The 72,089-nt window shown below is 31.3% G+C and overlaps 2 protein-coding genes across 7 annotated transcripts; one reads left to right on the top strand and one right to left on the bottom strand.

Moving 5' to 3' along the window:
* Nucleotides 1–4,037: 4,037 nt before the first annotated feature.
* Nucleotides 4,038–9,960, bottom strand: LOC127709937 (40S ribosomal protein S15Aa). Its single transcript, XM_052215643.1, has 5 exons — nt 9,919–9,960; nt 8,514–8,652; nt 7,575–7,654; nt 5,501–5,586; nt 4,038–4,156 (listed from the first exon to the last, which is right to left on the bottom strand). Exons 2-5 carry the CDS (start codon nt 8,644–8,646, stop codon nt 4,063–4,065), a joined length of 393 nt encoding a protein of 130 aa, XP_052071603.1. The 5' UTR covers nt 8,647–8,652; nt 9,919–9,960; the 3' UTR covers nt 4,038–4,062.
* Nucleotides 9,961–10,047: 87 nt separating this feature from the next.
* On the top strand, nt 10,048–56,944 carry LOC127709902 (uncharacterized). Of its 6 annotated transcripts, XM_052215588.1 has the most exons (29): nt 10,048–10,182; nt 13,650–13,769; nt 15,047–15,337; nt 16,958–16,984; nt 18,835–19,023; nt 19,862–20,140; nt 20,886–21,141; nt 27,817–27,852; nt 28,524–28,691; nt 29,340–29,410; nt 30,267–30,408; nt 31,753–31,790; nt 32,322–32,495; nt 33,130–33,362; nt 38,403–38,452; nt 39,279–39,320; nt 41,466–41,533; nt 42,277–42,336; nt 43,309–43,426; nt 45,132–45,193; nt 45,311–45,370; nt 45,868–46,053; nt 46,897–47,026; nt 49,396–49,478; nt 50,777–50,850; nt 52,098–52,149; nt 52,552–52,638; nt 53,870–53,961; nt 55,772–56,944. In XM_052215588.1, exons 2-29 carry the CDS (start codon nt 13,668–13,670, stop codon nt 55,908–55,910), a joined length of 3,309 nt encoding a protein of 1,102 aa, XP_052071548.1. In that variant the 5' UTR covers nt 10,048–10,182; nt 13,650–13,667; the 3' UTR covers nt 55,911–56,944. The 6 variants fall into 6 exon arrangements, with proteins under 6 accessions (XP_052071548.1, XP_052071549.1, XP_052071547.1 ...); XM_052215589.1 differs by lacking the exons at nt 27,817–27,852; nt 45,311–45,370 and adding an exon at nt 24,490–24,522 and having other exon boundaries at nt 45,132–45,253; XM_052215587.1 differs by lacking the exon at nt 45,311–45,370 and having other exon boundaries at nt 45,132–45,253.
* The last annotated feature ends 15,145 nt before the right edge of the window (nt 56,945–72,089 follow it).

The raw sequence follows: 72,089 nt of genomic DNA on the forward strand, positions 1-72,089 counted from the left end.
TTTTGTTATTAATGCTATTTTCATTTGTCTATTATAATATCTGTCATGTTATATACTGTACAATGTCTCATGTTTGTTGCTTATACTATCATAACTGTTATTGCGAACCCAATGAAAGTTTTCCACAGTGCCATCTCTATCTTGACCAGGTATTTAACTTTTGTAAGTTCACCTGTCCTGTTGAATAAATACAATAGCTATTGTTCTCCATGAGATTTTTCACTGGGACCTTTAAATTTCTTCTAAGAGAAATCTATCACTCATTGATTAATTTACCTGAGTAAAAAAAAAATCTTGTAAATAGAGGAAAATAGATATAGGAAGATGGGGTATGAGTGCCAATGAGACAACTCTCCATTCAAGTTTTATACTCAAAACTGCATGTGATGTTATATTTATTCAATATTGATAATATATTTTCAATTGGTTGAATGTAAACAGTGATGCAAAGTTGAAAATTAATAAAATATAAAAAAGAAGATGTGGTATGATTGCCAATGAGACAACTCTCCACAAGAGACCAAATGACACAGAAATTAACAACTATAGGTCACCATACGGCCTTCAACAATGAGCAAAGCCCATACCGCACAGTCAGCTATAAAAGGCCCCGAAATGACAATGTAAAACAATTCAAACGAGAAAACTAACGGCCTAATTTATGTACAAAAAATGAACGAAAAACAAATATGTAACACATAAACAAACGACAACCACTGAATTACAGGCTCCTGACTTTGGACAGGCACATACAGAATGTGGCAGGGTTAAACATGTTAGCGTTGATTTATGTTATATTAATAATATATTAATAATATATTTTCATTCAGTTTAGTATAAACATTGATTCAATTATAAAAAGTTGATTTCTGACAAAACTTTTAACATTGTTCCTTTTAAAAAAAAATTGTTTGACATGAATAAAAACTTGAAAATTATGATATTCAAATTAAGATCTTCTTAAATGTATTCTATAACTAGACAAAATAAAATGCTCCGCAGGGCGCAGCTTGATTGCTTTTTGTTAAAATCAAACTAAGTTTAATTTTGGACCCTTTGGACCTTAATGTAGACCAATTTGAAAACGGAACCAAAAATTAAGAATCTAAATACACGGTTAGATTCGGCATATCAAAGAACCCCAATAATTCAATTTTTAATGAAATCAAACAAAGTTTAATTTTGGACCCTTTGGACCTCAATGTGGACCAATTTAAAAATGGGGCCCAAAATCCAAAAACTTAATACACGGTATGATTCAGCATATTAAAAAACCCCAAGAATTCAAGAATAAAACCCCATTGAAATTGGTCAAGAAATAAGCAATTTATACAAAGTATCTTCTTTTGCACAATACTGTGCAATTAAATATTTCTTGCTATTGCGCAATACTGTACAATTGACAATTTCTTGCTATTGCGCAATATTGTGCTATTGGATATTTCTTGCTATTGCGCAATACTGTGCAATTGAAGATTTCTTGCTATTGCGCAATACTGTGCAATTGAAAATTTCTTGCTATTGCACAATACTTATCATACAATAATTTACACATCCTGTTTGGTGTGTATCTCCTACCATATCATTATTATTTGCTTTTAAACATAAATCAGAAATAACCAACTTAAAATGGAAAATTTTAAAAGAAAAAAAAAAGGAAAAAAAGAAAAAAAAAAGGAAATGGTATGGTACCTTGCAGTACAATTTCAGAGAGATCCATACACTTGAACACAAGTTATTGTCTGGAAACTAGAAAAATGTGTTTTTTGGCCCCAAATTCCTAAACGTTTAGGGCAATTACCCCCAAACTCAAACCCAGCTTTCCCATTGTGATATGGAACCTTGTAGTACAATTTCAGAAAGATCCATACACTTACACACAAATTATTATCCTGAAACTAGAAAAATGCTTGTTTTTTGCCCCTTTTTGGCCCCTAATTCCTAAAATATTGAGGCAATTACCCCCATCATCAATCCCAGCCTTCCCTTTATGGTATGGTACCTTGCAGTACAATTTCAGAGAGATCCATACACTTGAACACAAGTTATTGTCTGGAAACTAGAAAAATGCTTGTTTTTGGCCCCCAATTCCTAAACTTTTCGGCAATTACCCCCAAACTCAATTCCAGCTTTCCCTTTGTGATATGGAACCTTGTAGTACAATTTCAGAAAGATCCATACACTTACAAGTTATTGTCATGAAACTAGAAAAATGCTTGTTTTTTGCCCCTTTATTCCTAACATTTTGAGGCAATTACCCCCAAAATCAATCCCAGCATTCCTTTTGTGATATGGAACCTTGTGGTTAATGTCAGAGAGATCCATACACTAACACACAAGTTATGTCTGGAAGTTACAAAAATGCTTATTTTTGGCCCCTTATTCCTTTACTGTTGGTACCATAACCCCCAAATCAATCCCAACCTTCCTTTTGTGGTAATGAACCTTGTGGTAAAATTTCATAGAGATCCATTCACTTAAACTAAAGTTAGAGTGCGAAAACCAATGCGTCTTCGGACGACGCCAACGTCATACCAATATACGACCACAAAAATTTTTTTGCGGTTGTATAAAAAAATCAAATTTCAATAGGAACATTGATAAAACTTTTGTTTGAAATCAACTTTTTATGATTGAATCAATGTTTATATTAAACTGAATGAAAATATATTATTAATATTGAATAAATACATCATCACACACAGTTAATGAGTATAAAAAAAGTATTTTTGTCTATATATGAATTTTTTTTTACTCAGGTAAATTAATCAATGAGTGATAGATTTCTCTAAGAAGAAATTTAAAGGTCCCAGTGAATAAACTACACAGAGAAAAATAGCTATTGTATTCATTCAATAGGACAGGTGAACTTACAAAAGTTTAAATACCTGGTCTAGAGATGGCACTGAGGAAAACTTTCATTGGGTTCGCAATAATTGTAAATGCCCCCTGTGGGACCCTGATTAGAATAATAAAATATTTGATTTGATTTGATTTGGTAATTGGTTTTAACTCCCAATGCTTAGTATCTTGTCAATATTAATATGTACATGTAGTTTGGCACTGGAAAATGTTATGTTTTTTTTCAGACTGTTTATGATGTCTTTACAGTAAATCTGTATACGTTATGGGTTTGTTCATTTTAGAAGGCTTTAAGGTGACCTATAATTGCGTAATACACATCATTTGGATTCTGTTGAATACATGCAGTTGTATATTTGCAATTTTAACACATGCTCCTTATTTCATATTACAAGTCCACAAGATTCCATTTGTTCCTGGAAAACTATATTTTCTTGTTCTTCTGACCTTGAGAAATATCAGTATTTTGAAACCTTCTATAGTGATAATTTTACATCAATTTTCATACCATCACAAATAGTTTAAGAGGAGTTATTGCAATCAATTATTTCCTTCTTTGGGCATCCCAACCTAAACTTTAACATACATTATTTTTACATCTCAAAAATACTTTTTTGTATTTTCTTTTATTTTCTAATATTTTTCCACCTTATATGTTTTATATACTTATTAAAGAACCTTTGTGAGCACGCTCACATACCCAACATTGTCAGTGGGCAAACACAATCTCACCCAATTCCTAAGCTCAAAGACTCAAAACTCCTACAAAAGTCAACTGATTAAATTGCTAGTGGATATGCACATCTACATATTATGTCTTTATTATCTACAAAGTTTCATGAAATTCTGTTGTGTGGTTTCAGAGGAGTTGCAATGACAAGAACAGAACTGACAGACGGGTCAAAAAACATTAAACCCTGAGGAACTTTGTTCCGTGGGGTATTATAAGGTCATCATTCCAAAAGAATGAAGGACCAGCAAAAGTATGCTTTCTGTCAGTCCTGTTAATGACAGTAAAATTAAGGTGGTTAAACTCTTGAGTATCCATATTCTTTGTGCTGACCATATTTCTTGGATATGAAACAACCCTTTTCTCATCATTTCTTTACTAATCTTAGGCATCCTCGGGTATCTTTTTCCTTGTTCAATTCTGGACATTTAACAAGACACTTAACTAGTTTACTTTATTTTTTATTGTCTTTAGAAAAAGAAGCCAAGGATCTTTCCTCCTAAATGTTTTCTTCTGGCCTCTTCATGGTCCATGATGCCTCCTGAGGTTGTTAGTACCAAAAATCTACAAGACAAATCATCAGAATTAAACCGTAAGAGAAGAAATTTACATAATATCGGGCAAATATAAAGTAATTATGTTTAATAGATTCCAAGAAGAATGTGTGACAAAAATATATGTTGGAAGGATGAACGAAAAAGGTGATTGCAACATTTAAATTATATAGTGTGGGTATATAGAGTGAAAATCATTATTTGAACTGGGTGTTTACTTTCAAAAATCATTTCATTCAATAAGTATTTCACGACATAAGATGGAAGTATAAAATTGAGTTAGCAAATAAAAAAACCCCACCACATTACATGTATTAAGATACCAATAAGTCAATCAAAAACCTTAGGGTTGAAAAAAGGACAACACCATGGCTAATAGACAAAAAATTTCACAAAATACAGAAAAACTTTCTAATAACACAAGCAAAAAGTACTGACAGTGCTGACAAAATACATTATATTCAGTAATAGTAGTCCAATTTCACCACTTTTCCTTGTCTATCAAATCATTTATTAAATCATAGCTTAGACATGCTAGTCTTAAAAATATTAAAATGTTTCATATCAAAACCTGGAAAAACTATTGACTATGATAGGGGAGATAACTCATTTATCCAAAATACTGTTTGTATTAATTTTATCATTTATATCTAAGAATTTCCGATAACGCTATCACTGACAAATATCAAAGGAAATAATGATTATTTAATATGCAAAAATTTGCATGTTTAAACTAATTTTCTTAAATGTGGGAATCAATGTCCAACAGACCATCAATTTGACCCATACTATATTTAACCAATCTATGTATTGAATATTCTATACCAATCATTAACTTTGTAATAAAGACAAAAACTAAATATTATGAATGTCTTTTAAAAATCTTTTAAAAAATGAGTGATTTCCCTTTGTACAGAAATGGATTAATTCATCAAAAATTAAATTCTTGGGAAAGGGCTATAATTGAAACACGAGAAAAGCTAAAATCTTGAAAATTGAACTTGACCTTCATTTAGTCACAGGAAACAATATATCTAAATTTGAAAAAAATTCTTCAAAGCGTTTTCATGTAAATGAATGGACACTGTTTGGCAGCCACCCGCCTGCGGTACATCCTTAAATCAATAACGTGATTTTTACTTTGAAAATCGGGTAAATGAACTTTATTTTGGTTGCTGAACAATAAGAAGTGTTGAAAATAAACATGTCAAGAGGTCAATCAGATGTTCGAGATGTAATTTATTCTTTATTTCCTGACAAATTCAGCAGGGTCGGGAGGTAGAAAACAAGCATTTTTTTTTACCTAAGTTACAGTAAAAATTTATACATACTATTTTTTCTTTCAATCACTTACCCAAACTGTCTTGAAGGTAACAGATTTGTGGTCCACTTCTCCATGTCTCTCATGGCAATGTCAAACCTTGGACTGATTACACCACACTAAAAAAAAGAACCCAAAATAAATACAACACAACTGTGTTTCAACCTTGAACTTTCATATCATCCTAACCTTATTCACAAGACACAACTAGCCCTCTGTTATTTTTAAGTTTTCTAAAATTGTAAACTATCAGTCTGTGCCAAAAACTTTTTGATAACTAAACCATTGGGCTAATGACCATGTAATGTCTACTGGACCAAACCAATTTTCAGAAGACTCATATTCTTTAATGATTTTCAGGGACAGATTTCCTAGTCCATAAAATTCAGCCTTGGCTTTTAGACTGATATCTAAGACCATAATTATCATGATTAAATCAAAAAATTGCAACAATATCAATTCAAAGGAAGGTTTAAAAATTCACAAAATGCCCTTGTCTGCTGAATTATGAAGGTATTCATACTTTTTTTTTAAAAGTATGATAACCCAAAAAAAAAGACAAACAAAATGGAAAAGTGAAATCCTCATTTATAGCACAGGGATTTGTTTCTGTAAAAAATATACCTATATACCTTAATTTAACACAAGGTACCCATCTTAACACAACCTTGGTCATGAATTAGCTGATCTATATACCATGTATTGGAAAATAAATTGTTAGAGACCAGAGTGTCATTATACTTCACAAATAACAAGTAAATAACAAAGAGATCTCTGTTTTCATGTTCCATTCAATGCGACCATATAAGTACGAAACTCCTTATACGGCTATTAGTGAATGGGTCTTATACAAAGATAGAATTCATATCTTATAATTTTATAAAACTAAAAATATCTGGAATACTGGTGGATTTCAGAATGAAATTAGAACAGAAATGGGCAACACTATTATACCTCTCTATTTCAAGGTCAGTATAAACTGGAATTTAGCCTTATCCAATTAACAAGATTAACAAGAAGATGAATGATTGTAAAGCTGACAAAAAGATATAGAGTGAAGGACTACTAGAATACACTATACCCCATGATATACAGATTACTTAGAACTATGTACAAGCGACATTACCATGAGACATAAATTCCATGTATCTTATAAGTATGAAGCAACCCAACTATTTTACATGTTTATCCTTTCCTCTGCAATTGTCAGTAGTGCCTGGATACTTGGCATATTAAGAGTGAAAAGTATACTAGGTATTATTTGTAAATGAATACACAATTAATCGTTTGTGTCTGTGTGGATTAAAAGGACCTACTAACTTAGACAAATAGTTTAGTTATCTAGTCACAACAGGCAGTTACTGATCCAATGTTTTTTAAATCCTAGATCATTTTTCTCATATTTTTTTTAGAACTTGAAGCTTTTTGATTGTTCATGTAGGCCTTTTCAATGCTTTACCTGGGTTGGTCCCCTGTGTTCATTTCAACATTGAAGCCACGATTGTTTGTATACATTGAGTGGTATCTATAGATTGTGTTTATCACTAGCATATATATATGGTGGAGCCTTGTTCCAGATGATAATTAGGTATGTCGTATTGACAACTGGTTTCCTTTGATTAGAGGTAACACAAACAGTTAATAATTTTTAAGAGATACCAGTAAAAGGATGAATACAAGGTCGGTGTCAATTTTGCAACTTTTTCTCGTAGATTTAAAAAAAAAAAAAAAAAAAAAAAACAGATACGATTTTGAAAATGCTCTCAGATATTCACTAGACCAATCGGGCAATCACTGGTGCTTCCGCACCAGTCGTATGAGATTTATACTAGACAAGGGCTTCGAGTTACAACTTAATGACGCAGTCGGACTGTAATTCTATTAAATCATGTAACATAATTATATTTGATTAGTGGTTGATTCAGTTTCTGCAGCAAATACAGCATTCATAATTTGGACTACCTATGTAAAAAGCTAATATATGTGAACATATATGCACATGCACATTCAAACTCTTTTCTTTAACACAGACAGAGGCATACTAGTACAGCTAAAAATTTGAAACATGTTGATGGAAAATTAATTAGAAATTTAAATTTTGACATACTTTATTTAATCTTCCTGTTAAATTGACAACAATTTTGCCATTTCTGTGGTCATCGACAATCTCAAACTCTCCAATGTAACCTGAAAAAATATACAACTTTTTTTAAGGCCAGGCCTTTGTATTTTGTTGGTTTACAGATTTAACAAAAGTAATGACACAATTTCATGTACAATTTTTTACTTAAACTGAAGTTCATCTCAAAAGTCTATAAATTGGGCTAATTAAATTGTCCTCTTGAACAAAATATACATTCAACACACTTAATCTGATTTACCAACTTGCATAAAAACATTCCTTTCTTTTAGAAGTTTTTTGTTTCAAACAATATATCCAAGATAAATAGTTAATCGGAACTGAAATGAAGGCCATACAAGTTGGAGGTTTTGTGTGCTGTAAGACCCTTTCCAACAGACCCCTTTCATTCAACAGTGCCTCTACCAAGTCAGGATAGTGACAATCAACCAATTGTTCTGATGAGAATCATTTGAAGAAACCCCATCCCCCTAAAAAGTAGCCAGTAGAAATAGACATGGTTCTTAACTATACCTTAAAGTTTAGTACATTTTGTTCTCTTACCTGGATACTTTAATTTATAAGTTTACTGTTTATTTGCTCCATATTTATTTTGTTAAATTATTTACATTAAGCTTGCATTGAGAGAAAGTATAGGAAGACATGTTCTATAAGTAAAAAGAAGTGTGTTTTTTAAGGTTTAATGCAGAAAAGTCAGCTGTGCTTTGTATAGGTCTTTTAGTCTGTAAGAAGACCAGAAGTCATATTGCCATTTTGAAAGCTGTGATTGTATATAAAGCTGCTTGTTGAGTTTTATTGGAATATCTCCACAAGGAAGTTTGTATTCAATATATAAATTGACTTTTATTATGAAATGTTTACATACAGATATTTTTAGTTCAGACTGAAACAATATTTCATATTTACCATGCTTCATCATTACTGTTAAAAATTTTATGATGACTTTTGATGAAGGTCTGATCAACACCTGCCTCTTTCCTCTTCTCTCAGCGGCTGCAATAGACCTCAGGGCGTCTGCCAATACGTTCATACGCACCATCTTGAGCTGAAAGTAATAATGCAATTAAGTAAGTATATAAACTTGTAAAGCATTTTCACTTGTACTTTGCTATTCATCTCAGTCCCATGTTGGATCATTTTATTGCAATATCATGATAATGCCACTGTCACATTAACTTTATTAAGACACAGTTGATCAAGTTCATCATTGTTCATATGGTCAGTTTGAATGAATTTCAGAAATAGCAAAATCATGAAAGTGGATATCTTATTAAAAACTCATAGGCAAAATTTCACAGGGTTTCGTTTTAGCACTTCTGAAACCGAAGGTAGTTAGTGCAAATATGACAGAATTTTGCAATTTATGATGTTGATAACTTTTTAACTAAATTTTTGTCAATCCTATTGTGCTATACACCTTATCGCTATCTCGCTTGAACTTTTGACATCATACAACAATCACTTTTCCATGCTTGTTTAGTTTATTTTCCATTGTGGCGTCAGATATTTTCTATTATGACGTCAAAATTTAACGGGAACTTTTGTGATGTCCAGTAATGGCGGACAAATAAGGTGTATTCAACAGAAGTATTTTACTCAAACCCATAAATGAAACAAATGGCTATTCCTCTACTTCTCTGGCATTGGATTGAGGGCATAGGCAAAACACGTTTTGGGGTTATCTTCATCCAAGCAAAGAACCGAATGTATGCATGAATTTCAATGGTCCTGCGAAAACTTTGTGCAGAGTTGGGCGACACTTAATACTAGAGGGTTAGTCAAAAGGCATGAAACTTTTATTTTGCAAGACTGCTCGACATACTTGGGCTCACAATGTTGGGAATCTGAGTTATGAATAGCTGCTGCAAATCAACAATTGCAACCCATCTTAACTATTTTGAAGCTGTCGGTTTATTCAAACACTAATGAAATACTTGACAGGAAAGTTTGAATCGGTGACAATTAAGATTGGAGATTAGTCAGTAACGTTTAATGCATACTTAAACAGTATTGTCATTTTACATTAAATATTTAACAGTGTGTCCACTCTATATCCTTACTGAAATTTAAAGTTATTTAAACATAATTAAATGATGTGATCGCAACAGATCTCAGTACGTTGATTCATGATGGACATGTCAAAGAACCAGATTGATTTTCCGATAATATGCTGTAAATTAAAGAAAAATTATCATTTACTTTTAAAGGTATTGGTTAAATTTATCATTTAAAGGCCTTTTATTCATTCAAATATTGTTCATTAGTTAGGATGATTGCAGATAATTTCAAACACAAATAATTTGGCATGTACCGTTGAAATTAGCGGAAGTAAAGGACGAAAACAGTGAAAGGAATTGTGGGTAAAACAGGTGCTCGTCTTAGTATAGAAAACGTTTTTCATTACATTGATTTTATTTTATCTATAAAACGTTTTGCTGACCTATTTCGTCGACAAGGCAATGTAAACAACATGGCCTCCAAGATTTGCTTCTGCTTCTGCCAGATAATTTGCTCTCTGCTTTCTCGTTATCCGACGTCTGATGGTAGTAGAATGAATCACATGTTTATCGCATAGGTATACCCTCGACTAACATTTCAGTGTAATATTTATGTAAGGTTTACTTAACTGCCAGAAAAGTGTGAAAAAATGAAAGATTTTAATAGTGACAGTAGTGTAAAGTAAACTATAATACAGAAATTATAAAATATTTCCAATATCCTTGACACTATCGATATAGCTTGCATGATATGATAAGATACGAAAGTTTTATTTTGATTTGGTTCACATATCACAGTACATATATAAGCTCTTGAGAATTTTTGACCGATTAAGGTTCATCATAACAAACGTACAAAAATGGCTTTATTTACATCTCAAAAACTACTCTGAGAACAGACTAACCATGTACAGTTGGAAAAGTTTTAAGGCCTGGCATCCACTAGATATATAAAAGTTAAATGCATTTTGTGTTTCAGAAAGATAAAAAAACTTTTTTGGATTTTGATGGGCATTTTTTTTTGTTCCTGCAGAAGGTGTCAAAATAAACTAAGTTGGGATACAACTTTGAGATGCTCCCTCTCAGGTAACAACTTATTGTATTGTCTTGATTGGCATGGACAATAGACAGAAAATAGATATCTACACAACTGTAGGTGAGTTAAAGGGTGTAATTGAGTGGACAGTATCAAATGAAATTCAGGTGTTTGTTTATTTTTACACCTTCTGCAGGAACGAAAAAAAAATGCCAATCAAAATCCAAAAAAGATTTTATCTTTCTGAAACACAAATTGCATTTAACTTTTATATATCTAGTGGATGCCAGGCCTTAAAACTTTACAGACTGGACAGGTTAGTCTGTACTCAGAGTAGTTTTTGAGATGTAAATACAGTCATTTTTGTCTATTTGTTATGATGAACCTTAAATAGATAACATATACATGACATTAAAACAGAAAGGAATCAGGACAACTCAGATCAAAGACAACTTTGATCACTTTAAAAGACAACTCAGTCTATTTTGAAAGACAACTCATTACAACTTAAAAGACAAGTTCTAATGAGTGGTCTTAAGTTGTCTTACAGGTGGTCCAAGTTGTCTTAAAAGTGGTCCAAGTTGTCTTGGTCTGAGTTGTCATGTATTCAACAGAGAGCATGCAGATAACTTATATCATGTATATTACAGTACATAGATACAGCATATTGAAATAAATGCAAAGCAATACTAAACTACACATCTAAACATGCCAAAACTGAAGCATAACTAAAATTAAAGCAAAACTAATTTAAAGCATTTAAAATTAAAGCAAACACCTGCACTGATGCATGATGTAAAATGATCCTTCTGGTCGATAGGCTTATTTACACTTTTGATATTTAGCTAAATTTTGTCTCCAAATGACTCTAGATCTGTCTCTGAATAACCTTTTAAGGTCAAGCAACAGTCACTTTTTAATTATGACATCAATTTTTTTAAATTGTGATACAATATTTTGCAGGAACTTGTTTGGTATTGAGTAATGGTAGACAAATTTGCAAGTGTAAATAAGTCTATTATTTTGATAATTTTTTCCAAATGGGTATATTTATTTCCTTCCACTTATAATATTAAGACATATAAATGTAAACTAATTATCTGTTCCTTGTTTTAAAAAAATGTAAATCAAGCACCGAACTGGGAAAATCATAGGAAAGGGCTATTATTGTTATAAATAAGTATGAGAATGAGAATTCTTGTGTCCAAATTTTCACAGCAGAGCACACTTGTGACAAAATTACTTTTTGTTAAATAATATATTCCTTTTCAAAATAGACCTATAGTTTTTAACTTCTACTTCATTTTGTCTCTGGTGGAGAGTTGTCTCATTGGCAATCATACCACATCTTATTTTTATATCATTAATGTTGAAGGCCATACTGTCAGTGACCTATAGTTGCCAAGATCTACGTCACTTGGTCTTTGATGGATAGTTTTCTCATTGGCAATCATACCACTTCTCCATATTTTATATTCTGTCAAAACACTTAATGCATATAATTATGTTACATGTACATGCATAAACATTATTAAATAATGTGTCTGAAATTACCCGGACCTGGTGGCCAAACAGGTTTTGTGGCTTGAATGCATCAATAGCCCTTGCACTAGTTTTATAGACTATATATTTTTATATTCACTTCAGTATTTCATGTTTTCCTTGATCATTAATCATTGTAAGTTAAATTACAATGTTTTCTTAAGAATCAGTTTTACTATGGCCTTGTTTAACATTACTTCTCAGTTTTTGACAAAACTCCATAAAGATCCAACTAATTTTAAATTAATTGATTATAAACCTAAGGTTACTTGGATGATGTTTCTTGCTTTGTATACACTGTAATTCAAACTTGTATACTGAAATTTCTGTAATTTCAAGTAATCTGATATGATCATAATTGGGAATAAATAAAATTTAAAAAGTACTTTATCTTTCCCAACATATTATTAAAGAGGAAAGATCAGATTTGCTATACTTAGAAAATACTTTGTGCATATAAATTAGAATCTTTTTAAGCTTTGTTTCACATTTGTAATTTTTTTTATACCTGAATTAATGATTTATTTTTAAGATTGTTAATTTTCTTACCAACAGCAGTATATTATATTCCTGTAAAATGTTCAATATCAGCACCAGACTGAGATTATGTGATAGATGACAAGTGTTCTCTCAGCCTGGTGGTGAAAATGACTGTTATATGAAGCAGAAATTCTTAAAGATATCTTGAGCATTGAAAAGCACATATATATATATTTCTCTACAAATTTTACTTTGAAAAAGGGTAAATAAATCTTGTTTGCAAAAATTGCAAGGGACTTAAAAACCACTGAGTGTAGTTACCAGTTCCAATTACTGTTTAACTATTCTGATTTTAAAGGAAAGGGTTGGATGAGCCTGCTTTGGCTTAATTTTTAATAAATCTTTGTGTTTGAAATTGAAAACAAACAACATGACATATTGTTTAGAATTCATGATGTTATGGAAAAAAAACTTCTACACATTTTCATAAAAATACATACTAGGTTTTAATTCATATGGTTTAAATTTTGGGACCTGGATATACATGTATACAACACACACAAAAACTAGATGAGTAATTAACTGTAGTTTTATATGCATTTTTATATAGAAACATAATAAAATGTTTATATGAACAATTACCACCTCTCTTTAAAATATTTACACAAACTTTGTGCATGCACTCTTTATTTTTTCACTCTCATATATGTTTTCAGTTTTTAAAGAAAAATTAAATTTTGAAAAAAAGAGTTATGCCATTTTTCATCCTTTAAATTGCAGTGAAAATTTACATCAGATGTAGAATGCAAATATTCTTGCTTTTTTTCCCTGCTGTTATTAAGGAATTAACAAGTATTTTATGAATAAAAGATTGTAAATTGAAACAGTTCAGATTATTGATATATATTTTACTTTGTGGTTCACTTTTGATAAATCAGATAAACCTTAATTTACATGCTATACAAATGTATATTCTATTTCTTTAAGGATATAATTCCTGCCAAGATGTCTATGTACAGTACCAGACCAACCACAATAAGAAGTGGCATTACTTTGAAGCCAAAATATAATGTCCAACACTGTTCAGATAAACACACAGAAGAACAGGTATATTTTATTTAAACCAGTTTTAATTTTATTTAAAAACAAATCAAGTTAAATGAGTGTAAAGTATAGTTAGAGCAACTGCATATTAGCCCAAAACTCAAATAAATGAAATTTTTTTGCAGTGTGATCTCAGAACTTTATTGACACTCTAGGCAGTTTACACTGTACCAAGAGGCACACAAATGATACAAATAATATTTTACAATGGTGAACAAGATAGAAAAAAATATACATACATAGTTCATTATACCTTATTCTCTGTAGTCTGTACACAAGTATACACATAAATAACACGTGAAATCTCTGATAGAAATACAATCTAATTAGAACTCACAAAGTTTAGGTAATTTGAGTATTTGAACATAAAACTAAAAATAGTTCTTTATGATATATAGATATAAGAAGATGTGGTATGAGTGCCATTGAAACAACTATCCATCCAAGTCAAAATTTATAAAAGTAAACCATTATAGGTCAAAGTACGGTCTTCAACACAGAGCCTTGGCTCACACAAAACAGCAAGCTATAAAGGGCCCCAAAAATATATACATTTTGTATTAGTCAGGATTTAATTATTTTCTCTCTCTCTTTCTCTCTCTCTCTTTGTTCATATTTGAAGGGAAGGAGAAACATTTAAACAATTTTTATCTCTGTGTTTCTGATATCATTGAAGTGGATTTTCACGGTCATTTCTGATTTAGCATGTATCATCTTCAATTATTACAAAGCTCAAAAAAACCAATGTTCCTTGTAAAAAAAATTGACATAATAGCTGTTGTTTGAAAAGAACATGTGTTATTCAAAACAAAAATTTTTGTACAATGTATGCGGCACTGTGCACCTCATATTTCCAGTCATCCTTTATTTTGACCAAAAAGTTTTTAAAGCATCAATTTGCAATGTACATGATGTAGTGTATAGTCTACATGAATTTGTCAATAAGTCTTTATTAAACATATGAAAGGCTTAACTTTTTTACTTTATTTTCTAGTAACAATCTGTTCCCTGGCCAATAGATTAGAGAATAAAATCTTTTGGGTGATTCCATATCTGTATCTTGTTCTATTGTTGAATGCATTTTATGGTTATTTGAAAAAAAATCCTATTTTTCTTATATTTTATACTAATTTATGAATATTGTTTTGTTTATGATTAGATTATATAATCATTTCAATATACACAGATAAAATTATAATTTGAGACTTTTTTATGCACATTTTATTCATTAAAGCATAATTATAATATATATATATATATAACTGTTTCTTCTGTTATAGAAAGATATAGTGAGAAATGCTCAGGCAGAACTACATACGATTATTACAGCATTGGAAGTAGTGAAGTCAGATCAAGAGGTTGACCGACTTAGAGAGGACTGCGTGAAAATCAAAGAAAAAGTAGATAAAGCTTTGTTGACCTTGAAAATCTTGTATAAGATAAATGCTGAGTTACAGTATGCCAGAGCAGATGTCAGGAATGGAGAAGGGGAGCTAATCACTATTGCTCGTAAACGTGTAAAATGGTTAGAGGATCGTATGGCCACGCTATGTGGTAAAAATAAGCGTCAGGTATGAACTTCTATTTATAGAAATTTATTTTATGATCAAAAATGATGTGTGAAGTGGGAATATTCATGTTAGCTTTCAAGAGTAAAGATTAATTTGTTTCACATGTATTACAAAAATTTAATCGAATGAAATAATTGTAAATAATTTACAAAAGTAAAAAGAAATCACCATACAAGTTAATGGTATATACCTTATACTATGATATTTTAATTACCGGTACTTCACAGCAACATATGCTCAATTAGAAGCATGCATTTATATGTAGAAACCAAATTTTGGATGCTATAGCATAAGATAACATCAGGTCATTGCTTCAGAATTGGCATGATTTATAACTGATAAATTAGAAATGATTAAGAAACTAAGGTTCTAACTGCCTCAAGTCCAATAAGATGGATTTGTCTATTCTTTTTGATCAAACAGCTGCTCTGTCTATGAAGAAACAACATCAAAAATGTGGTGTTCACTGAATAACCCGTGTAGCAGGTTATAAAAGTGTACACAACAGCTTTGAGGTTATTTCGAATAGAAGGAAAAAATATTACAGTCATTATGCCCTGCTGTAGTTTTACTCTTGTCCGTCAGTACATAGAGACGTACGGACGTCCCAAAATTGGTTTCCTTTCTCTAACTTGAGTTTGCCTCAACCAAATGTTACGAAACTTATACACAATGCTTATTATCACAAAATACAGATCAAGTTTGAATTTTTGTAGCGTCACTCTAACCGTTAGAGTAATGCCCCTTTATCAATGGAAAAATTACAAAATTTTTAGTTTCCGTTCTCTAACTTAAGTTTGCCTCAACCAAATGTTATGAAACTTAAACACAATGCTTATTACCACAAAACAGATTAAGTTTGAATTTTGGTGGGGTCACTATAACCACTCTAGAGTTATTCCTCTTTATAAATGGAAAAATTGCAAAATGTTTAGTTTCCGTTCTCTAACTTAAGTTTGCCTCAACCAAATATTATGAAACTTATACACAATGCTTATTACCACAAAATAAAGATCAAGTTTGAATTTTGGTGGGGTCACTTTAACCATTCTCGAGTTATGCCCCTTTATAAATGGAAAAAAATGCAAAATTTTTAGTTTCCATTCTCTTACTTAAGTTGCCTCAACCAAATGTTATTAAACTTATACACAATGCTTTTTACCACAAAACACAGATCAAGTTGAATTTTGGTGGCGTCACTTTAATCATTATCGAGTTATGCCCCTTTATAAATTGAAAAAATTGCAAAATATTTAGTTTCCATTCTGTAACTTAAGTTTGCCCCAACCAAACATTATGAAACCTTTCCACAATACTTATTACCACAAAACTCAGATCAAGTACAAATTTGGGTAGCGTCACTTTTATTGTTCTTGAGTTATGTCCCTTTATAATGTTGTATGCAAGCGGGGGCATCATCTGTGTCCATGGGGACACATTCTCCATTTATTCCTTATAATTTATTTCTAAATTCAATTTTTTCATGAGTAAACCATGCAAAAATGTTGATGATGTCACTGTCACATGACAAAATTATGTCTATGAGCTGATAGACAAAAAACTTTTAGCCAATCAGAAGATTTGTTAAATCCAAAATTAAATTATCTGTTTATATCATAGGCTTTCAAAGTTTTGGATGTGACTATTGTGAGTATTCCTGAGGAAAAAAAATCAAAAGTGTTTTGGACACATCAAAGTTATAAAATGTTCACATTGTGATAGTGCTTCTTGTAGCATTTGCATAGGGAAGGGTATTTTTTTCTCAGAATGCACTCTTAGTGTGATTGGCTTCACTTTAGGGCACCCTTTGGGTAGACAAGGACTACACGTTTAAGGCACCTTTTACATAGATATAAAGGCACTGTTATGGATAGGAATTTTCAGAATATGCCATTGTTTCCTGTTTACAGTTAAGAAATAAAGATATGCATATTAGGTAACTAATTTCATTCCTTTTTGTCTTGCCGGCGACAAAAGTCACGGGAAGCGAGACATAGGGATTACTTTTCCAGCGACAGCGGTTGCATCAACAATTGTTAAGTTTTCTGCTTAGTTAGTTTGAAAGGAATACTTGTGATAGATCATTGATATTTAATACAAAGTTGCATTACTATCAGCACATACATTGTATCAGTTTGACGACTATTTCTAGGCCCTGCCCCCTAGGTCATGGTCCAGCAACTTTGAATTAACTAGCAACTTTCAATGTTAAGTTTTCTGCTTAAGTTAGTTTGATAGGAACTATTTGTGATAGATCATTGATATTTTATATAAAGTTGCATTACTATCGGTACATATCGTTTTGACGACTATTTTGAGGACCTGCCCCCTAAGTCATGGTCCAGTGACTTTGAATTAATAAGCAATTTTCAATGTTAAGTTTTCTGCTTAAGTTAGTTTGATAGGATCTACTTGTGATAAATCAAGGATATTTTATATGAAGTCGCATTTCTGTCAGTACATATCAGTTTGATGACTATTTTAAGGCCACAGCCCCTAGGACATGGTCCAGTGACTTTGAATTAATAAGCAATTTTCAATGTTAAGTTTTCTGCTTGAGTTAGTTTGATAGGATCTACTTGTGATAGATCAATGATATTTTGTATGAAGTCGCATTACTATCAGTACATATCTGTTTGATGACTATTTTGAGGCCCTGCCCCCCTAGGTCATGGTCCAGTGACTTTGTATTAATTAGCAATTTTCAATGTTAAGTTTTCTGCTTAAGTCAGTTTGATAAGAACTACTTGTGGCAGATCAATAATATTTTGTATAAAGTTGCATTACTATCAGTACATCTCAGCTTGTTGACCATTTCTAGGCCCTTCCCACAAGATCATGGTTCAGCGACTTTGAATTAATAAGCAATGTTGCTGTCCATCAGATTGTCTTTTTCTGAATTTTATGTGGACAGTCGAGACATATCTCTGTGTCAACAGTTTATTGTAATAAAATTATCAATTCTAGATTCAGCTAATAGAATCTTGATAGTGCAACTGCCTCCTTTAAATCTATACCTCTAGTTATATACTTTTATACCGGAGCCCTCATTGTCTAAGGATGTGTTGTGAATGTGTCAAGACTTGCATGACCAAGAGTATGCATTGTTTTTTAGCTGCACAAAAGAATAAGTGCCAAATATTTTTCGAATCTGACATGTTCATTTCCTTGGCTCAAACTGTACAACACTGTTTAGGCTATTCATCTTTTTTTTTTCAACTTAATTCTGTTGTTTTTTTGGGTTTTTTTTTGACTGATGGGGTGTTGATTTTTGGTACTAAAAATCTTATCAATTAGCCTGTAATTGACTTATTATCTTTCAGGAATAGGTCATGCATTGTAGATGTAATTAAAACTATATAAGCTATTCTCTTAACATTAATTTTTCAAAGTGAAAAGACTTGTCTTTTGAATTGGAGATAAAAGTCAGTTTAAACATTTGTATTTTATATAAAAAACTAAGGTTATTTTAACATTTATATTGTTTAATTTAATAGGGTCAAACTGGACTAAGACAATCTCATAAAACATACACAACAGCTGTAACGTTTCGATCAGACAGTGAGGACTTTAGTGAACAGAGACTCCCTCCCATTAGCCAGAGACCAGGTTATTCTGATGATGAAGGACCTAGTTCACTGTATACACCATCTATCAGTGGATCAGAAGATTTACAGGAACTACAGGTACAGTACATGCACATGTGTACACCCGTGTAGCCCAGGGGGGGGGTTCAGACCAACCCTTTCTTAAAATAATACTATTACCCGTAAAACTTTTTAAAGTTAAGATTCAGATTTAAATTTGTCTATTAAAGTCAGAGCCACATGGCCCCAACCACCTCACTCAAATTAAAGATATCGCAGCTAGTAGGCCTGATGTGTTCAGGCACATCTATTTTAGTAAAGCTGAATTCACTGCATGAACATTATTATCACTGTTAAATTTGCTGACCAAATGTATTTAGGGAAGGAACTTAAAAAAGGAATTAACCCATGGGAGCTATTTATAATCTTTGGTTTGTGTTTATATTGAGAGAGATGTTTTGGTACAACTGATCGCAGCAGCAATTTATAAAGTGCCTTTCCACAGTAATTTACATGTGCTAACATTCCCTTGTTGATGAATTAGAATACCAAAAAGAAGTCCATATATGTATACATGTGCACACTTCATCACATATATACTAAGATGCTGAATCAGCAATTGTTTAGACCAGTTTCATGTATATTTTTTATATCTGTTTTAGACTTCTTACTTCTTACTTACACTAGATTCAAACTGTAATGAATTAACTCAAATTTATGCACGCAGCACATGCATCTTCATTTTTATAAGCTTGATTGCCAACAGTTTGCAAGTCAAATTTATGTTGACAAATGACTGGGATCAATTAACTTATTTTGTCCAAGTCATGTAGAAAACAAAAGTCACAAAGACTTAAAAAAATTAGGAAAGTAAAACAAGTTGGTCACGGAATAACTTTTTATATGATAATTAGATAACTTACAAATTTTTACTCAGAGAGGGCAGAGAGGGATGATGGACACACCTATGTCAGAGGCCTCATCAGAAGTACCTACTACTACAGCTTACAAACAAGTGGAGGAAGAATCAGATGAATCTGATATAGAATCCAGTACAAAGAAAGGATCCAGTACTAGTTCTTCTGAGAGAAAAGATACCAGTTCAGGACAGTCTGAAGCTGGGGACCAGTTAGGTGAACTGCCTTCTGTATTCCAGAAGAAAGAATTTATACAGACAAGTTCTCCCCAACCAATTGTTATAACAGCTACAGTTCAGGTAGACCATTAACTCAAATGCAATGTTAACTTATTTTTGTACATATAGATTTGTTATTGGTAAACATGCAGTACAGTCCATAGAAATTATGAGGGCATATTCACAGATTCAGAATCTTAAAAATTCTATTTGATTTATTTTCAATATTACACTTCAAAACTATTATTTATAGTAACACATTCAACAAACTATACTCAATAAATGGTGAATTATTAGTTAAATTTTTGTGTTCAGTTTGAAGACTCATGTTGCAGAATTGCCATATTCCTTAAATGTTTAAAAAACAAACTACCTTGGTTATCTCAGAGAAGCTTGCTCACATCAAGTTAGGGAGTTCATTTGATGAACACAGCAATTAACAAGATTGGGTAGGTTTGATAGAAATCTCATAAAACATAAAATGTTATCGTCCTGAATGTGCATGTATAAGAATCGGCCTTAGGAAACTACCTACCCATTTTATTTCAAAATTTCTGATACTACCTAAATACTGTTTTTTGCTTGCAAGAGTCACATTTTTTTTCATTCTGCTTGTCTGTCCTCATATTTTGTTTCTTTGCATTCTAGATACGCAGGAACATTTTTTTAAAGCAACCACCAGTTAATAAGTAGTCATATCTTTTTCTATGAGGGAAAATTATGTCATAGACCACAAATGATACTATGAAAATAGAAAGTACACAAAGCTTGTAATACTTTGATTATTTTGTGCAGAACTTATTTTTATATGCTACTTTTAATATAGGAAGAAGATGAGGATGAAGAAGAGGATGAAGATGAGGAGGAAGAAAAAGAGGATGATGATAAAGCTCAAGGTCAAGAGGAAGTACAACCTGATAAGGTCAAAGGTCAGGAACAAGAAGCAGTTGGTGAACAAGAGGAGACACAAGAGAAAAGTGGTGCTGAAAAGCAAGAAAAAACTTTCCTTACAGAAGTTTCTGCTGTCACAAACAAAAGTCGTGTAACCATAGTAACACCCACAAGAGAAGACACACGACAAGGTACTGAATTATTTGTTTAATATATTAGTCTTTCCACTTTTCTAGATTTCTAAAATCGCGAGAGATTAAAAGATCCATTTTTCCCTAGTTGTCAAGAATAAATGATAAATTTTTGGATAATAAAAAGTTTGCTTAAATTCAATAATAATAAAGTCCAAAAATTAAATATTTGAATTTGGGTGAAAAGATTATGAATTAAAAATCGGCTTCATTTCTTTCAGGACAGAAAACAGATAATAGAAATTGGCTCCATCAGCTGTATTCATAGTAGATCTTTATTCTATTTTAGGCAAAAAATGGAGTTTTTCTAATTTATAATTACATCCTAAAAATTTGTAATTTTTTTTTTCTTTAAAGAATTCTTTTTTATTTGAATTGTAGTTAGTTGTTCTTAAGCTTTTTCTCAGATAAAAGATATATTTTGTTTTATCTTTCTTCCTGTAAATCAACTACATTGTATAACAATTAGAAAAAGGCCAACCAGAATTTTCTGTGTCCTTAAAATTAAAACTATGGTTATTCAATGCCTGAATATGTAACAGACAAAAAAAGATGATACTATTTTTAAGGTTCAAACAAGGATGACTATACTGTATGGGTTTTGCTCATTGTTAAAAAACACTGTTTGGTGACCTATTATTGTTTACATCTACTTCAATTGAACTCTAGTAGATAGTTATCTCAATCATATCACATCTCCTTTTTTCAATTAATTATATCAGTTGGAAAGCAAGTCCTTGGAAACGTCCGTTGTCGTCAAGCTCTATCAGCAACAATAGCAAGGGAATTAATTAGGTGGTATTACAGTCGTCGGTGACGTCAAAAAGTCCGCGAAATAAATCGGCTAAAAAATCGACGTTTAAACTATTTTTTCAACTTGTCATGCTTTTATTATAATTGATTTTTAAAGTTTGTAGATGTTGTGAACAATATAGTTTCAATACGACATTGAAACATTGTCGAAAATAACTTTTATTTGCTATTAGTTCATCCTGTCCGTTCTAAAAATTATCAGCCATCTTTTTTGTTCTCCAAAAACATCGAATTTATATAACTTGACGTTTGCGTATCCAAATACGGAATAGAACGTTAAAAATCTTAAATGAAACCGGGTAACTTATTTCAAATTTCTACACAATTATGAAGCCATCATTTTTTACTCTAATACAACAATTTTAGTGACCACCAGTCATGTCAATTTGTAGCTGGTTTTGGCTGATTTTCTAGTTCAAAACAGTGAATGTGCAGCTTCTTTTCATTGTAACTGTTTCCAAGGTACTCTAAAATTCTGATTTTATTAGAGATATGAATGAAATTGTAATTAAGAATTGTTGTTTTTCACAATTCCATACGATACCTCCATTTCAAAGTGACAAAAACCCTTCTTGATCCCCTACACAAATTGACGGTGACATTGTTTTCTTTTTTCAACATACGTCATATAACGTTAACAAATATGTGTCAGGGTCATGTGCATAGTGAAAATTTACACATTGGAAAAGTGAAACAAAGATCATCTTTATTGTGTTTGAAACTGTACGTCTAAGAAAATTTCTTTGATACTGGAAACAAATCTGACAAATCAATGAATGGACAAAAACACAAAATATAGCAAGAGAAAATGCCTTGCAAAATTTCTGGAGGAAAAAAACATATGTAAAAGTAAATGAAGGTCATTTAATTATACTTATAAGTTAAAACCTTGCTTATTTGATTATCTCTGACTTTATTAAATAAGCTACAGTAATAAGTGCAAAAACTAGCATATCAAGTCAAACAAGAAATTTAATTCATAGAGATGTTTTCTTACAAAATTGAATTTATTCAAATGGCAAATTCTTATCTTTCACAATCATTAAGTAAAAGGCACAAGATTTGTTTTACCAATTATCATTTGTGATATAAATTTCCAATTATTAATTAGATAAAAAATATCCAATACTTTGTTTTAAAATAGGTATACCAGCTGATACAGCAACCTAAAGAGTAGAAGCCCCATTTTTTCTTTCAAAAAGTTTACTTTCTTAATCTATAAAATACCCTCAGAAATTTGGCAAGAGCTACTAGCTGTGCTTGCTAAGCTAATAATTGAATTTTACAATAATAATGATTTTAAAATTCAAAATTATGTCACTTTTTCACTGACTTTCTTTCAAAATTTTTGGTAAACAGATCCTTTTTCTGTAGGATATTTTCTAGGCAGTACTGTACTGTTAAACTAAGAAACATAGGATTGACCTGAAAGGTTTTTATTACTTAGAAGAAACTATTGTGACTCATGGTCCCACTTTTTAGAATATAACATTTTTAATGATCAGTATTATTTATTATTTTTATTTCAGAAAGATTAATTAATTAATATAAAGTATGTTTTATTGCATTAAACATAATTAGAAGTATTTAAAAAAAATTCTACTAGGAGTGATCCCATATCCCATTATAAAAATTACAAAGTAAATTTCATCAGCCAGAGCTAATTTATATCAAGTCAGCTAGGTTTCTGGGTGACATTTCTAAATTTTTTACCTTTTTTTTGTCTTCTAATTTTTTCCAATAATCCTTCTCTGAAAAGTAGGGGAAGTATCTCTTCTTAATATTATGATAACATACTTGTAAATGGAATTTCATTTATTTTCTTCTTGATTTTTGTAAAGTAAACTCCTTTTTATTTTTTTTTTGCTGGGTTTTTATTTTTGACTGGTGATATCAAGGGGAGATAACCACTTGCACAAATCGGCAAAAAAACCACCGTTTCATGTTGAAAATAACTTGACGTTTGCGTATCCAAAACTCTATTGCCTAGGTATTCATATCGAGTGTTTGTCTTAATGAGATGCTTTATCAAATTTAAATTCAGCCCATCATTTTTAGTTTCTTCGAAAATATTTAGATTTTTCGATCAAGAGACTTGACAATTTTCACGCAAATTTCAAGTTTGAAGGTAAAATTAAGAAAGAAGGACTTTCAGTTGACCGTAAGTTTTGACGAGTGAAAACTATGTATATTCAAGATTATTAGATCAAAAAGTTTTTATCATGACAGTGGCATTTTATTGAGTAAAAATGAGATTTGTCTCAGTCGTTGTTTTACAGAATTTTCACGGTCACGTGACTCTATTGTTGCTGATAGACTTGGGGTCAAACCGTGACCTGCTTTCCAACTGATATGGTTAATTTTAAACAACTTGCCAGAAAAATGAGTGTCTATGGTATTAAGTTGATATATGTTTGTTAATTTTAATATTTGGAAAATTTCTGTTAAACATGTTAAAAGGAAGGTATTAATAATCCAATTTCATAATATATGTATAGAGCTTCTATAATTTTACTGTTTTTTGACATTTGGCAGTTAAGATTTATAAACAGAAAAAGTTCAAACCAGGTAAAGTGTGGGATGAGAGCTTACATGTATACATTGTATTAATAGAATTTGCTGTTTTTATGTTGGATCATGGGAAATTCTTATTGTTTGGTGTTTAGGAAAACAATTTTTAATTAAATTCAATATATGTAATTTAATAGAAAAACAAAGGATATGGGGTATCCATCCATGACACAAAATCAGTACATACACTGCAAAAAACACACAAAAGCAAAAGTAAATCGTTTTTATTGCTGTTCTTCATCTCAAAGTCACAGTGATTTGTTTTTGAAACTACATCTGAAAGAGATGTATTTAATATCAATTGTCAAAATGGCAATGAAATTATGTAAAGTATGAGAGTTATAATGTAAATGTCAAATTCAAAAATTGTTTGTCCATAAAAATAGTCAACATACCAAACCAAATCAACTCACCAAAACCAAGATGGCTGCCCACCAAAATGGCGCATTCCACCTGTTTCTGACTGACTGCAGAAAATAATTAAACCCTCACCAAAATGCCTCCAGGCACCGAGTCGACCGTGCGAGGGCTGAACAGCCAGTCAAGGTCATTAAACACATCCAGTAGTAGTTTGTGCATAACTATTAAGGATACTTATCTAATTATTTCATTGAATTTGGTTACAGAAATAAGTTGCTTATTAAGATAATTACATTTTATTTTAGAAATTTGATAACAATTCAAGGAGTTTACATAGTTATTAGGAGTATGGATTTTTGAGAAAAAATGAAAAATAATTTATCTTGTAAGATGCAGTGGTACTTATAGATATGATGATTTATTTAAGAATTGAATATTTGTTGAATAGAGTTATTGGCCTGTAAAAGCATTGACTGATGCAAAAAACAAGTTAATTGGTTAATGCTTAAAACCAAACAAAAATTACCAAAAATATGTCTTTATTTTTGGCACACATTTAAAATATGTGTGCCAAACTCACATACTCAACTTTTGATACCATTACACAGTTGTTATAAAGAAGCATGGATTTTTACATATAGTAAACAAATTTTGATTAAATGTAGTCCTGGAAAATATTGATATGTTCAATAATTTTATTGGGTCATACAAACTTCAATTTCTAAAACTATCAACCAATCATAATGCCACAATCATTTAAAATTTATATTTATAATGTTATAGTAACCACTCAATGATAAATATTCAAACATTGTCATCTTTTTAAATGTACCACATCACACAAAAAGTGTTCTTATTATTTGACAGCATGTGTTGTCACTTTTTCAATGCAAACAAATAGTAAAATATCTGAAAACAAAAGATATATAGAATTCTAAATACAGGGATTTCTGTCACCAAAGAACAAACCACATACAATTTAAGACTAAATAAACAAGGATTGGGAACAGTATATATATACAGCTAGCAAAGAAAATAATTGACAACTTCATTACTTTTTGTTTGTCAAATGTCCTTTGAGATGTTAACACTCACCTCAGCTTAATAAACACAATTTATTTTTGAAAATAAAAGCTTCAGGATTCACACAGCCCTGCTGAACATTTATTTATTTATTTGCAAGCTTTGTGACCTTAACATTATGTTTAAAAATTATCTGATCAATTGAGTGTGCTATAATTACTAACTATATTGGGAAAGAATGCTGGTGAATGGGGAAAAAAATACAAGATTTTGCTTATTTTGATTAATGGCCTTTTGGCGAAGCATTTAATGATACCATTGAAAATTTATAGTTCTTCTATGCTGTACTTACCAATAAAAAGGTTTTCTGAGTGCTGTTAGAATACCCATTGTGGAAGACAAAGCCGGCAATACTGTGGATTCATTATTATTCGTGTGAAACCAATTTTTCTGGAGTTTGTATGCAGGTGAATCACAAAGGAGTAGGTTCAATAAGGTCCTAAATTGGCCCCTATTTCTGGCTTAAATTTGAAATTAGGATTTATTGTCCAATACCAAAATGAATCATAGCTAATACAATGACAATATCAAAAATATAATTTTTTTTTTAAATTTACATACTTGCGCTCTGTTCATGACGTCACAAATAGCACTCATTTTGATTTTCTACGAAAATTCAATGAAAATGGTTAAATTTCCATTGATTTCTTGGATAGGAAACATAGAGCGCAGGTGTCAACAAAAAAGATATTTTAGCATAATCTTTGTTTTGGCATTTTACATATCTGACATAAATATTTAGTTTGTCGATGCCTGCGCTCTATGTTTCCTAGGCATTAATTTGGTTGAAATCAGTACGATTTTGTCAAATTTTGCAAAAATCTCTGTTTTTGACCTATTTGGGATGTAAAAATCAACGCTTCAGAATAGAACTTTGACAAAAATACTTCTATTTAACTTCCTCACATGTCTTTTCATCAACTTAACACATTTTTATCCTGAAACATTGAACTTAATAATCGGGGCCAAATATGGCCCTTACCAAACCTACTCCTTTATATGTTCAAAGAAATACAAATTTCCTTCAGGAATTAAATAGGCAACTTTTCCTTTATCCTGGAGGGGCCTAGGTGGCAGAGTGGTCTAAGTAGTCTTCCTACTTTATCACTAGCCTTTTAACACTGAGGTGGTGACACCGAATCCCACACATGGGTGCTCTTGACTCCAGTCTCAATTGACTAGGATTGTCAGTTTGCCTACTGAAGGTTGGTGGTTCTCTCCAGGCACTGAGACTTCCTCCACCAATAAAAACTGACCGCCATGAAAAAGCACAATAGTGTTGAAAGTGGTGTTAAACAACAATCAATCAATCAATCAATCAATCTTTATCCATAAAAATTTGTTTCTGCCAAAATAAGTGAATCCACAGTAGATGTAATTTTCTATGTGAAAATGTAATGATTAAGGATTATAAATTATTTCTGTCCAGATGTTACTTAAGGAACCAAAGTACTGTATTTGAAAAGTTGCAACCATCAATTTTGAGATTTGACAGTTGCAAATGACACTTTTAATATTGACACAGAAGGAAGTCAGTAAAATAGATATTGGCTACAATTAAATCCAATTGATGGTGTCAACTCTTCAAATATAACACTATTATTTCTATTCTAATGCAATACTTTTAAAATGTTCAGAATTTGAAATTTTAAATATCTTGGAACTGTTAACTACAAATGCTCAACTTTGTTTCCGATGTCTTTGACAACCAACCTTGGAAATGACAGCAGACATCATTCAAACAAAACAAAGAAATATTACGTCATATTGCATTAGAATAGTAACAAAAGTTTATAATCAAGTTACTATTTTAATAATATTTAAATGTTACCAAATATATTGTTACAGAATTTCCAAATAGTTTAAATCAGAGGTCCAATAATGGTAAGAAATGCATGTCAGCTGCATGACCGAAGTGAGAATTAATTGAATCTGAATGGGTTTACCTTAACACATAATTTATCAATTGAAAATATTGATAAAATACTTTCTGCAATTAGTAGCATGACTTTACTTTAGTCAACATGTGTTTTTAAACTGTCTTTAATTGTGCCTTAAGTATGTAGATTAACCCAAATATACATTGTGGTAATAAGTTACATGTATAAGTATAAGTTTAACTTTGAGGAAATAGTGACAGTATATATGTGAGTATGTAATATTCATATATGATACAGAGTTAAAAATATGTCTGAAATAATACTTAAGGGTGTAGTGACCATTAACAGTACAATTCTTGGGTTCTTTAATATGACGAATCTTAACTATGTATTCAGATTTTGGATTTTGGGCCCTCTTTTTAAATTGGTCCACATTAAGATCCAAAGGGTCCAAAATTAAACTTTGTTTGATTTTATAAAAAAATGAATGATTAGGGTTCTTTGAAATGCCAAATTTAACCATGCATTTAGATTATAATTGTCCCCAACTGATGTGATGCTATTTTACCTTGAATTTACATATTTTACATCAAATTTAATCAATAAATTCTATGTATGGAATTTAACATTAAATTCAATCAATGATTAAATTTAACCTAGTTATATATTTTTCAGCATTTTTAAGAGATGTTGAAGAAGAAAACCGAGATGTTGTATTGGAGTACTGGCAATCAGAACATCACAGATTTGAGTACGGTGAACATTATGATGTTATGTTACAGTTAGATCCTCTGTCGTATCATCAGATGCCTCTAGCTGTACCTGGTAGTTTCCTACAAAAATGTAAGTCTTCTTAACGTCAGTAGTCTTGATTATCTAGTTTCAAATTTAAGGGAAGCTTGGACCATATTTAGTGTAACACTCTTTCTCTAATTCTTATCTGATTTATCCTTTTTCGTGACCTGTTATGACGTCAAATTTTCTTGCATTCCTCTGATTTCCTTATGTAACATCAAAGGCGCCATGCCTGATGACATCACATATAAAGAACACATCTTTTTGCAGATCATTTGAAAAGAAGTATTAAGATTGTCTGTATATCATCTAAAAATCATTAGAGAAACACTCTCGATAGTTAAATTTAAAATATTTAAAATGCTCGACAATCCTCGTGTTTTGTATTTGAAAATTTAACTGTCTCGAGTGGATAAATAACGTATCACACTTGGAGCAGTGGTAGAAACTATATTAAGGGAATTAGTCATTTATTTTAAAGAAACCAGCTTTAGATTTATATACTTTGTAATTTCCAGTTCAAAATTATGGGATTTGAAAATGAATGATTCAAAGTACACTAGTGTTTTTAATATTTATAAATTGATTGGTATAGTATCTTTCAAAATGCCAAGTGGCATGTTTCCTTGTTTGTTCTTTCTTTCATACAGATTGAATTATTTGTATCATTCAATTTGTCTGTATTCTGTTTTTTAGATGAGAAAGAATTTGAAGGTCTTCCATGGAGAAAGTTGGAAAAACATGAAATCGATGTTTCAACTGTTTACGTAAGTGGGCATTAAATTTTTTGAATGATTATAAAAAATCATTATTGGGAAAAATTAATTTGTTCCTCAGTAGACTATTGATTAGCAATTAAAGATAAGAGATAATTAACTTTGATTAGTTGTAATCAATTTTCTAGCAATTAATTTTCAAGTTCCTTGAAATATCACCATGAAACTCCAATGCAGGAACAATATAGATAGGAATTAATCACTTTAAAGTAAAAAGAAGTATCATTGTTTTGTATTGAAAGCTGATTCATAGGGAAAGTGCTGAAAAATAAATCAGATCTGATGTAAAGTACATTCTGTAATTATTTGTAACATTGGAAAATCGACTGTAGCTCCAGAGAGTTTTACAGTACATGCAATTATATTGTTAGGAGAGGGACAAATCAGTTAGCAGCGACCTTTCTAAAGAATTAAGATTTATCAAAAGTGAATTTTATTGGTGTTAGTGTAGAAAAACTTAATTCAAGGTGCACTTTGGTTTAAGTACTAAGATTTTCTTTTTCTACCAATTCACTAAAGGAATTGGGATCAGTTTTTAAATTTTACAGTTCATTTTATCAGGATTGCTGTTTTACCATAAATGTGTAAAGTTTTAACAGTTACCTGCAATATCTTAAAAAAAAGCTTTTTGGATTTGTGTGGAAATTCTACAAGGGAATTTGAACTGTTGAACATGTACCTTGAAATTTCTTTTTCGGCATCATGAACATATTGAACTTTAAAGTCTGTATTAGCTGGGAAGCTTTATCACTTAATAAGTCACTTTGAAGGAATATCTTTAAAAGAGGAAACATTTATTTATAACTGTACAATGATTTTATTGATATGATTAATATTTATTGTACAGAAAGGAGATTTAGATAAGTTGGCTAAGAGAGTATACAGAATGTATGACAAAGTGTACCAGGCTACAATGTTATCTGTCAAACCAACTAAGGTAGAACATGAGAGGACCAGATCACAGTCACTCATCTTTCAAAGCAGAGAAAGTAAGTGCAAGCTTAATATCAAAGAAAAAAAAAGATTTATTTTGTGGACTGGCTATTTTACTATTGACTTATGAAAAAAAGGAATTGTGTGTTATATGTTAATGAGCCAGCAATCCAACAACTTAATTAAACAAAACATGTACAGTTATCTAGAGATCCACAAGTCTGTTTACCTTGATTTAGGCCCTTTGCATCATTCTTAATTCTGATCAAATAAACTGATAATTCAGGAATTTTTGCAATATATACATTTGACAATTCATTTTCAGAAATAGTTTTACAAACTGAAACTTCAATAAAAAACTACAAACCTTTCTGCTGGAATATTGTTCAAAAAGAGTCATCGTGACTTCATTGACTTTCTTTGAAATATATCTTTAATATTTATCCTCAAACCCTGTATGGTAATGTTTGTTTCAATCGTTTTTGTCGAGCCTGCTACTTTTGTTGCAAAAGCGAGATATAGCGATCCTACATTCCATCGTCGTTGTTGGTGGCGGCGTCCACAAATATTCACTCTGTGGTTAAAGTTTTTGAAATTTTAATAACTTTCTTAAACTATGCTGGATTTCTACCAAACTTGGACAGAAGCTAGTTTATGATCATAAGATAGTATCCAGAATAAAGGTTTGTAAAAAAAAAATCCTGTTTATCCGTATTTTTCTTATAAATGGACTTAGTTTTTCTGCCAGTTAACATTACATTCACTCTGTGGTTAAAGTTTTTGAAATTTTAAAAACTTTTTTAAACTATCCTGGATTTCTACCAAACTTGGACAGAGGCTTCTTTAAGATCATAAGATAGTATCCAGAAGTAAATTTTGCAAACAAAAAAAATCCTGTTTATCCATATTTTACTTATAAATGGACTTAGTTTTTCTGCCAGTTAACATTACATTCACTCTGTGGTTAATGTTTTAAAAATTTTAATAACTTTTTTAAACTATCCTGGATTTGTACCAAACTTGGACAGAAGCTTCTTTATGATCAAAAGCTAGTATCTAGAAGGAAATTTTGTAAAAATTTATTTTCTGTTTTTCTGTATATCACTTAAAAATGGACTTAGTTTTTCTTCCAATTAACAGTCTGCAGTTAAAGTTTTTAAAACATTTATAAGATTCATAAACTATCCTGGATTTGTACCAAACTTGGACAGAAGCTTCTTACAATCAAAAGATAGTATCTAGAGGAAAATTTTTAATAATTTTTTTCCCCATTTTTGTTGAGCCTGCGACTAACAGCAAAAGTAGGCGAGACACTGGGTTCCGTGGAACTCTTACAAATTTTTTTATGAATGATTTAAAAGTTATGAATTATAAGGGATCTTTATTTTTTTGCTTTTCAGTGATGAGCAAAGAGAGTACAATGGTGGGTTCAACAAGGGTAAGTCGTTTTGTATTTTAAATGTATAAGAGGAACAAAAAGTGATTGATGCACACACAAACTTACTTATAGTAAACAGAAATATCTGTATACTGCTGTGTGCTTGATTTTGACAAGTGATAGAAGGCCCGAATCAATGAACTAGAGAGTCAATTACTCCTTTAATAAGAGAAGGATTGAAGCAACTTAAGAGTTACTATTTACATTAGGATATCTCGCATATATATTTTTCAAACACTTAATATTCCATTTTCAATACTTGGATTACATGTTTGCACATTTTAAATGTCTTATTTGTATCTCAAAGCATGTTGTTGACTTCTACACTGTGAACTAGCACATTAAAATTTTGACTTATGGTTTCAGTCTAGAACTAAGCAAGGCATATGTTGTTATCATACTGAATATGCATGTAACAGTCGTATTAAACTTTCATAAAATAATAGGAATGAAAAAGAGATCACTGGTAAATGTGAATACGGCAGTCACCTAACCATACATACTAAGTAACCATAATTTTCTTTATTTTAGATGCAGACAGCTGCCACCAGTTGTTTACCAAGTGAGATAGCCAGAATGATGTCCGTTCAACCAGCCATACCAATTAAAATGCCAAAGAGATTATTGAATAACAGAAAATCACCTCCAATAGTGTACTATCCTAAACCTATACCTCCCCCAGATGTTTTACCATTGACTAGAACTGTAAGTATTAGTTCATGTAAGGGATGTTCCATAAAAACATACATCATTCCCAGGAGAGGCATTTTAAAAATAGAGTAACCACACATACAACTACTGTAAATTCAGAAATTATTGCGTGCATTTATTACTACGATTTTAAATTATAATGGACAAAAAATGCGAGATTAATTATTGCGATTTCAAGAAAATCTTTATACAGATATTATATCAGATATCAGAATGCGAGTTCTTATTATTGCGATACTCAACCAGTCGCATTATTCTCAGTAATAAAAATCTCGCAATAATTTTTGAATTTACAGTCATTTTAGAGACCTGCATACATTCTAAATTTTAACCCCATGATAATCCACACCCACCCATAGTGGCAAATTGATTTTACAGATGATGACTTTTGGCTTTAAACATATAAGTATTTTTGAAATGTTTGCATGCATATGTAAACCAGAAAGAATTGTAATATTCTAAAGATTTATTAATTCAACAAATAGTTGACAACCCAGAACTTTTTTGTGGACTTGGTTACTTTTGACAGACTGTTACTAAATGTACCTAAAACTTATATTGAAAGAATTTATTTATTTAGAATTGAAGACTACAAATATCTGACTTTTGAAAATATTTACTTCCTTAGACAAGAGGAAAGGAGTACCCTAGATTGGTAGAGTCCTTCACAGATCCTGATCCTGTTAAGCGCAAACCTGCTATTCGTGTCTGTGATCAGGGTAAACTTGCACAGGAAACCAGATTAACACTGTATAAAGAGAAAGTGAAAGGCAGAAGGAAGGGACCCAGTACAACAGAGAAGAAATTCAGACTTATGTTACAACAGGAACAGAGTGTTGTCAGCACACCGAAATCTGACAGGTATTGTGTGAATCAACTTCTCTTTACAATGACTTATTTTGGGGATCAGTTTGAAAATTTTAATGTATACGCACATATTGAAATTCAAATTCACAAAGATTTTGCTTAATATTTTATTTGTTCTCAAGAATTTTGGAAAGCTATATTTATCAAGAGTATGATATGAATTTGATTTATAGTACTCTTACATTTGACTTGTCGTACTTATGCCATATATCCATCAGTGAATGGAGTACCTGGGTGAGGTATGAGTAAATATAAAGGTTTGGTACCATTAAAACGTTTAAACCTGCTGCAATTGTTTGCACCTGTCCTAAGTCAGGAATCTGATGTTCAGTAATTGTCGTTTGTTGATGTGGTTCGTAAGTGTTTCTCGTTTCTTGTTTTTTATATAGATTAGACCGTTGGTTTTCCCGTTTGAATGGTTTTACACTAGTAATTTTTGGGGCCCTTTATAGCTTGCTGTTCGGTGTGAGCCAAGGCTCCGTGTTGAAGACCATACTTTGACCTATAATGGTTTACTTTTATAAATTGTGACTTAGATGGAGAATTGTCTCATTGGCACTCATACCACATCTTCTTATATCTAATTGTTGAAGATTATTGCTTAAAGTTATGATAATCTATAGAAATATATTGTTGTATAAGAATCCAAAAAATAAGCTATAGAAAGTGATGAAGCAGACAACAAATCAAAAAACTTTACATCATGTTTTAAAGAATTACATTAGGAAATTTATGATTACTAATAGCTAAAAGTAAATCAAAATATACTGGTACATGTACTACTAAATTTTGTGCCACAAGGTTAACAAAGTATGACTACTGCTTCAATATGGTACTACTGAAATATCAAACTTAAGTCATAAATAATTAGTTGATATCAGGTTTCTCAATTAGGATTGTTGTGTTAAACTCCAGAGACTCATCATTTTAGGTTATGGCATTTCCAAAGTTCTAAAGAATAACAATATCACTGCTTTATATTACTTTTTTTCTTCAATTCATAACACAATGGAAAAAGCACTTAACATGAAATGACAATAACAGAATCTAGATGCATCCTTGAACAAACTAGTTCAGAAAATGTTTAGTCCAGCCTCTTTTCTTTAACACAAGACTCACAGAAGACTTTTCTGAGAACCCTTTCTTTAAACTGTACATTAGTTTTTATACGACCGCAAAAAAATTTTGTGGTCGTATATTGGTATGATGTTGGCGTCGTCGTCGTCGTCCGAAAACACATTGGTTTTCACACTCTAACTTTAGTTTAAGTGAAGGGATCTTTTTGAAATTTGACCATAAGGTTAAATACCACAAAAGGAAGGTTGGGATTGATTTTGGGGGTTATGGTACCAACAGTTAAGGAATAAGGGGCCAAAAATAAGCATTTTCTAGTTTCCAGACAATAACTGTGGAACGGTGTATGGATCTCTCTGAAATTATACTACAAGTTTCCATACCACAAAGGGATGGTTAGGATTTGCTTTGGGGGGTTATGGCTCAAACCGTTTAGGAATTAGGGTCAAAAAAGGGGGAAAAACAAGCTTGTCCTGGTTAATGGACAAATACTTTAGTACAAAACATAATTTAAAGCAGTGTAAGGGAGATAAATCAAATACATCATTGAAATTATCTGCCTCACACTGCTTTTAAATTATGTATAAAGTAATGGTTAATGAACAATAAAGATAATTTAAAACAGTGTAAGGGAGGTAATCCAAATACAACGTTTTGGTTACTTCCCTTACACTGCTTTTAAATTTTGTTTAAAGAAATGCATATTTATAAAGGAAGACCAGTAAAAATATCTGCAAATGTTGCATCTTTTTTTTTTACAAAAAAATCCATATGAAAGATTTGACACTATATTTTTTATTCTATTATAAAATAGATTAAGTTAGCACTATTGTAAATTTTAATGGGTAATTATGGGGGAAAAAGGGGGTGGGGGGGATAAAAAGAAATTGTGGGGGGTCAATTTTTTCTCATTTCAGATTTCAGAAATTAAAAAGAATTATTCTTCAAATATTATTTTTTTTTCAAATTTCAAATATTGAAAAATTTCAAGAAGTAATCTTTAATTGCACATTATGGCACATTAGAATTGTAAAATCTTTGATCACATTTATTTATTTGTTATGCCGAATCTAACAGTGTATTTAGATTTTTAATTTTGGGTCCAGTTTTCAAATTGGTCTACATTAAGGTCCAAAGGGTCCAAAATTAAACTTTGTTTGATTTTAGCAAAAATTGAATATATGAGGTTCTTTGATATGCTGAATCTAAACATGTATTTAGATTTTTGATTTTTGGCCCAGTTTTCAAGTTGGTCCAAATTGGGGTCCAAAATTAAACTTTGTTTGATTTCAACAAAAATTGAATATATGGGGTTCTTTGATATGCTGAATCTAACCATGTATTTAGATTTTTTATTTGTGGACCCCGTTATCAAATTGGTTCATATTGAGGTCATAAGGGTCCAAAATTAAACTTTGTTTGATTTCATCAAAAATTGAATTATTGGGGTTCTTTGATATTCCAAATCTAACCTTGTATTTAGATTTTTAATTTTGGGTCCTGTTTTTTAAATTGGTCTACATTAAGGTCCAAAGGGTCCAAAATTAAACTTAGTTTGATTTTAACAAAAATTGAATTCTTGGGGTTCTTTGATATGCTGAATCTAAACATGTGTTTAGACTTTTGATTATGGGCCCAGTTTTCAAGTTGGTCCAAGATAGGGTCCAGTATTTAAACTTTGTTTGATTTCAACAAAAATTGAATATATGGGGTACTTTGATATGCTGAATCTAAACATGTATTTAGATTTTTGATTATGGGCCCAGTTTTCAAGTTGGTCCAATTTGGGGTCCAAAATTAAACTTTGTTTGATTTCAACAAAAATTGAATACCGGTATATGAGGTTCTTTGATATGCTGAATCTAACCATGTATTTAGATTTTTTATTTGTAGGCCCCGCTATCAAATTGGTTCAAATTGAGGTCAAAAGGGTCCAAAATTAAACTTTGTTTGATTTCATCAAAAATTGAATTATTGGGGTTCTTTGATATGCCACATCTAACCGTGTTTTTAGATTTTTAATTTGGGTCCCGTTTTTTAAATTGGTCTTCATTGAGGTCCAAAGGGTCCAAAATTAAACTTAGTTTGATTTTAACAAAAATTGAATTCTTAGGGTTCTTTGATATGCTGAATCTAAACATGTGTTTAGATTTTTGATTATGGGCCCAGTTTTCAAGTTGGTCCAAGTTGGGGTCCAAAATTAAACTTTTTTTGATTTCAACAAAAATTGAATATATGGGGTTCTTTGATATGCTGAATCTAACCATGAATTTAGATTTTTTATTTGTGGGCCCCGCTATCAAATTGGTTCATATTGAGGTCAAAAGGGTCCAAAATTAAACTTTGTTTGATTTCATCAAAAAATGAATTATTGGGGTTCTTTGATATTCCAAATCTAACCGTGTATTTAGATTTTTAATTTTAAGTCCCGTTTTTTAAATTGGTCTACATTAAGGTCCAAAGGGTCCAAAATTAAACTTAGTTTGATTTTAGCAAAAATTGAATTCTTGGGGTTCTTTGATATACTGAATCTAAACATGTGTTTAGATTTTTGATTATGGGCCCAGTTTTCAAGTTTGTCCAAGTTGGGGTCCAAAATTAAACTTTGTTTGATTTTAACAAAAATTGAATATATGGGGTACTTTGATATGCTGAATCTAAACATGTATTTAGATTTTTGATTATGGGCCCAGTTTTCAAGTTGGTCCAATTTGGGGTCCAAAATTAAACTTTGTTTGATTTCAACAAAAATTGAATACCGGTATATGAGGTTCTTTGATATGCTGAATCTAACCATGTATTTAGATTTTTTATTTGTAGGCCCCGCTATCAAATTGGTTCAAATTGAGGTCAAAAGGGTCCAAAATTAAACTTTGTTTGATTTCATCAAAAATTGAATTATTGGGGTTCTTTGATATGCCACATCTAACCGTGTTTTTAGATTTTTAATTTGGGTCCCGTTTTTTAAATTGGTCTTCATTGAGGTCCAAAGGGTCCAAAATTAAACTTAGTTTGATTTTAACAAAAATTGAATTCTTAGGGTTCTTTGATATGCTGAATCTAAACATGTGTTTAGATTTTTGATTATGGGCCCAGTTTTCAAGTTGGTCCAAGTTGGGGTCCAAAATTAAACTTTTTTTGATTTCAACAAAAATTGAATATATGGGGTTCTTTGATATGCTGAATCTAACCATGAATTTAGATTTTTTATTTGTGGGCCCCGCTATCAAATTGGTTCATATTGAGGTCAAAAGGGTCCAAAATTAAACTTTGTTTGATTTCATCAAAAAATGAATTATTGGGGTTCTTTGATATTCCAAATCTAACCGTGTATTTAGATTTTTAATTTTAAGTCCCGTTTTTTAAATTGGTCTACATTAAGGTCCAAAGGGTCCAAAATTAAACTTAGTTTGATTTTAGCAAAAATTGAATTCTTGGGGTTCTTTGATATACTGAATCTAAACATGTGTTTAGATTTTTGATTATGGGCCCAGTTTTCAAGTTTGTCCAAGTTGGGGTCCAAAATTAAACTTTGTTTGATTTTAACAAAAATTGAATTTATGGGGTTCTTTGATATGCTGAATCTAACCATGTATTTTGATTTTGGACATTGGACCATAATAGGTAAATTAAAAAAATTCAAGTTCTTAGACCACATTCTTTCTGTGTCAGAAACCTATGCTGTGTCAAATATTTAATAACAATCCAAATTCAGAGCTGTATCAAGCTTGAATGTTGTGTCCATACTTGCCCCAACTGTTCAGGGTTCGACCTCTGCGGTCGTATCAAGCTGCGCCCCAGCGAAGCATTTTATTATTCATGAAATTTAAACATCACAGTGAGCTGTATACCAGTAAATTATTATTTTTTTATACCCCTGCTCCAATTGAAAGGGAGTATACTGTTTTATCCTGTCTGCCCTCCTGTTCAATAGCTTTCAGTTTTGCTTGTTCTTTCCAGAGCCAGATCCAGACCATTAGTGGTGAGAATGGATACCAAGATGTCTCAAGGTTGGTAAGAACTGTTGGAAGGGGAGATAACTGATTATAACAATTAATAAACAAAAAATTTTCCACATATTAAAAAAATGAAATGAAACAAACATAAGAACTGTAGATAACAAACAGTTGACAATGAAAGATAAATATTCCATAATCTTTGGATAACTTACTTTCCCTATGTATGAGTTGTCTTCCTTGGAAGTACAGTTATTATGGGAAATAATGTTGAAAAATAGATTTTATTTTTGAATTTGTAAGGGTTTTAAACATTTTTGAGAATAGAAATTTGAAGAAAATTATACACTTTATAATAAGATATAATGTGTTGAATAAGTTATAGTTGTGAAATAAAGAAAAAGTAGTAAGAGTGATGGAGGAAAGATAAGATTCAATGTTTCCATGAAGTTAGTATAAGCATTAGCATCTATTTTTCCCTTTTTTGGTACTTATATGAAGCAAACCTTTTAATGATAATGATTCAACAAGAGAAATTTTTATGAACATTGATAACATCGATGTTAATCAAAACAATAAATGTAACTATATCTTTCGTAGCTTTGATGTTAAAAATTGTAATTTCAGTTTGTAAACCTATTGTTTTAAAAAGAAAATTGAATTATTCACAATTTGAAATTAAACCTGTTTCCATCATTTTATTTTGGAAAATAAAAAAAAACTTAAGAAAATGTTTACTAAATCTAATCCTAAGTGTGATTATTCCATAAAATGATAATAATTAAAATATGATAATTGTAAGGTCTTAGAAATAAAAAGAGTACCGGTAAGAAAATTAAAAAAGAAGGATTTTGTGTACAAAATGCTGAATTCTTTTTAGAGGAAGAAAACAACGAGATTGTTGATGACATTAGCAGTGAAGGTAAACTAGGCTGGTGATAGTTGTTTTGTTTTAGATCTATATGTATATAGTGTTTTAATATAGTTTTGATTCTTTTTGGCTGGGTTTTTGTATTACGTACATGTGCTTTTCACAATTCAATGTAGATTTTTTTAATTGTAGAATATTCAATTTATTAATATGAATTTTCATTTGCAGATTTATTAAAGTAGATTGCTAACTTAAAAGTAGAACTTGAATAACATATTTTAGTACTTTTTCAGTTCTTCTTTCATTTTTGCTAAGATATGTGCTTTACCTGAAAGTATCACGCATTCAGGTGTTCAGAGCTTGCTGTACAGTGTGAACCCTAATTATTGTCGAATTCTATTTTGGTGGGAGCTATTATGTGCTGTTGGGTTGATGTCTTAACTGATTTTGACACTATACCCATTTGTATTTGTATATGGTTGTTTTCTTATTTTTGCTTGCTTCAATAACTTAATAACAACAACAAAACTCAGCTTGCATATATAAGATATTTATGATTAACTTATTTGTTGATCAGTCTTTTGTTTTCTATGTTGTGTTTTGAAATCTGCTGTTTTCTTTTGGTCACTTTTTGTTTTTTTGCCATGGCGTTGCCAGTTTGTCATTGATTAATGAGTTTAAATATCCCTTTCCTATCATCTGCCTCTCTTTTACATGTTCCATATTTTTTTAAGATTTTCACTTTTATCGTAAAAGTGTTAAGGTAGATGGGGTGTCTAAATTATAATCCATAGAATTTTTTAATAATTTGCCAAAATGTAGTTTATATCATGCTTTTTAAAAAATAATAATAAAAAGAACGGGTCACGGGGCTTATTTTCACGCTACAGGTTGTGCAAAATTGACAGATTTTGTATAGATTATGCATGGAAAACCCAATTTTCTGCCATAAAACGAAAACTACACCATAGAATTTTGAGATAAAATATGAGAAGATAGCTCTTCTAGTATGCTTTCAGATAAGAAAAAGAAAAAATGGGGTCACGGGACCCGTTTTCTTGCTACATAATAAAATAGGTAAATTCCTAACACATTCTATTGTAAAAGTAACTTTATCTGAATTATCTGCCCTTACATTTGAGTTGCCTCCCCTTATGTGGCAAAGTTAGAAAAAATAAAATCAAACAAAAGTATTCTTTTTTTTATAAAATACAACCATAAATACGATAAAATAGGTCATTTTCTATATTAAAATGAAAATTCTTACACATGAATTACTTACTACTCTCAAAATTTGCACCTTCTATTAAAGATCTAGACCGATTGTTTTCTGGTATTTCAAAATCCAAGATGGAGGAAGACACCCTATCTACCTTAAGTAGTGATAAATGTGTGTTATTTTGATTTTTTAAAATTTTGTCATAGCTTTAACCATTCATATTGGATTTTAAGTGATTGGTTAGCATAAATCTTTCTAAAATTTGCTATGAAATTGCATGTTATGCACTCACTACATACTTATAAAAATAAGGAGATGAGGTATGATTGCCAAAGAGACAACTATCCACCAAATTTATTTTATTGAGAGATAAAGTAATAAAAGTATGATACATGTAAATGTTTTTCTCAAAAATTAAAGAGAATTACATTAACAACCTCGTTTAATATCCAAGATCATCACCATGTCAATATTTCCTCTTAAAACATAGACAAATTAGAGGCAGTCCTATCCTTAGTTATTCTTAGAACAATCATAGAATAACTTTCAATAAATAGCCACTAGATAAGTGAAGTGAAACCAGGGGTGGATCCAGGGTCAGAGGAAAGGGATTCCCTCTTCTCTGAAATCACCACTGGAAACAGTCTTTTGCAAATTTATGGTGATCTTTTTTTTTGGCTACAATTTTCCCATGATGCTTTTAAATTGCTGGTATTATTTATGCCTGCTAGTGATTCATGAAGTTAACTTGATTAGCATAATTAAAATGCGTTTTTTTTATTTTTTAATATAAAATATTTAAATCTGTACACATTGCAGGTGAAGAAACAGAAGCAGATCATGAACTTAAAATCTTGTAGAAATATCTTTCTGCTAAAATGATTTTTAAAACTTTGTAAACAAGGAAAATGTTGGTTTTTTTTTTATTTTGTTGTAATCTGAATTTTTTTTTTTTTAACTTTTACTTTTATTTACAGCAAGCAGCTGGAATAAACTGAAGCCTAAAAGCCAGGAGTATGCTGGTTTGAAGTGGGAAAGAGTAAAGGTAAAAATATTAATAATGAATAAGTCAACTGAACCAACACCTTCTGGGTTCTCGGTCATAAAACTTTACTCAGTACTCGGAGTACAAAATTTGTGCTCAAAACACCAAATCCAGGATTTTGATTGGTTGATTTCTGAGTCTGAGTACGAAAATGGTGCTTGAAAGTTTTATGACTGCATGGCCAGGTTGTACAAGTGGGTAGAATTATCAGGATGGAAACAGAAAAAAATACAAACTACAAAAAGAGAACAACATCCTGGTTACAGCAAGGAAATTATTTTATTGTGGTCAGAATGTTTCACTACTTAAGATGGTGTCTTCAAAAGATAGGAAACAAACACTGAAGTACACTTGAGTGTGGTTCATGTTGGGTTACAGAAATGTTAACAGGATTTTTTTTAAATTTAATAAAAATATTAAAAGTTGAAAACTGCATTCATGTTACACTGTTAATTTTTTTATTTTTCATTGAAAAGCTACTGTTTTTTTTTTTAATCTGAATTTATTAGGAATTATTCAACAATTGTAATTACATTATATTAAAATAAGTATTCTGTATTTGAGAAAAAAAAACTTGGTCATTTCACTATGTCTTTACCTGCGTTCCACAGTCCACTCAAGCTTTGGTGTTAACTCCTAATTAAAAAAACAAAAACTTCTGGGTGAAAATGAAGTGATCACATGCTAGAGAACTGGTTAACATAAATATGATTTTGGTTATAATTCTGTAATTGTTTTTTCAGACTATCGTTCACAATAATCTGACATCTAAAAGAACAGATGAAAGAGTTGATGCTACAAAGGTAAGGATCTTATAGCAGTAGGTATAGATCCCATCACTAGAATAGTTAGGCTTTGCCATATCTATATAAAAATAAGATGATGTGGTATGATTGCAAATGAGACAACTATCCATAAAAGTCCAAATTTTATGCATGTAAGCAACTAAAGGTCACCATATGGCCTTCAGAAATGAAGGAAACCCATACCTTATACTTAGCTATGATAGGCCCAGACATGACAAAATGTGAAACTGGCTTTTTTGTGATGACATTTACCACCTTGTTTCCGTTTACTGTCAAAACTAATGAAGAATATTCTTGTACTTTACTTAGAGAATAACAATTTCAGAAGAAGGAATATAAAATTACCAAAAAGTTTTTTTTTTGATTGCCTTTAAGTGAGGGGTGTAAAGGGGGGTTATCTGCACGGAAGAACGCGAAATAAAATTGCCATTTCACGATGAACGAACAATTAAAACTTTCTTGCACGTTGATCTTTTTACCAATTTCACGAAACAAGATGAATAACGAACCTTTTTCACGGCTGCACGTGAAATAAAAATGGCAAAACACGTTGCATGAAAATAATCCTTTACCACCCTCTTAAGTGATAATGGAATTGTTTAGACTTTCATTCAAAATTTATGCATCTGAAGTGGTTTTCTGGATTTACCTTCATCATGAACACTTGAAGCAAAATATTTGAAAGCCAAGGATGTATAAGTGCTGAATCACATGAAGAGCTATATGACCAAAAGAGACCTAAAATAATAGTCAAATCCATCTATTAAGGTCAAATTTGTCAAAGTCGCAAAAATTAATAGCTTTCTAAAATTATTTGCTTTATGGTATTTGCAGTTTGAGCTTAGCACCCATCATTCAATCAATATTACATTGATTTGTCTTGTTTAAATTTGCAGCATCTAGGTTTACTGAGGTGTGGAGATGCTACTGTGTTAGTATTACGTTGAATTGTTTTGTTAATATTTGCAGCATCTAGGTTTACTGAGATGTGGAGATGCTACTGTGATATATGCTTTGAAAGAAAGAATGAAGTTAGACGAAGAACAGAGGGTTAGATATGAAGCTGCTAAATCTCTTATACTTGTGGGTAGGTGCTAAATCTCTTTCTCTTATACTTGTGGGTAGGTGCTTAATCTCTTTCTCTTATACTTGTGGGTAGGTGCTAAATCTCTGTTACTTGTGGGTAGGTGCAGTGCTAAATCTCTGATACTTGTGGGGAGGTGCTAAATCTCTGATACTTGTGGGGAGGTGCTAAATCTCTGATACTTGTGGGGAGGTGCTAAATCTCTGATACGTGTGGGTAGGTGCTTAATCTCATATACGTGTGGGTAGGTGCTAAATCTTCGATACGTGTGGGGAGGTGCTAAATCTCTGATACGTGTGGGGAGGTGCTAAATCTCCGATACGGGTGGGGAGGTGCTAAATCTCTGATACTGGTGGGGAGGTGCTAAATCTCCGATACTGGTGGGGAGGTGCTAAATCTCTGATACTTGTGGGTAGGTGCCAAATCTCTGATACTGGTGGGTAGGTGCTAAATCTCTTATACTGGTGGGTAGGTTTATCAGGACTGGGTTTTCAGCAACTGCTACATGTTAGAAGATTCAAATTGATTGGATTTTTTTCTCATTCCTTAACAATCATACTTTTCCAGATATTGTAAACCAACTAATTTTTGCATGCAATTAGTTTTTGTGACTTTTGTGAGTAGAAAAATAATGCAAATATTGCTTACATCCACTTCATTTGAACTTGGGTGGATAGTTGTCTAGCTAGCAATCATATCACATCTCCTTATTTTTATATGTAACAATTTGACCTTTCCTTATATAAATACATCATTACAATTAGAAAATCGCAGCAAAGTCGCTTAGAAAGAGCTAAAAGTGAAATAAAGTATATGTGAAAATAAGTTGGTTTAAGTAAATTGAACTGTAAAGAAGTCTTGCTTTTAACATCAGTGGTTTTTCCTAAACTCAAATTACATCAACAGTATGTATACACACAAGGTGATTCAATGAAAAATCACTCTTGCCGTTGTAGAGTGATTTGACTATGAAACAGAGTGATTGAAGATGACGAGACTTAGAATTATAACCCTGTCATACAGTACATTTGGAATATAGGGATTTCCAGGAAAGTTAATACACCACAAATGGATTAAAGGAGATATTAGGTATTTTACAATGAGGCAGCAAACAGACAACAACAAAAAAAGGAGAAGACATCTATCATTCAATATACAATTTACAACAGGAGACAAATGTTGATACCATATCACAACCACGTATACTTACAATGAAAATAGCTTTGTCAAATTGCCCCCATTGTGTGATCGTTGATCAACTGGGTCATGACCAGGTCAAATAACATATACAAAACAATGTCAAATTGGTCCATGAATGTAATTTTTCCGGGAAATAAATTCTGTAGTAATCTGTCTTAGACATAGAATGTAAATCTAAAAATTGATTATTATTTACTGAACAATCTCCCTGTTTGTTCAGCAAAACTAACCTTACAGGGGTACCCTGTCAAATGCTGTAGACATGGTATTTTTTATAACAGCATATAGTGCAATAAACTTGATTTTAGCAACAACAACAAAAAATAAACACATCTCAAGCACTAAATTGCCTTGAAACATCAGTCTAAAACAAGATGTGACTAAATATTCGAAAATAACTATGTATGATCTGCCAGCAACACACATTTTTTTATAAGACAAAATACTAACATATGTATTCAAGGACAACCGCTCACAAGTTTCTGACTTCATATTTTTTACTCTTCAGGCTGGTGGGAAGAGGAAGTTATACAAGTTATACTGAAATACCTGGTGATAGGTAACACAGAGGTCAGACTAGACTTAATCAGTACCATGATTGATGGTAAAAATGTCCAATATGTCAATAAGGTAAATATAGATAGGTTAGAGGTCATGGGTCATAGAACATAACCAGATAACACAGAGGTCAGACTAGACTTAATCAGTACCATGATTGATGGTAAAAATGTCCAGTATGTTAATAAGGTAAATATGGGTAGGTTAGAGGTCATGGGTCAAAGAACTTTACCAGAGGTCAGACTTGACTTAATCCGACCATAATTGATGGTAAAAATGTTCAGTATGTTAATAAAGTAAGTATAGAAAGGTAAGAGGTCATGTGTTAAAGAACATAACACAAAAATAAGGTTATAAAGCAAATATGTAAGGCTAAATCTAAAATTATAAATAATGATTTCTGACAGACTATAGTCTTGTGAATATTTGAAGGGTGTTATTATATAGATATATAAATTATGTGTTTTTACTTGGATTTCAAGAATTCAAAAATATAGCCTTTATATACTTACTTCTTTCTTCATGTTGTTTTATTTTAAACAAATGTGATTATGTTTCATTATTAGATAACTTTGTCTTTTTGCTGTTGCCATATTCTACTGAATATCTTTTAAATTAATATAGTTGATATTTTCATATTGTTAATTAGAGAGCATACTTTTTACATAAATTAAATTTCATTGTAGTCAATCAATACATTCCCAGAGCTTGTGAAAGTTCTAAGTCATTTCTGCTGTAATCCAGACCCAGATGATCAGATTTCATTTGAAGCTTCTGTTTTATTGGGAAGACTCTGCGTGTCAGATGAAAATGCCAGATTTAAACTGAAACAGTCATTAGAGTTCAGCAATGATACACATGTCAAAGCAAAGGTTTGTTTTCATGTTATAAGATAGTTTTAGTTAAGGCAATAAAGAAATATAAACACAGTATACCTTTGATAAATGTATCAGCAATTTTGCATATGCCATAAAAATAAATTGGCCAAGTGTTGTTTTGAAAAAATCAAGATTACCTCTCCACAGTGCAGGGCAACATGTTATCTTTCCCTGTAGGGCAGTTTTCCTTGCTGATTATATCATAAAAAGTAAAATCATTTTGCACTATAGCAGAATAGACAGATATTCCTGAATGTTTTGTTTGGGCATCTGGTTCAGCAACATATAATTTTCAAAGATTGTTCCAAAAACTACCAGATAGTTGAAAAATTTAGTAACTTTTACAAAAATTGTGAAAAAGGACCTTTTCCATGACATCACAACTACATTTATAAGATGTCAAAGATCGTTAATTACCTGTTTTCCATGACATCACAACTACATTTATAAGATGTCAAAGATCGTTAATTACCTGTTTTCCATGACATCACAACTACATTTATAAGATGTCAAAGATCGTTAACTACCTGTTTTCCATGACATCACAACTACATTTATAAGATGTCAAAGATCGTTAACTACCTGTTTTCCATGACATCACAACTACATTTATAAGATGTCAAAGATCGTTAACTACCTGTTTTCCATGACATCACAACTACATTTATAAGATGTCATAGATTGTTAACTACCTGTTTTCCATGACATCACAACTACATTGATAAGATGTCAATGATCGGTGGAAAATTTGGCCGAAAAAAGGCCTTATTGCACCCTGTTCTTTAGTAAAATTCAACTGAGAGAGTCTTTATCATCTTGAATTATCTTTATTTTCAGTCATTGGAGATTTTAGTGAAGCAGTTGAATGTGACGGACAATGATATAGTTCAGAGTACCCTAAAGATGTTGAGTACATCTTCTGTGTGGAAACATCGCTGTCTGGCAGCAGATCTTCTTATAACATTAGGTATATTTATACAGTAGATTCTTATTTATTCATTATTAACTGAAATCAATGATTTATTCAAGATTTATTTATAATTGGGGTATGTAAGCAAGGGTCCGGAAACGGTCATATATGCCAGACATGACCGATTTGGAAACTGAAAAGACCGAAATGATTTATTGGGATTTAGGTCTTTTTTTTTTTTTTACAGAAATAATTTCGGTCATTTCATTGAGATCAGGGTTTTATCGGTCGCCATTTTGAACTTATTTTTGTTTTCAGGTCATCAAGAAAAATAGATTTGTTTGAGACAAAATAAAAATTTTATTGATTTGTGTTAGTGATTTAATAATATTTATCATTAGTCTTGTTTATTCTATAATGTAAGTGAAAACAATGTACAGGACTCTGTCGAGTCACAGCGTGGGGTAAGTCTGGGTTCAAGTCACTAGGTTTGTTTACATAGTAAGGATAGTAATCAATGTCCAGGAAGTTTGAATTCGGCTTGGGTGTCGTTATTGTCTTGATTAAAGCCATAAAGGCCATGTACACAAATCTCACCTGTAAACACCTTTAAGCAATAAAAACAATATGGCGATTTGCTGTGCATCAAATTTAACGTTTTAACCATTCTGACCTAGATTTTCCCAAACAGATATTATTTTATTCATTAAAGAAGACAAATAACACTGTTGACTCGAGAATCTGTCTATTTTTGTCCAAATAAAACATATAATCCATTTATAATCGATCAGCTTATGGTTAACGTTTGTTAAATATAGATTTATGTTTACTGAGTTTGCGCATGGAAAATGGGGATCAACATGGGTTAATTGATAATCTTATTTAACTTTTCGGTAGGAAATGGCAGTTAAAGATATTAATAGATTTGCAAAAGTGGTAAAGCCTATAATTTATAGGAATGCAGAATTAAATCTCTAAATACTCAGCGAATGAACAATCTCGATTTTTTTGTTTTTTTTGCACTTCCGATTTTTTGAAACCATCTTACTCACAGAATGTAATGGGCGTTATCCTTTCTTATCAAGTATATAATTTTCAACAACTTTAGACATCTGAGCCCTGCTGAGCTACTTACAGAAGTGACACCAATGAAAGACCAATTTGTTAACATTGTAAGCTTAATTGAGATCGCCAGTGTCCTACCAGTTTCTAGTGTAGAGTGTGAGCGTGGGTTTTCTAGGCAAAACCTTATAAAGACAAAGCTCTGATGCAAGACCAGCACCGACACTTTGGATCAGCTGATGCGCATAGGATTAGTGGGTGTTTCTGTCAAAGACTTTGACCCAAAACCGGCACTCCGTCAGTGGCAGTCTAACCGTCAAAGACAAGTGTACCAAAACAACAAACAGAATGCTTTCTCTACGCTTATGAACATTAGATAGACTTATTTTGACTCTGTGTATTTGTGTTACCATTGATAGACTGCTATGTGTATTGAATATTTATAGACTGTCATTCCTAGAGTATTACAATGCAATTGTTTTTCATTGAATTGTTGTAACTGTGTACAAACTTCTGTTCAGATAAATTATTTATTTATTTAAAATCATGAATTTTATTATTAAATTCAATTGTTATCACTATACCAGACTTGAGTTATTTATTCAAAGAAAAGTTGACTCATAGTTTCCCCTTTTTGATCCTCATATCGTAAACCAGGTGAATACACATTATCTTGTTGTGTATTAGGTAATCACTTACACTCATCCAAACAGCAGCAATTTGAACAATACAAACGATATCTTGTACATGCAATAAGAAACTCAACACAGTTTATTAATTGGTTTACATAACTTTATTTCAAAATGATGAAACATGCCGTAATTATTCCTCTTTTAATTTATGCAAATTTAAAGGGTTATGCATACGACCTCAGTGATGCAATACACAACAACAAAACGTCTCCTCGTGTAGTTTCTAACTCAGAGACATCACTGTTACTGTTAGATCAAGGTACAGTTGCACTTGTTTGACCCAATACTTCACAAAAAAGGACTTTACTTGTCCATGTGCAAGACTTGTCACCCTCAGAAAAATGCATTATTGTGCATCACGATATTATTATATCACAAAAAAAAAATGACCGAAATGACTTGGGAAAATTTCCGGATCCTTGTATGTAAGTATATACAATTTATTTCTTCTTAGCTTATAAAGATATAAAATGCAATTCATTATTATTCATTTTGAATTCAATTATATTGATTTGCTACGTTCAGTTAGAAATGCCATAAACTTTCTCTGGAAAATTGACAGAAAATTCATTTACATACTTCCATAGAATACAAAAAATTGAAAAAGATATTAACAGTGTTCAGATTTAAATTTATTTTGAAACTTAAAAAATATATAATTTTTCTTAAAAGGCCAGATTCATGTTTTTGCTGAAACTAAAGAAGAAGATGTATACACTATACTGGAAAGAAGGCTGTGGGATGATCCAACTGTTGTAAGTTAACCATTCACTTCTCTTTGAAATTACTGATACATACTCAATCGTAAATGTTTCTAGTCTTCTGTTTAATATTCTGTTTAATATTTGAATTAGAAACAAAAATCTGGTCATGATCCTGCATCAGACTGTTGAGAAATTACATGTCAATCTTTGTGGTCAAGGGGTAGCATGCTTGCCTCTGGTGTCGGAGGTTGTGGGTTTCGATCCTAGGTCATGTAAAAAAAAAAAAAATTGAAAACTGGTATTTGCTGCTAAGCATAGCTCATTTAAGCTTATGAGAAAAACTTAGGTGGCTAGGAATAAAAGTGCAATAATTTTACTATTTTATATGAAAAAGAGTGTTAGAAGGCAAATAGAATGAATTCAATTCAAATACTTAGTGTAATATTGAAATTAATATCACTTTTCGTATTTTGTTAATGTGTGCTTCAAGAAAGTCTAGGTCAATGCTTGTGACGTGAAGGTACATTCTTGCATAAGAAATGAGCTCTGGTCTAAAAGATGACAAAAAAAAATAGGGTTTTTGTTCTTAATTACAATCATCAGAATCCAGAAAATGACACAAAACATATTTTTTTTATTGATATCTACAGTCGAACCTCGTTGTGTCGAACTCAGTTGTGTCGAAAACTCTGATGAGTTGAAGTAATTTCTCGGTCCTGGTAAAATTCCCGTTTGATCAATGCATAATTACCTCTGATGAGTCGAACTCGGTTCATTCGAATAGTCGGTTAAGTCAAGTAAATTTTATAGTCCCGTCGATGTAAAATTCATGTAAATTGACCCAGATGACTTGAAGTTCGAAAGTAAGAATTTTCAAAAGATGCAGACCTAATGATAAAAATTCAAATCGGATGTATTTCTTATGTAACCTAGTCATTTTCCAAAGAGATTAAAGCTGAGTAAACATACTTGTTTGTATAACAGTTAAAATGACATGTTTATGGTGACCGGTAATTAACACCTTTGGTTGATCGTTCAAGCAGATTGTTAGTGTGTTAAAGCATTTTCACAGCTTTCAAAAATTCATGACACTCATAGATACTGCATCTTTAACAGACACTATCAAAGATCTGTCATTCAATGACAATAACATTAAGACATAACTAAAGACAACCATTGAAAAGGGTCTTGACTTGGAACAGGCACATGAGCACATATATTTTCTGAGATCTCAACCCTCTTCCATTTTTTAAATCAATAGTAGAATGTTTATAAATAGACATACAGAAAAATCAATATTATGTTTGCCTGCATTTAAAAAAAAGTAAATTCATTTTTCTTTTAAACAGGACGTAAGATTATCATCAGCCAAAGCTTTGGCAGCATTGGGCATGTTTTCAAAGGCTTGTGAGAAAACTGAAAAGTGAGTGTATTTCTGAAATTAACTTGTTTGTTCTTTCAAAATTTTATGTAAAAGATTTGTGAAATATACCATGTTTTGGAAGCTCTTTAATTTGTAAATATGTAGCACAGAGGAATGAGTGTGAAAAGTAAAATAACAAAAACACTGAACTCTAAGGAAAATTCAAAACAGAAAGTCTCTTATGAAATGGCAAAATCAAAAGCTCAACCACATCAAATGAATGTAAAACATATTCCTGACATGGTACAAGCATTTCCTTATGTAGAAAATGGTAGATTGAACCTGGTTTTGTAGCTAGCTTAACCTCTCACTTGTTTGACAGTCGCATAAAATTCCATTATATTGACAACAATGTGTGAACAAAACAAACAGACATAATAGGTAAAAATGTCAAAAATGGGGGCACAGCAGTCAACATTGTGTATAATCTTAATCACTATAAAAACAAACAAATATGTCAACAGAAAAAACCAAAATGGCATATAGACAAAGCACATAAGCAAAAATGAAAGACAAGAATACAAAAAAGACCATAGCACAATAACACAATGGCTGGATGTATAAGTACAGATCCACGCCAAAAGAATATTACAAAAAATGGACTAAACAGTAAAGTTTTATAATACACAAAGACAAATAAAAGAACACTATAACACGTAATTAAGCAGAAGTAAATGACATTGAATCACTCACTCAATGGGAGATAACAAGGTGCTTCTATCAAGGAAAAAATGTTAATTTACTTGTTTGTTCTTCCTTCAGTCCCTATGTTGTATTTACAACAGATTACTGCTCCTGAACTACATGATAAACAAAAATTTTCATAATAATGCCACTTAGATTTTTTATCTGATTTATTTTTTGGGTTTCCTTAGCAGATCATAGACTTTCCCATTACCTTATGTGCCAGTGGGGACAGGATATCATTTTGTGAGTTTTGCTCACAGTACCTCTATTAGTCTTTATATATATGCTTTTGTCACACAGACAATTAAGAATTTGAATAGAAAACGTAATCTTATAGTTTGACTCCAATGTTATCGACGAAAACTATGCATGTCACATTATCTCTCAAGTATCTTTTCTTTAGAATTTTGTCCTTACAACAGACTGGATAATAAATAAGTACATCATCTTTTACCTACTCCCAAGTCAAAAATATTTATCCATTTTAATAGCTAATCTTTGTTTAATAACAGTACTGTAGCTTTTTTTTTATATAATTCACTGGTTTTTTTTTATAAAAGGAATCTAGAAGATCCAGATGAAGATACAAGGAGCCAAGCAGTAATATCTGTGGTGGGTTTTGTATATCTATTTATAAACTTAATGAAGATTGGGTCACTTTCAATCTTTATATTTTAATGTTTTTGATTTGGAATTCAACATGTATGAAATGTATGCCAACAGGACTGATTGAAAATATCTGTTCATACTAGTAATTCTCTTGTTCAGATGATTTTAGGTTCACGAAGAGAGGCAAATATAACAGATTTAATAAAAAGAACAAATATTGTTTAAAACATTTGAATATTCTTTATATGTAGATTGAATAGTTGTGGTTCTATATTTTGCAGAAACGTAATAGTGAAAAAATGGAGTAGTAACACAAGTCATTACATTATTTGTTTATCCCCTCTAGGGAAAGCATGAGCTGATAAAATTTGTATATGGGTTTATATTTTGAATTGTATTTTTCAGGGTACGCTTGGAATGAAAAATGAGAGAATTATAAGAATCCTGTTAGAAATGTTAGAATTAGATTCCAGTGACTATGTTAGATTAATGGTAAGAGATTTGTAGATGCTTAAAGGATAGAGGTAAATGTCAGTTGCTGATTTTACCATGTAGCAGGATACTTGATTCAAATTTGCAATAACTGGAAATTTGTATGCCCCTGCCGTAGCGGAGGGGGCATTAAGTTTTACCCTTGTCCGTCCGTCCGTACGTACGTCCCAAAATTGGTTTCCGTTCTCTAACTTTAGTTTGCCTCAACCAAATGTTATGAAACTTATACACAATGCTTATTACCACAAAACACAGATCAAGTTTGAATTTTGGTGGCGTCACTTTAACCGTTCTAGAGTTATGCCCCTTTACAAATGGAAAATTGCTGAATTTATCGTTTCCGTTCTCTAACTTTAGTTTGCCTCAACCAAATGTTATGAAACTTATATACAATGCTTATTACCACAAAACACAGATCAAGGTTGGATTTTGGTGGCGTCACTTTAATTGTTCTAGAGTTATGCCCTTTAGAAATGGAAAAATTGCAAAATTTTTATTTTCTTCTAAATATCAAGTAATTTTTTAAATTGGAGTTATCTTCCTTTGTCCATGATTATAGTTGAATCAACTACAATCAATGCTTTATGCAATGCAATGTTTAATTTTGACTTCCACTGATAAAACACAGATCAAGTTGAATTTCGTCACTTTAACCGTTCTTCAGTTATGTCCCTTTATAACTATATGATATGCAAGCGGGGGCATCATCTGTGTCCACATGTGGACACTATCCACATTTTTTTTTTTTATTTTACCTCAAACAGGCCCTACTCTATGAGTAAGTATAACACTCATAATCTTTTGTATGAGGTAAACATTTCTTAAATGTAAAAATTAAAATAAATGAAATATTAAGGTTCATCATGATACCACTTCAGAAAACATGACTGTTTTTATACCATAAATTTAACTGTAGATGTAGATATACCAGTGCAACTTGCAAAGTTTCAAAGTAGGACAGGACCTAAATATGTAAATTGCAAAGGTTATGTGTACTCAGTTGTGGTGTAAATTCACCTTTTTGCCAGTGTTATGACGAGCTTTAACTTTCAAATTCTGATTAATTTATCAGTAGTTTTTGGTTCTAACATATTGAGGTGCTGTATTGATCTTCATATTTCATCAATAAAATTGAGAATGGGAAATGGGGAATGTAGTTTTTTGGAATGAAAAGGCTCATTAAAGAAAATTTGTAGATCATAAATGATTATTACTTTGTTTTTAATTTCAGGTTGTGAGGACATTTGTGACATTAAAATTAACTGACAAAAGAGTTATGAGAGCTTTAAGAGAAAGAGAAAGGGCCGAAGGACCATTGTCAAGGTAATACAAAATATTTCAATAATTGACTCCTGAAAAAAAACACCTCCTTTTTTAGTCAAAGCTAAACAATAGGCTGCCTTTTTCAATATTAAAATCTATAGTTAACATCAATCACATAGAAAAATAAGAAAATGTGGTATGAATGCCAACAAAACAACTATCCACCAGAGACTAAATAACGAGGATTTTAGTACATATATGTAACAATACGTCCTTCAACAATGAGAACATTTTTTCCATATAGTAAGCTACAAAAGGCCTTGATATAACAAAATCTTAAACAATTCAAATGCGAAAACCAACTGCCTGATTTATGTAAAAACAATAATCGAAAAAAAAATATGACTGACCTCAGCCAACCAACTGAATTATAGGCTCCTGATGACATGGGCTAGACACATACAGAATGTGGCAGTTTAAAACATGTTTGCTTACACCCAACCCTCCCCTTACCTGGTATAGTTGTGTTACAGCTTATACTCAGCTATGATAATATTGAGATTTAAAAAAAAATTTAAAGTCACTATTTAAATAAATCATAAAAAATCTCTCATCCCATAATACTGGTTGAAGATGAGGAACCAGATTGTGGCATTTTATGCATAACATTATTTTAGAATGATTTTGAAAGGTAGGTTGAGAGCTGGTGTATTTTTGTGGTGGATATGGGAAAATTTACCTTTTCAGTCATGATGAATGTTCCATTTTCCCCACTCAAAGTACACACAAATGTTATATGACAACAAGGCTACCAAATGGATCGATTTAAATATCAAGTACCGTAATTGGGCTTGTATAGTTCGCACTGGTACATAGTCCGTACCCCCTTCTCCCCACGAAATTTTAGGTAAAAAAACTTTTTGTAACTGTTAGAAAAGGTCTAATGAAACTCCGGTAATTTTAAATCGTGTGTGGTCGTTTGTGGTATTTTCTTGGAAAAACCTATTTTCCATCACCAAACAGAAGCTGAAACTGCTTGTAAATGGTTCTAAATCACTTCACGATTGTTAAAATAAGTAAAAATCACACAAAAAACAATTTAGAAACTTGTGTATGTTTAAACCGGAAGTTTGAAAAGCACGTGTAAAAGATGAAAAAACCCTGTGAGAGTCGAAATCGGTACATAATAGATATCACTATAATGCGACTTTGAAAGTAAAACATTTCCCTCCTTATGTAAAACAGTGTTTAATATATCTATCACATTAATGTTTGAAGGGTCTTAAGCTAATACAAAACATATTTGTCAATAGGAAACACCAAAACGGAACGAATAATAACCAATTTGATTTGTAGTTTACACATCGTAAGCTGGTTTACGGTTGTCTTTTTTTACTTTTTTTGTATGATTTCATTCAAGCAGATACCAGTTTGTATTTAGCAATGCATTGAAAAGAAACGAGAATTTTGTAATGAAGCATTTAATTTTATATTTATCAGTATTAATTTGATATTGAATAAAAATAACTTATTAATATGGATTGAGTAAAATTATTGGTTTGAAAAATGATAAGAGCGTCCTCTACAATGTCAATAACAAACATGGCGGAACGTAAACAAACCACATCGCGAAATTGAAATTTTCTCTTATTTCTTGCTTATTGTACTCTATAGTCCGCACCCCTGCTGTCAGGGTCAATTTTGGAGAATAAAACCGCGGACTATACAAGCCTTTTAACGGTATACAAAAAAAGGTTGTTTTTACACTTGAGTAATTTTTTTCCAACTATTCATTTCAACAGTATCTTAAAAATACTGATTATAAAATGATGAAAATATGAGTAAAAAAGATATACTTTTTTGTTTTCAGAGAATCAAAGAAAGCAATAAAAGCACTAGAGTCCTTAGTATCGTTAGGCAGTCCAGTGCTAGGTAGAAAGTCATACACACCATCCAGAAGGGCTGGTAGTTCACAAGGACAAAGTAGACTTGTACAGAGTGTGGCATAAAATTTCAATCTATTTGTAATGTTGAAAATTGTACTTTTAAGAGCATCATGACTAATAATCAATTCTTTTTAAGAGTATCATTAGTTAACAATTCTTGACAACAAATTTCTGTAAACCAATAACTTAAATATTTAGAAAAGCTATGGATACAAATAGGGATAATCTATGCTGTCTTTTGCTATCGGTGTCCACATTGTCCCTTTATAACATTACGCTTATCTGTAACTCTTTGTGATGGGCTTGAAAGATATCAACCAAACTTGAGCAGATTCTTCTGCAGGACACAGGGTTATGCTCCTATTATTTTAAGCCAATATGATGTTTGAACCATTAGTATGAGTTTTTTACAGCATGTCATCTTACAGTATTGTTAACCAAATATCTTTTTAAAATCTTAATGTACTTAAATTCTAATATACAAACTGAGGTAAATGAAAACATATTTCTGTGATAAATATTATTTATACATGTGTTGATATGCTTTTATGTAGAAGATCTCATCTTTCAATGTTTACTGGCCATTGTAATCTTTATTTCAGGAAAAAACGCTTAACTCTTTCTGTCAGTTGTTTATGCAGATTTTCAGTATCTGCATAGACAGTTAATCCAAATCTTGAACTGATTCTTTTGTCAATCTCCACATTTTAAACTGTGTTTACCTTTGTTCATCAAATGTTTTAATTGACTAGCCATTTGATATACAAGACAGAGGAAAAAATATGAATGAAGAAAATTGGCAACAAGTAAAAAGAATAGATAACATGTTATTACTTGAATGCAAATTTTCTGGACCAATATTATAAAATTAATTGTGACTGTGGTATTTATATCAATTCATTCGATTTTCATCAGGAACAAAGATGACATTTTTTGCTGAAAGTTGAAAAAGATGAGACTTTTAAAATTGTTTAAGATGAATTTATATTTTTACAAAGCTTTTGCTGTGATATTTGTGGTCAGTGCATTTAAATATTTTATATGTTTATGTAATGAATAATTTGTATGTAAAATAATAAAAGAAACAAAGAAAAGAACAGGAATTGTTATTTTTATTGGGAATAGTGGTTTTGATTGATTTTTTTCTCAGTTCCTTTGGAATGTAAACTAAATGTACAAAGCAGAGACAAAGCAGTCTGAACTTGTCACATACTAAAGTTTAAACTTTGAATAGGAACAGATGATGCATATGAACCAGCATGTTAAAAATGGATTTTGAATCCTTATGAGAAATACAATGGATGCAACAACTTCTTACTTTTCCAGAGCACCTTATTTCAACTTTGTTGTGAGGTTCATCTTTATAAAAGATATGTGTCCTACAACGCATCGTTGAAAAATGATAGAGCGCAAATTCAACACTGAAAAGATATTTGCATGATAACATAACCTTTCTCTTTGTCACTAATTATGGTGTGAAGATCACTTTGAGAAATTGTGACATTTATTCCTAAGCCTTTCTGCTTTTTTTGTTTGTTTGCCCATTGTCAGCAATAATCCACTGTATTTTCATTACATTTCCAAATTTATGAGAAAATGGAATAGATACAAATGTCACGAAGAGGAATTTATGGAGACATTTTGTTGTCGATTTTTATGGAAGTCTCAAAGTGGCAACTAAATATTCAAAATCTGCAAATCATATTGATACAAGATCTTATCTAACTCTATATCCAATTAAATGAAGATTGAAAGACCAGTAAGGTATATCATATGCCCTATGCTCTTCCTTAATATTCGTCTATTTCTTATATTGAAAAATAGAACAAGTTTGGTAAGCAGTTCCTGCTCCATTCGATGCACTCGTCGTGTTACTCATTGCAAGTAAACTTGGTGGAACATATCCCTGGGCATATGTGATAGATACTGTAAATTCAGAAATTATTGCGATGTTTTTATTATTGCGAAAAATGCGACAGGGTTATAATCGCAATAATTTAAACTCGCATTTTGAAATTTTTAATATGAATTAAATAGGATTTTCCTCAATATCGCAAAAATTAAAATCGCATTTTAGTCTAAAATGACAAAATCGCAATAATAAATGCACGCAATAATTTCTGAATTTACAGTATTACATAATGGACTAACCCAAATCTTGACAACATCCATATAATCTTTATATTGATGACTTTAACTTTGCTGTTCTGGGCCCTTGTTTTGATAAAGCTTCAGTGTGAGTAACAAACATCTAGCAAAGAAATCACGATGGGTAACATAATACCTGGTATATTATATCAATTGGGGTTATATACTCCATATGAAGGTGCAGCTGTTATGTTGCTGAACAGAAATGGAAAGTTCACAACTAGAAAATAGAAATCTCTTTTAGCATGAAATTTATTTCTCCTAACAACATATGATCACTATAGCCATGTTATTACAGGGAACCTCAATATTGTTTCAAGACTGAGAGGTTAAACATATACATATGCAAAAGTCATGGTTTTACAATCTGTAAGAAACCTGTATCTTGGCATTGCACAAGGTCATAGTTTTTCTCTGACTGTTAATAACGTCTTCACTAGATCCATTGGATGTTGGATGTGTACCGATTGATATTTTAGTCTCAGATACACTAGTTTTTAGTCCCCCAGGGACAAAATGTTGGGGTCATATTAATTTACCCCTGTCCGTCTGTTCGCCAGTCTGTCCGTCAGTTTGTCCGTTCTGATATAGATACATGGTTTGTCCGACTATCTCTTCCTACATTTTTTCAGCTACAGCTGTAGGTTGTTTGTATACATAATAGAGGTGTGGATGTCCACAGGATTTAGAATTTTTTCAAATTTTCTCAAAATGCCAGGTATTTGGTCATTTTTTTTGTACTTCAAGTCAGAAAGGGGGACGTTAGATATTCACAAAAAACAGTAGTTGGACTTCATTTCCTTCTCACTTGCTATATAATTGAAGATTTTTTAGTATTGTCAAATATTTAATCAATTCCGGGAAGTTGAATTTGGTGATTACTAAAACTGAAAAGTTTAAACCTTTTGGCTAAACATTCAGTCCTGCAAATGTAGACATTCAGAACAAAAATAAAAGATAGTTCATCATACATAGTGTTAAATTTAAAATTTCTTATGGTGAGGCGGGGGGCATCATTTGTGTACAGACAGCCCTACAATTTTAAGTTGTACTCTTAACATCACTTTTTGTCAAATCTAAAGTATGTGAAAATGCATGTATGCCTCAAGTTGTACTCTTATCATCACTGTTTGCCAAATCTAAAGTATTAGGAAATACATGTATACTCATGCATATGGCAGAGTAGGGGAGGGGGGGCATCGTCCATATCTAGTTTAGTAGTTGCTCTTGGCTCTTAAGTAGCTCTCAGTAACTGAAGAGTATTCTCAGATCTGTACTCAGTGTAGTATTTTGTTGTGGAGATGTATAAATATCCTACCATGTCAGGTCTGTGTTTTTGTAAGATGTTTATTTGCTTGTATCTATCTGATGTGTTAAGACCTTTTCAAGTGATTTTTATAGTTTGTTCTTATGTTGTACTGTTACACCACTGTCCCAGGTTAGGGGGAGGATTTGGCACAAGCAAACATTTAACCCTGCCACATTCTGTATGTGCCTGTCCCAAGAAAGGAGCCTGTAATTTAGTGGATGACATTAGTTGCTGTATATCATATTTGTTTTTCATTCATTCTTTTGTACTTAAATCAGGCTATTATTTTTTTCATTTGAATAGACCACTTTTGAGTTATGTCCTTCAACGGAAAAGTTTGTCAATTATGCATGCCTTTATGACGTCATTTACCAGATAGAGGGGACCGCCTGTATCCATGCACTATTAAAGTTCATCCAGTGTCTTCGTGATTGTCATTATATGCAGGGCTTAAATCTAGAAATAATGTTTGTTCTGTAGGTACTTAATCACAATTCCCTAATGACAGCAGTGCTGATTATCAATTATAAGAATTTAATTTGCCGAAAAATTCATGTATTAAAGCTTCATATTTTTTCAACCGGTCGCTCAACATGGGAAGGAAGTGATGATGCCCCTAAATGCACAAATGATGTTCACTAAAAAAACATAGTTTTTGACATAATATAACGAACTCAAAAGTGGTCTATTGTTTTACATTGGTCTTTTCTGGTCCTTTTATAGCTGACTATGCGGTATGGGTTTTGCTCATTGTTGAAAGCTGTACGGTGACCTCTAGTTGTTAATTCTGTGTCATTTGGTTAATGGTGGAGTGTTTTCTCATTGGCAATTAAACCACATCTTCTTATTTTCATATTAATTTGTTTTAATGTACAGAAAGTGGAGTCTAACAAAACCAACTAACCAAAGATTTCATAAAAAAACTGTTAACACAGAGAAATGTCTTTCCTTTTTGTTATTTTGATAGTAAAATGCAAATGTTGAAATTAAAATAGCAATACTATAACATGCAAGTTATACAAAATATTCAAAGTCAATGAACCATGACTGAAGGCAAAGGGCAAAACAAATCCATGAAAATGAGATGTTCCAATGCTAATACATATATGCATACCAAATATCACTAACCTACAACTAGTGGTTCCCCATAAACAGACCTAATCACAAACTAATACATGTTAACTAAGCTAAAGTTTCAAGTCAATAGACCACCACTGAGAAGGCAGGGCCACTATAACAATCTCCATGGAAATGAGATGAGCCAATGCTAATACAACTGAATAACAAATATCAGAGACCTACCACTTGTGGTTACCTATAAACTGACCTCATCACAAACTCATACATGTAAACTAAGCAAAAGTTTCAAAGTCAATAGACCAAGACTGAGAGGGTGGGGCCAAATAATCAACATAGAAATGAGATGTGCCAATGCTTATATAACTGCATACCAAATATCATTGACCTACCACTATTGGTTCCCCATAAACTGACCTTATCACAAACTAATACATGTAAACTATTCCAAAGGATAAAAATCAATAGACCATGACTGAGGGGTAGGGCCAAATTATCTCCATGCAAATGAGATGTGCCAATGCTAATACAACTGCATACCAAATATCATTTACTTTTCATAAGTCGTTCCATCTAAACAAACCTAAACACAAACAATAACTTGTAAACTATGTATAAGTTTCAAAGTCAATGAACCATAATAAAGGGGTGGGGTTATATAATCTCCATGGAAATGAAACAATACATTTGCATACCAATTATCATTGACTTAACATTAGTGGTTCATCTTAAACTGACCTAATCACAAACTAATACATAACAAGAATGTGTCCATAGTACACAGATGCCCCACACACACTAGCATTTTCTATGTTCAGCAGACCATGAAATTGGGGTCAAAACTCTTAATTTGGCATTAAAATTAGAAGGATCATATCATAAGGAACATGTGTACTAAGTTTCAAGTTGATTGTACTTCAACTTCATCAAAAACTACCTTGACCAAAAACTTAACCTGAAGCGGGACAGAGGGACAAACGGACGGACAGACAAACGGACGCACAGACTGAAAAACATAATGCCCCTAGGTGGGGCATAAAATCTAAGCAAAAGTTTCAAAGTCAATAGACCATGACTGAGATGGAAGGGCCAAATAATCTCCATGGAAATGAGATATGCCAATGCTTATACAACTGCATACCAAATATCATTGACCTACCACTAACAGTTCCCCTTAAACTGACCTAATCACAAACTAATACATGTTAACTAAGCAAAAGTTTCAAAGTCAATAGACCATGACTGAGGAGCGGGCCAAATAATCTCTATGGAAATGAGATGTGCCAATGCTAATACAACTGCATACCAAATATCATTGACCTACCACTAGTGGTTCACCATAAACTAGACCTAATCACAAACTAATACGTTGTTGACGCCGCCACTGACGCCGGAAACATCATACCTTTGTCTCTATTTTTGACTCCGTCAAGGCGAGACAAAAATTCATTTCACAAAGCACTTGTAAGACTTACACTTACATAACTAAAAAGTATATGTTAACTGATGAAAGTCTTATGGGTACATAGTGAAACAATACGGCATACCTTTGGGACCCTTCAAATAACAATTAGTTCACAGTTTTATTTTTCATCAATCACAATACAATAACTGAATGCAAGTAAAAATAATGCAAAAAATATTTATAATTTGGATAACTCAATTCAGCAATAAAAACAAAATTTATTAATAATTAATTCTTCTGCTTACAAGACTAATATAAAAGATAGCAACAGTTCATCTGATAGTTTGCAGGATTATTGTCCGAGGATTTTACCATGCAAGGCAGCAACAGTAACACTTCCAACTGTAAAAGAAATAAAGATAAATTTCAATTGTTATTTCTTATATTAAAAAACTTTGTGACAATTTTTCAATATATCAGTCAATGTAAAAACACTTTGTTTTTTACTTATATTTATTATTCCAAAATATATGGTATCAAAAATGTGCAGCTATTGTAAAAAAATGAAAAGACATCAATACACCAAAGTAAACTTTCTGGACTTTACACCTTGAACTCAAATACCTGAACAATTATTTGAAATATCAAACAAATGCAGAAACTGCTGATAAATTGATAAACCCTTATATTTTAATTTCATACTGACTTAAAAATAAACTTAAAATAATGTCTTTTTCATAAGGTTATCTCCCCTTCATATTTCTAATTCAGTACCTGCTGATACGGTACAACATTTATCAAATGACAAATGATAAATAACGTAAATAAATTTAATTGTTACATATATAATGCTTATTAATAAATTCCATCTTAAAAACAGCTCTAATTACTACCGGTACCCATCAAGTAACCCTATGGAAATGTGATACTACCCTGTAATAAAAAGTTGGTCCGTTATACTAAATCTTTCAAAAAAAATCTCTACATCACGGTAATAAATTTAAAATAGTACTTAGGTAAAAAGTATTTGGTATTCGCAACATAAATTCACAGCTTAGAATTTGAAAATTAATCAAGATATATTTCATCATATTGGATTACTTCAGAAATCCAAGGCAATTGGTATTTAACAAAATATACTCATTTTACATTATAATTAATTTTTTGGTAATAAAATTGATATCAAAGACTAAAATTATTCCCAAAAGCTTGAATACCTACCAACATGTTAACAGTATCAGATATCCAAGTCTTATTCCCAACAATATGAAAATGTAGTCATTATAACCTACAAAGAGAAAATATACGTGTTTACCAAAAGAACAATTAACATAATCATGCAGTGTTTTATTTCTTACAAAATTGTTGTATATAATCATTTCCGATATGTAAACTGGTGCTAGGGGACGTTTTAAACTTGCAGTGAGGTGAGGGTTTTCTTGCTTCATGTTGAAGACCTGACTGTGACTTTGAGATGAAGAACAGCAATAAAAGTGCTGTTCCTTTCCTTTTTGTGTTTTTTGATCTGCACATATGATTTTGTGTCATGGATGGATACCCCATATCCTTTCTTTTCTATCGATGCCAAAGGTAGAAAAACAAATGAATACATCTTTGGTAATACAAATGATTATGGCTATTATGCAAAATACAAAAATATGTAATTGATGATGTAGATACCTCAAAATCAAACACTGATAGAAAAGAACCCATACAAAAACAAATATTTTTAATGCCTACGATAATATAATTACAATTAATTTTGTGAAATATTTAAACTTACCACATATTTTTCCTGTTAAAGCCTCAGAGTTGGTTGAAGATTTAATTGACCATCTTCCTTAGAGCTGCTTTCCCGCCTGCTAAGGAGGCTTTCCTGATTGCCCTAATGTCAATCTATTTTTTTGTCCAATTGTTTTAGAAAGAAAGTAATATATATACAAAATACCAGATGCACTTTCAATTGATCATCTTTTTTTGGTATATTTCACCAAATAATTTGTAGTGACCCATGATTTCTTCCACCCTACTTGTCTATTATCTAGACTTCTGTTTACATTTTTTATTTACAGAGCTCTAAATAATAGTTATTACAAGCTAGTATACATCTGATATTTTCAAAAAACTTATAAAAAACGTGAATATTCAAGTAAGTACAAATTTATATTTCCTAACACTGAGAAATTTCAAGTATATGGAGTTTAACAAGGGTATTACCTCCCTTTACTCTAAATTTCACCCGGTTAGGATTCCACATCCTTCCTATAATTAACAAAATATATATTCAGTAACAAAAATCCAACACATTCCAATAACATATTTAGTACTTCAATTTTCACCTAGGGCCTTGATAACAGAGTGGTCTAAGTCAGTTCAAATACTGTATCACTAGCTTGTCAACAGTGCGGTTGTAAATTCAAACTCAGCATGTGGTAGGGGCATTTGACCAATCTTAATTGATCAAAGGCAGTTTTCGTACTGAAGGTCAGGTTTTCTCCCGGCACTCTAGTTTCCTCAACCAATACAAACTGACAGCCAAGATATAACCAATCATGCTGAAAGTGGTGTTAAACACCAAAAATAAATCAATCAATCTATTTTCACCAAGATGTTCTTTAACTGTGCTTCTTGCAAAATATTCTTAAAAAAAAGTTATGCTTCATAACAAACTCAGCTAAACAAATTAAAAACTGGAAAAGATATATATCTAACAATCAGGAAACCCAAAAAATACATTTCAATAAAATAACATTTGCTTGGGTTTTTTTTCTTCTTTTTTTTTTAAATCTCCATTCTTAACCTACTGGAAGTGTTTCGACTAGACACTGACCATAATTTTTAAGAAAGGCTTCAAGTAAAATTGGTATGTTTCACTTCATTTTTAAAGTACTAATTAAATCTTGGTCACACAGGGAAAAAATGAATAAGATCTGAACTATAAAATCATCATTACAAAACAACATACGAAAAACCGGTTCATTATCCATAAGCATGACAAACAAAATGTCAAGACAATAATGGACATGAGCACAGATACCACAATATAGCCATGGGGTTTTAATGAAAAAAAAGAGAAATTTCAAAATTTTAAATACAAGTTAACCAACTTCCAACCTTGTTGAAAATGGAGAATCTTTACACTATTCTTTTGTATAAAATATTATACATTTTCTCAAACATACACAAAAATTGTCTGAATTACAAATAACAAAAAGTGGAAAAGATATATATCTAACAATTCATGAAACCCCAAAAATGCATTTCAATAAAATAACATGTTTTTCTTTTCTTTTTTTCTTTATCTTTTTGGATGCTCCATTCTAAACCAACTGGAAGTGTTTTAATGGAAAAAAGAAAGAGAAATTTTGAAATTTCAAATACAAGTTAACCTACAACTTCCAATCTTGTTGAAAATGGTGAATCTTTACACATTTTTTTTTTAAATTATTAACATTTTCTCAAACATACACAAAAATTGTCTGAATAACATTCTTTGCTGTTACAGTTATACCACACAGTCATTTTTATGCAGCCAGAGTTACCTGAAAAAGAAAATAAATTCTAACATATCTGTCAAAACATTGTGAAAATTGAAACAATATTTAATGCAAAGGTATAATTGATTGGGCAATACAATAATGATGCATATAAAATTACTTTTACTTTGTTTCAAAGTGACTTTTTACCATAAATTTTAAACTACTGTGGATTCATTTATTTTTTAGGGCAACAATGTTCGTGGATTGAGGAAAAAAGTATTTTCGTGGATTTTTGATTTCGTTGTTTTTCCAAAGTCTGCATACAAGCCTATAGAAAATATGTACCTCGTTGAACATTGAAATACATGGTTCACCTATACCCACAAAATCAACGATAACTGGTATCCCACGAATGATAATGAATCCACAGTACCAGTCTTTATTAGCCAAAAAGGATGAAAAACAAGTCGTTATCATTTATTGTTTTATCATAAATCAGGCCAGTGGTTTTCTCATTTGAATTGTTTCACATTTTGTAATGTTGGGCCTTTTATAGCTTATTATACAGTATAGGTTTTGCTCATTGTTGAAGGTTGTATGCTGAACTTTAGTTGCTTACATCCACATCAGTTGGTCACTGGTTGATAGTTGTCTCATTGGCAATCATACCACATCTCCTTATTTTAATAAATGGGGACAATTTAAGATAACAATAAAAGAAGAATGTGTCCGAGGACACGAATGCCCCAGCTCGATCAAAAATACTTTTCCAAGAAAAAATTAGCAATTTTCAGTTATAAAGGGGCATAACTGTAGAACAGTAAGTGACTCACTGGCCAATTTCGAACTCTGTCTGCCAGTTTCAGTTCTTAGCATTGTGTATGAGTTTTCATAACATTTGCATTAGGAAAATTTAAGTTAAACAAAAATGGAACGGATTGAAAGACGGAAGGACAAATGATCAAGGGTAACACTTAATGCCCCCTTCGCCTGGCAGCGGGGCCATAAAATATCAGTGATAATAAAATTTCCTTAATTATAATTTTTGACCTCCCTTATCTACCTTGATACCTCTTTTCAGATTTTATGTACAATTATAAACTTAATAAAACTTTAAAATATAAGATCTACATCTTTGCTAAAAAAAAATGCAGGGCATTAACATGCTTTTAGATAAATAGTTTATAAATCTATGTATTGGATCTTACCATAAAAGTCAGCTCCAATGGCCATTCCCAGCCTCTATCCTAAGGGACAAGCTGTGATGCTAACCTGAAATATAAAATGCTTGGTCATTCAACATTATTAAAATGATCACCGTTGGTACACTGTATGTATGTTGTATATATGTAATAGATGTTGAGAACATATCGATTAGACAGTAATCCAACAATTCAACAAACTTTTATGTAATCAATTAAGATTAGATTTCTGACCAAACTCTTGTATTTTAAGCCTAAAGGACATAATATTTCCAAATAATTTTTATAATACATTTGTTACTTTTTTTTTAAAACAGGAATAACATGCTGGTACCTACCCACGTATTAGCTGTATAGGACCACCAAGTCTTATTCCCACACCATGAAAATATGTCACAGATATAACCTAAAAAGAAATTAAAATTGACACATTATTTTAAAAATCCATTTACCCGTCCTTAATTTTGTTCTTTCTTCTTACTTCCTGTGCACAATATAAGTATAACATCAACATCAGTTTGTAAAATTAGTATGAAGATGGAAAAACAAAAAATAAGTCAAAGGTTTATGATTTGAATTTCACAAAAATTAGTTGCATATTTTACAATGAGTTATCTCCCATTGAATGAAAAAATCTTGCTGTTAATTGGAGTTTTATTCCTATCTCAGGATTTAAAATTGCTATTTTGCTAGAAAATCTTGTTCATGTACATGGTATCTTAAAATATTAAACTGGTAAAATAATTTTTCAATGGTGTTTTGCATGTAGAAAATAAGGAAGATGTTGTTTATTGTCTTAATTTGAACTTAATATCAAATATTTCTAGAGAATGTATAGAAATTGTTTAGCTTAAATAAACTTGCCTTTTTATTTTTTTGGTAAAGCCTCAGACTTGGTTCAAGATTTTTTTAACCATCTTCCATGGAGCATCTCTCCTGGCTGCCAAGATGACTGTCCTCATCTTATTGTCAATATACTTTTCTCCATTTGTTTTCAGAAATATTTATATATATAAAAAAGTATCAGATGTACTTTCAACCAATAACCTTTTTGAAAAATTTCACCAAATCTGATCAATTTGAGTGACCCATGATTTCTCCCACCCTACATATCTATTATCTGGAGCTCTGCTTACATTTTTTTTTAATTACAGAGCTCTAAATAATAGACAATATTAGCTAGTAAACATCTGATATAAAAACAAAATTGTACACACGTGAATATCCAAGTAAATAAAAAGCTAACACTGAGGAAATTTCATGTATGTGGAATTGAACAGGGGTATAATAAATTACCTCCCTTTGACCTAACTTTTACCCTGTTAGGACTCCACATCCTTGCTATGTTTAACAAAAATACAAAAAATAGTATAATTAAAATTAATAAAATAATTTAATGACAAAAATCCAACACATTTCAACATTATAGTAAGTACAAATTGTACTTCAATTTTCACCTAGTGATTGCCAGTTTTCTAGCCAAAGGTCTGTGGTTCTCTCCAGGCACTCCCATTTCCTCCATAAATATATAGCCAATTATGCTAAAAGTGGTGTTAAACACCAAAAATCAATCAATCAATCTATTTTCACCAAGATGTTCTTTAACTATGCTTCATGTGAAATTTTCTTTAAAAAAACTGTTGTATGCTTAGTTAAATTCAGATAAAAATAACAAAAAAGTGGAAAAGATATGTTTCTAACAATTCAGGAAACCGAAAAAAATACATTTCAATAAAATAACATTTGTATTTTTTCTTTTTTTTTTTTCTTTTTAGATGCTTCATTCTTAACCAACTGGAAAAGTTTTAATGGAAAAAAGAAAGAGAAATTTTGAAATTTCAAATACAAGTTAACCTACAACTTCCAATCTTGTTGAAAATGGAGAATCTTTACACTTTTGTTTTTGTTTTTTTTTTCATTTTCTCAAAGATACACAAAAATTGCCTGAATTACTGCTTTGCGGTTACAGCTTTATCACACAATCATTTTACGCAGCTACAGTTATCTGAAAAAGAAATATGCAGTCATAAACATATCTGTCAAAATATATGAAAATTGAAACAATATTTAATAGTATATAATTAATTCGGCATTATAATTATGATGCATATAATAACTCTTTAACTTTGTTTTAACGTGATTTGTTGTCATAAATTTCCAACTACCAGTGTTTATTAGCAAAAAAAGAGAATGAATAAACTGCTGACACAGAGATATGTCTCTCCTGTCCACATAAAATTCAGAAAAAGACAATTTGATGGACAGCAACATTGCTTATTAATTCAAAGTCGCTGGAACATGTTCTTGTGGGCAGGGCCTAGAAATGGTCGACAAACTGAGATGTACTGAAAGTAATGCAACTTCAGACAAAATATCATTGATCTATCACAAGAAGATCCTATCAAACTAACACAAGCAGAAAACTTAACATTGAAAATTGCTAGTTAATTCAAAGTTGCTGGACCATGACCTAGGGTGCAGGGCCTCAATATAGTCATCAAACTGATAAGTACTGATAGTAACTTTATATTAGATACCAATGAACTATCACAAGTAGTTCCTATCAAACTAACTTAAGCAGAAAACTTAACAATTGTTGAAGCCACCGCCGCAGCAGTCGCCGCAGCTGCAGCCGTTGTCGCAGCTGCAGTCGTCTCTGGAAAAGCAATCCTTATGTCTCGCTTTCTGCGACTTTCGTGGCAGGTGAGACAACAAAAAAGTCGTTGGTTGCTGTTTGTCATATGAGTTTTTCATTTATTGTGTTATCATAAATCAGGTTGTTTGTTTTCTCGTTGAAATTTTTATCATTTTGTCATGTCAGAACCTTTTATAGGTTACTATATATTATAGGTTTGGCTCATTGTTAAAGGCCTTACACTGACCTTTTGTTGCTTACATACCCTTGATTTAGTCTTTTGTTGATAGTTGTCTCATTGGCAATCATACCACATCTCCTTATTTTTATATATGGGGACAAATTTAGATAACAAAAAAAACAGATAAAATTTCCTAAATTATAATATTTTACTTCCTTTATTTACCTTGATAAATACCTCCTTCCAGATTATATATGCATTTATAACTTAAAAGGTTAAAATGTTACATCTACTTCTGTGCAGAAAAAAAATGTAGGGCATTGACATGCTCTTGGATGAATATTTCATAAATCTATATATTGATTCTTACCATAAAAGTCAGCTCTGATGACCATTGCCAGCCTCAATCCTTACAGACAAGCTGTGATGCTAACCTGAAATATAGTCATTCAAAAAATTGTTAAAAAGGATCACTGTTGGTATACTGTATGTATATAGAAATAGGTTGTATTCATGTAATAGATGTCAAGAACATATTGATTAGACAGCAATCCAACAACCCAAAGAACAATGAATTCAGATCCTTAAATTTACACATATATTTGTACTGATATAAAAGAATGAGTAGTCTTTTGGCCAAACTCTCATAAACTTTCAAGCCTTGAGCACATAATATTTCCAAATAATTTTTTTATTTCATTTATTTTGTTTCAAAACAGTATACTGGTACCTACCTGCATATTAGCTGTATGAGACCACCAAGTCTTATACCCACACCATGAAAACATCTCACAGAATGAACCTAAAATAATAAAATTTACACATTATATATTTTACAATTCCAATTCTCAGACATTTACTTAATATTTTTCTGATTTCTTACTTCATGTACAATAGTAAACAATTAACAGCAGTTTGTAAAATTAAAATAAAGGATGGAAAAACAAATAAACAGCTGCGCCATGAGCGCATGATACACCTGTCACGTTATCAAAGAATAAAGTTCAATAACTTCTCAATGTCATATCAGAAATTTATGAAAGACTAAAGGGAGGTTATCTTAATAGATATAAACCAGTCACCAAAGTTTCAGAAAAACTGCTCAAAGCACTTTAAAGATATTGTCTGAAAACTGGAAAATCACCCCTTTTTTATGAATAAAATCCCATAACTTGGAAACGTAAAATCTAAAATTTATAAAAATCAAAAGGGATCTTACTTCAATAGATATGAACAATTCACCAAAGTTTCATGAAAACTGCTGAAAGCATGTTTGAGTTATTGTCCGAAAACTGGAAAATCACCCTTTTTTTAATGAATAAAACCCCATAACTCGGAAACATAAAATCTAAAATTTATAAAAATTAAAAGGGAGCTCATGTCAATAGATATAAACAATTCACCAAAGTTTCTTGCAAATTGGCGAAAGTGTTTTTGAGTTATTGTCTGAAAACTGGAAAATCCCCTTCCTTTAATGAATAAAACCCCATAACTCGGAAACGTAAAATCTAAAATTTATAAAAAACAAAAGGGAGCTCACGTCAATAGATATAAACAATTCACAAAGTTTCATGCAAATTGGTAAAAGTGTTTTTGAGTTATTGGGCGACATGTTGATGACGGACAGACAGACAACGGTATACCATAATACGTCCCGTAAACGGGTGTATAAAAATAAGTCTTATATGTTTATGATTTGAATTTCAACTGCACAAAAATCATCTACACATTTTACATTTGAATGAAAAAATATTGCCATTCATTGTACTTGTCTCCCATTGGAGTTTTGTTCCTATCTCAGGATTTACTATTGCTATTTTTATAGAAAATCTTGTTCATGTACCTGATATCTCAAATTATAAACTAGTATATTAATTGGTTGATAGTGTTATGAATGTGGAAGATTGATTGGTGTTTATCGTCACTTTCAGTACTATTGTGCTATTTCGTGGCAGTCAATTTTAATTGGTGGAGGAAGCTAGGTGGAATGCAGAAGATAAAAAGGATGATGTTTGTTATCTTAATATGTACTTTTTATGCCACACCTAAGATAGTAGAGAGGCATTATGTTTTTCGGTCAGTTCGTCCGTTCGTTCGTTTGTTCGTTCTTCCGTATGTTCGTATGTCCTGCTTCAGGTTAAAGTTTTTGGTCAAGGTAGTTTTTGATGAAGTTGAAGTCCAATCAACTTGAAACTTAGTACACATGTTCCTTATGATTGATCTTTCTTATTTTAATGCCAAATTAGAGTTTTGACCCCAATTTCACTATCTACTGAACATAGAAAATGATAGTGCGAGTGGAACATCCGTGTACTATGGACACATTCTTGTTATCAAATGTTTTAGAGAATGTATAGAAATTGTTTGGCTTAAATAAACTGGCCTTATTATTTTCTTGGTAGAGCCTCAGACTTGGTTGAAGATTTATTGAACCATAGATATAATAGCCAGGCTATTATATCTATGATTGAACCATCTTTCATGGAGCTGCTCTCCTGGCTGCTTTTCATCACAGGTTTATGCTAATCAGTTCACTGAATCCATTTTTAATATCAAATTAATGATATGTCCTTTCCAATGTTTTTAATAAATTATACAATTGTCACCAGAATGTTCCAAGGCATCTCACTTCCCTATTTTTTTCTATCACGGCAGCTGAAGTAATTCTCGATGTAAAATACAAATAATTCATTAAATTCATTTATAAAATACTGAAAAAAAATACCAGATGTGCTTTTAAACAAGTAACTTGTATTTTGAAAATTTACCAAACGTTTTCAGAACCCCACAATTTCTTCCACCCATC

The sequence above is a fragment of the Mytilus californianus genome, unplaced genomic scaffold (genome assembly GCF_021869535.1).
Source record: "Mytilus californianus isolate M0D057914Y unplaced genomic scaffold, xbMytCali1.0.p SCAF_7, whole genome shotgun sequence".
In the NCBI taxonomy this organism is placed as follows: Eukaryota; Metazoa; Mollusca; class Bivalvia; order Mytilida; family Mytilidae; genus Mytilus; species Mytilus californianus.

Bases quoted from the DNA above. Each gene is read 5' to 3' on its own strand.
- LOC127709937 (XM_052215643.1), bottom strand. From the start codon at position 8,646: ATGGTGCGTATGAACGTATTGGCAGACGCCCTGAGGTCTATTGCAGCC. The intron at 7,655-8,513 runs GTAAATATGAAA...ATATTTTTTCAG, and splicing joins AACAGTAATGATGAAGCATG to GTTACATTGGAGAGTTTGAG. The intron at 5,587-7,574 runs GTATGTCAAAAT...TCTTTTTTTTAG, and splicing joins TAACAGGAAGATTAAATAAA to TGTGGTGTAATCAGTCCAAG.
- LOC127709902 (XM_052215587.1), top strand. From the start codon at position 13,668: ATGTCTATGTACAGTACCAGACCAACCACAATAAGAAGTGGCATTACT. The intron at 29,411-30,266 runs GTAAGTGGGCAT...TTTATTGTACAG, and splicing joins TCGATGTTTCAACTGTTTAC to AAAGGAGATTTAGATAAGTT. The intron at 31,791-32,321 runs GTAAGTCGTTTT...TCTTTATTTTAG, and splicing joins CAATGGTGGGTTCAACAAGG to ATGCAGACAGCTGCCACCAG.